The sequence below is a fragment of the Staurois parvus genome, unplaced genomic scaffold (genome assembly GCF_062004578.1).
Source record: "Staurois parvus isolate SC_StPar_1 unplaced genomic scaffold, SC_StPar_1.0 ptg000298l, whole genome shotgun sequence".
In the NCBI taxonomy this organism is placed as follows: Eukaryota; Metazoa; Chordata; class Amphibia; order Anura; family Ranidae; genus Staurois; species Staurois parvus.
Genome location: NW_028318094.1, coordinates 423462 through 484409, shown reverse-complemented (window position 1 = coordinate 484409; position 60948 = coordinate 423462). Strand labels below are relative to the sequence as shown.

General features: G+C 43.8%; 1 protein-coding gene across 2 annotated transcripts; it reads left to right on the top strand.

The window, feature by feature from the left end:
* The first annotated feature begins 7470 nt into the window (after positions 1-7470).
* LOC149457986 (protein NDNF-like) lies at positions 7471-50066 on the top strand. Of its 2 annotated transcripts, none has more exons than XM_089682785.1 (5): positions 7471-7580; positions 7662-7857; positions 34819-35011; positions 45783-45883; positions 46756-50066. In XM_089682785.1, exons 3-5 carry the CDS (start codon positions 34842-34844, stop codon positions 48126-48128), a joined length of 1644 nt encoding a protein of 547 aa, XP_089538911.1. In that variant the 5' UTR covers positions 7471-7580; positions 7662-7857; positions 34819-34841; the 3' UTR covers positions 48129-50066. The 2 variants fall into 2 exon arrangements, with proteins under 2 accessions (XP_089538911.1, XP_089538910.1); XM_089682784.1 differs by having other exon boundaries at positions 7472-7580; positions 7662-7830.
* The last annotated feature ends 10882 nt before the right edge of the window (positions 50067-60948 follow it).

Sequence of the window (60948 nt, the reverse complement as noted above, 5' to 3'; positions counted from 1 at the left end):
AGACAATGAAACTGAATATACAGTACAGGTGATAACACACGGGCGATTCTCAGAAAGCATGGCATAATATTTCAAACTACTGTACCATACAACCCAGAAAAAAACAGGGTTGCAGAAAGAATGAACCATACTCTATGTGAGAGTAGAAGAACCATGCTGTTTGATGCAGATATGCTAACCACGAACTAGGGGGAGGTAATTATGACCACATGCTATCTCCAAATTTGACTGCCAGGAAAACCAACTGAGGAAACAAAATGGAATGCTTGCACAAAGGAAGGTGTACTTGTGGGTTACAGTTAGTCTTAAAAGGGATAGAGAATTCTACACCAAGACACAAACAAGGTGACCATCAGTGTAATTATCAATGAAACTTCAGTATGTTCAAAATTGAACTAACACAAACGCTTTAAACCTAGGGAAATTCCACATCAGTGTCACATGAAGATAAGCAACAAAGTAACGCAGAAAATGAAATTAGACATAATACTGTATAAGAAGAAATCAGGCTACAAAAGGCTTCAATCAGGAAATCCACCAGAAGCAATAAAGGCATCCAAGCCAAACGTCCGTCTGTCCAATGGTGCTCACGTAGCCTTAAAACAAGAGCCAGATTCAAAGACTTTCAACCCATGAGAAACATATTTATAGAACTGAGATCTGAAATGGGGCTAATATAAACAGTGATTGATAAGTGAGGGTGTTGGAATACGGTATTCATGTATTTTGTGCAACAACTACATCAGTATTCAATAGAGATATATTCTTCAACCAATAGATGGCAGTGTTTATAAGTTTGTAGCTGCCTCTATAGTAAACTCTATGTCTTTTCTCTGAACAAAGATTCCTGTTTCCTTGTTGCAGTGAAGCAGAAAAGCACATGTGGACTGTGCACTGTCTGTTCTGTAGGGCTATATACAGAATTTCTAACAAGGTGAGACTCTGATGTGATGGGGGAACCTCTGACATGATGAGGGACCTCTGATATGATGGGGTACCCACTGATGTAATGGGAGGACTCTGATGTAAACAGGGCTTCTGATGTGATGGGGGAACCTTTGATCTGGTGTGAACTTAATTTAATCAAGGCAGTTCTGTGCATTGTTCCAGGCTCAGGTTTCCCATTGATAAGTAACATTTGCATTTTTTATATTTTAGTCTGGGGTGCCTTGAGATTTTGCATACATTAAAAGCAGGACACAGCTGAAAAAAGGTTGAGAAACTCTAAGAGATCCTGTAAATGTCTGTTACATACAGTATATGATGTCAGGGGCACCAAATAGATTATGGCTAACTCTGTAGGCAGTAACCAGTGAATTTGACAGCCCTGGAGGTCTATAATGAGAGCTCTGGATCCATGACATATGTTTAGGAGAAACTTCCTAGCCTTATTGCTGGATAATCTATAGTAGAAGGGTTTGCCATCCCTGTCCAGATTGTGGAATAGTGATCCCAACCCAACTGCTAGGGATGTGGATTTATTGTCCTTGAACTTTCTCCTGTCACCTTATTGGCAGGTTGCAAGTGCCTTTTATTTGTTGCCCCTCATTTAGTGATGCACTGGGCGGAGTTGATGCCCTTTTATATGCCAGTTGTGGGTGAGGCCTTGTGAAGTTGGGGTATGGCAGCAGGACACCCCTAACCAGCATGATTTAGATCTGTACTTGGAGGAGAAAGAGAGAGCCCATTGCAGGACTGAACTGCCAGAGTGACCAGAGAAGGACACATAGGGGAAAGATGGAGAAACCATGCTGTCCCTGACCTTTACCTAGCAGGTCCTGTGGTTTGATTTAGGACACCCTAGGTGCCTTAGTGAAGAGCAACCTATGTGTGAAAGAGGTACGCCCTATGTGTGAAACACCTGTTGGAAAACAATGGTAACATATGGGAAGATGGCTGCAATGGTACTGTGACTATAAAATATAGGAGGTGCGAGCGCCTTAAATAAAACACACTAAAAAAGCTGCTGTGCACAAAAAGGTAACCAATAGCACCCTAAAACACAGATAATAGACAAGAAAGTGCAGCGCTAGGATAAACAAATAAATAAATTGTCCAAAGGACTTTACGTATAAAATCACTATAAACACCAATTAAATAAATCAATCTAAAATCAGAAATGGTATATCAAAAAGTTCCAATGTAAACAGGTAGTCCATCTACATAATACCTGTCTGATGACATCTGGATTTTAACATAAAGTGCAATAATTATGTGCGTCCGGTGAGTGCGCATTACCTTTACCACTACTGCACTGATACCGGACCAGAGTCATTAAGCACAAGAGTCATTTTATATACTGTTTATATTGGAACTTTTTGATATACCATTTCTGATTTTAGATTGAATTATTTAATTGGTGTTTATAGGTACTGTGACTATACCCAGTGTTCTGAACTTAAGGGTCTATTGTTAGAGAGACCTCTAATGAGATTATAATGTTCCACACTAAAGACTACTGTCAGGAAGTCATGGTAATGACTGTCATTACACCAATGTGATTAAACTGTTGCAGTAAAAATGCTTTTGAACTGGACATTCTTTATTCCAAGTAACAAGCCTCAGGAGGGGAATGTGTGGAAAGGTGGGCCTCAGAAGAGCGAGTGACACAAAATTGCTGTGTTCCTCCCTAAAAACAGGTATTTGACTATCCCATCTTGGTGGACCCTGAACCCCCTTGGTACGAACAGCTGCCCAATCAGGCCCCCTTACACCCTGGCAAATTCTCATCCATTTTTCTTGCTTTGTTTTAATGGCAAGGTTTATTGTTGACTTTACTTTGAGAGTGTCTGTCTTCTGGGTATTCAGAGGCCTGTTCTGAACTTATTGTTAGAACAGGAATCTAGGTGAGGTTATAAAAGTTGAGTGCTCATGGTCGTCGGGGACTGGCACAGATCTTGCTCAAATGTATAATTGTTACAGTATGTGATGTTATGATAGGACAGGTGTGTGTGTTTTTATCCCAATAGAGCTGTGATCTTGCCCATTCCAACCTAATTGATTTTGATTTCAGTGTCTTTACTGGGCAAGGACTTCTTTGAATGGTTTTAGAATGTTATTCATGAAAAAGACACACATTGGACACCAAATATGTAAGAAGACTGTAGTCGTATAGCAAGTGGCACACAGCCATGAGATCAAAGCAGCTTTCTGTAGATGGCATGTAGTTTGCCAAGAACTGATGTTTTATGAGAGCTAAAACAAAAGCTTGTATATACTGGGATAAATGCACAAGTCCATATAAAACCTCTGTTAAAGATACAACTATAGAATTACAACAATGTCTCAAACAATGCATCAGTAGTTCCTCTACCACTCCTAAGTAGTCTCATTTTACCGAAGACCACATTCTGTAAAGCCTAAAGCTGCCTGCATTAAACACCAGACAGGCACACATGCACAACCCAGTCACTGTACTGTCCTCCTAAAAAAAAGATTAGAGCCAACCCTGTCTCAAAGCCATGAAAGCTAGCAGAATTTCTGAACTGTGCACCCAAGCTGTAAAAGCCACAATACTGGAATCTTACACCTGCCTTGGCATTTGGTCATGTGATCTCTGCTGAGTTCACACAGCAATGACTTTTGCAGCAAAAGTCTTTCAAGGCTTTTGTTAGCTTTTATAAATCTTAGGAAACAGGATAGCAAGGGTATGTTATATGATGACAGTTTAAGAATAGTTATGTAGCAGTACCTCCTTAGGGGTCGCTGATGAATTTGGGTCCCCCTATAATCCCACACAGCCAGTCAGTTAGCATTTTCTACACAGATTTAATCTACAGACAAAAATCAAGTCTTGAGCATTGGCTTTGTTGTTTATTGAGGGGATTAAACATGGATAGGGTAAAGGGGTGTATACGATGCCCAAGGGAACTGAACTCTGAGGAAAACTTCCTGAACTATTCACAAATTCTTTTCTCTGACACAGTCTCTGTTGGAGTGCTAGCCAGCAGCTCCAGTTGTACTTCTCTAGACCCTAGAGGAACTCCTCCTCACCCAGCAATCTGAAGGTTTTCTTCCATAGCAGGAGATCTGGCTCCTGTTCCCTTTAGTAAGGTGCACAGTCTCTAGCAGAGGGCTCTTCTGGTTTCCCACCAGAGTGCTCCTTCCCCTATCTGCCCAGGGGGTGCAGGTGTATTCACTCAGATCCTCTTCTGTACAGCTTGTGGAATGGCTGCTGTTGCCAGGCCTATCAGTTGGGCTGCTCCTTTCCTGCCATACAGGTAGTCCTCTCTCAGGGGGCCAGTGAGTCCTGAGTTTTCCTCCTTTCCAGCTCCAGGCTTGCAGGCAGGCCCCATCCCACTAGGCCTCCAGGCAACCTTCCCCCTCCAACCTCACATCTTCCTGCTTCTCACTACTCTCCCACCACTACTCTCCTGCTACTGAGCAGGATACAACACTTTTAAGGGAGTTCAGCCCCTTGACAATCCTCCCATTGGGGACTGGCTGAGGTCCCTCAATAATGCAGCCAACCACTCATCAGATCCACCCACTGCCTCCAAGGCCCTCCTCTGAAAGTCTCAGAGTGGGGGGAAATACCAAAGGGGCTGGCCTGCAGAGTCTCTTAGTCCTGACCAGAATTTGGCCCCCCTGACTATCTCACCTGAGCTGCTAATCAGCTCCTCTCTAACCATCGGGTTCTAGCTCCCCCTAGCTAAACTAGGAGGGTGCTACAGGTAAATATGATATGCAGGACTCCACAGTATCATTGGTCAAGTGAACTGTGCTGGTGAGATTTGGTAAAATAATCTCGGTAACTCTACAACAAGACGAGGGGTCCTCTAAATGAAAGGGACCTTCCAGGCTGGAAAATCAACATGAAAACTGAGAACAGAGAACAATACTTTATTGCCAATAATAATCTGATAACAGAAAGAAAAGTGATAACAATGCAATTTAGGGGCAAAAAAAATTCCAGTTTCACCAGTGCCTAAATTATATGACAGAAATCTTTATTGGACTTTCTTAAAAAAACCTAAAGGGTGATCTTAAGCAGCAGAAAAACAAGGGAGCGGCCTCAATGGACATGTAATAAATATGCTTATTTCTTACATATCCATAGAAACAGCTTGTACGGCAGGCAAATGACACTCTCTCCATGTTACCCTCCTTGTTTGGCACCAAGTGTGGGTCACGTAGCAGGCCTACCTTGGAGTGGATTCTGCTGGGCTACGCTAGGCGCCTTGGACAGGGTCACTTGCTTTACACATGGAGTAGCTTTACTTCGTGTCGTGCTCACCAATGCCCTGGGATGAGGCAGGGGCTGCCTTCTGGGATAATGCAACCTTAAAGTGGAGTTCCACCCAAAAGGGGAAGTTCCGCTTTAAAGATTGGTCCACCATCAAGGATTGGCATCTTTGGGGAGCGGGGGGGGGAGGGTAACGGGTACCTGAATTTGACAGGTACCCGCTCCCACTTCCGCTGCGATCGCCTAGACAATTGGAAGTGGAAGTTGTCCTCCTACCCTCCCTCCCTGAAGTCTTGTGGAACACGTGACTGGTTCTGTGAGGGACCGCCGAGCGGCACCCCTAGCACTCCACTGGTCAGGCGTGCCCAGAGCGCGGAGTCTAAGCCCCAGGGTACTTGTTCACCAGGGCCCCTGATGGTGGGGATGGACTTGTAGTACCCCGAGACCAGGTCGCCACTACTGAGCACACCTGTCAGTGGTAGGGGTGTTCGCCAGGGGCTCCAACCAGGGAGAGCCAGATGTGAGGAGGTCGGGTGACCCCGATGGGATGGATGGATGGCTGAGCAAGTGCGAAGTCAGACAGGCCAAGTTGGTAACGTAGAGGACGGTAAGGTACAAGGGAGCAGGCAGAGAATCGTCGGGTCACACGCCAGGTCAGCAACAGGAGGTCAGATCTAATGAGGGGCATCCAGGGAGAGAGGTCAGGCAAAGCAAGGGTCTGGGCAGGAGAAATCAGCAGGTCAAGAACAATCCGGGTCAATAAACTTACAAGGCACAGGTACAGAATCACAGGAAGCAGGTAAGACCAGAAGGCAACGAAATGACAGCTCAGGGACATTTAAATATCCCGCCCTGCGCTGCCATTGGTGCCCAGCGGGCGGCCGCGGCTTCTACTGCGCATGCGCGAACTCGAACGCCGCGGCCGGCCCGGACCTAGTGCCCGCGTACAGGGCGGAGCAGTGCGCCTGCGCCGGGACCATCGCGGCAGGGATCGAGGGGATCCCTGACAGGTTCACTGGTCCCAGAAGACAATGGGGAAATTTGTGCATGCGCAGTGGGCACCCGGCTGTGAAGCCGCAAGCTCTCACAGTCGGGTGCCCACACTGAAGATGTCAGTGCTTAGAATACAGGACGGAGGTGAAACGAGCTACAGCGGGGGCAATGCAGGATCGTGGGACAGGTGAGTGGCTGTTTTTTAAAAGTCAGCAGCTACAGTTTTTGTAGCTGCTGACTTTTATTTTTTTACAAAGCGAGTGGAACTCTGCTTTAAGGTGGACCTCCACTTAAGGGATAGCCATAAATGATGTACATTTGAGCGATAAACTGTACCCCAGTTAACTCTCTTGTCCCCACATGAATGTACTTCTTCACTGTAATTCGTTGAATTTAGAAGAAACGCTGAACCTATGCCCACTCCATCTGTCCAGCTTATCTCCGCTACCTCACTACCAGTAAAGGAATGGATCCCCCATGAGCCACTAGTGCAAACTCCACACGTGATCTGCTCCCTGTGCTATGGGAGATGGACGTCTTATGGAGAGAGTGCTGACAACAACTCCCTCATTGCAAGCGACTATCCCACTTATCACAGTAACACGTTTCATGACAGGCTGCTTGTTCTAACTTCTGTTACCTTTGGTAAACACTTGTCTTCATACCCCAAAGTGCTTCATTGGCCCAAGTTGTTGACTAAGTGCAGAATGCGCCTGCTGTCTCACTAACTATCATTGTGACCTGCTTACAAGCTGCCTTGCTTTCCTCCTGCTTGGGAAGACCTCTCAGGATTTTTTATTACAGTTCAATAAAGATTTCTGAAATTTTTTAAGCCATGATGCAGGGGATTTTGTGGCCCCTGAAACTCTGTGTCTACCACTTGTCTTCCTGTTATCAAATTATTATTGGCAATAAAATATTGTGGACTCATAACATTTGGCACTGTTCTCAGTTTTTATACGATGACAGGACCACTTTAAATTCCAGGGAGGATACAAGCCGTAAGCATATTCCCTAGCTTTATTGCCCTAAAATTTACTATGAACTTATGCACACACTTCTCTTTTTTTACATACCATAGTTCAAGTGCTTTCTTTCTAATCTTCCACATCATCTATGGCCCCAAGGCATTAACTGCACTAGTTTTACTCTGGTCTGTACATTACTCGTTTCGTTCCACAACCGCTTCCTACATCAAACACATACCATAAGCGCTGCCTATAGTGTCACCTACTACACAATTACCAGCAAGTTCTACCACTGTGCCGAGTGATAGTGACTTTTAGAGATGGTCCCTTCTTAGAAACAATGCCTGGAAGCAGGTGTGAGGTGAAGAGCAGCTAGAATACCGCAACTCTGGCTGAGCTAGTTGAATACTATACGTGGGTTAAATAACTTGAAGGTACAGAACATACTTATTATACAGCAAGCATTCCTGTTTTTATCATATGTAGATTTTCACTGATTGCATGCAACCCTACAGGTGTGTCTGCTTTGGGGCGCGGTCAGGTTAGCAGTACATTGCTACATTTCTATGTGTGGCTCTGAAAGACGTAACAGGTAAATCGCCCACAATAGTGCAAGTAACCGACAGGTCTGGCAGATAAAGGTCTATGGGACCGGAGTGGATTGTGAGAAGTTAACAGAACAAGGTAATCAGATACTGCAAGTCTTTTCAGGTAAAATGTATAGATATTGCATAGTGATAAATCAAGTTGATTCATAACTGTGTACATAGTAGTAGCAAGATATTGTTTTCAATGTTTCTTAGGTGACAATAAGAGGTATTATAAAGTATGTGTTTCCTTTAACTTTCTTTACACCTTAAAAAGATTAGGGAGAAAATGTAAAAATACAATTTCTAAAGATTTCAGTTGATGTGTAGGTTGTCAGAAGCCTTGAACTAAATTCATGAAAATGCTGTGATATTTTGTTAGTACCAACAAATTCAAGTAGTTCCTATTTGTGATGCTTTTACTATTTGGTACTATAAGGAAAGTGGTGGTAAGGAGCGTGAAGGTAAAGAAGACCTGTTGGTAAATTGTTGATCGTGTCACACATGTAATTAATGTATCACAAAATGTATCTTTGTGTTCTTCTGCTACAGATATTTGAAGCATTTATATTACCAACTTCTCTGTATAGCTTTTGTGCCTAAAAAACTCCACCACTTCGTAGGAGAGATATTTGCAACAGTTCTGTCAAAGTGATGACAGATTCATATACACATTACCAGCACATATATAAATACAGTATCTCCCAGAAGTGAGTACACTGCTCACATTTTTGTAAATATTTTATTCTATCTTTTCATGTGACCACACTGAAGAAATTACACTTTGCTACAATGTGACATAGTGACTGTACAGCTTGTATAACATGTAAATTTGCTGTTCCCTCAAAATAACTCAACACACAGCCATTAATGTCTAAACTGCTGGCAACAAAAGTGAGTCCACCCCTAAGTGACAATGTCCAAATTGGGCCCAATTAGTCATTTTCCCTCTCTGATGTCATGTGACTTGTTAGTGTTACAAGGTCTCAGGTGTGAATGGGGAGCAGGTGTGTTAAATTTGGTGTTATCACTCTCACTCTCTCATACTGGTCACTGGAAGTTCAACATGGCACCTCATGGAAAAGAACTCTCTGAGGATCTGAAAACTGTATGTCCACCAAAATTCCACCATTTGTTACACTAATGCAAGGCAGATTTTTGAAGAGTCTTTATGACACTTTTTTTTTTATTACGGTATGTGTGTAAATATGGTTAGTGATTTAGATAGAAAGATAGATAGATAGATAGATAGATAGATAGATAGATAGATAGATAGATAGATAGATAGATAGATAGATAACTCAGCTTCTCTCTGGTAATGTTCCCCACACAAAGTTCTCTTCACTCCCATCCAACTTTGAAAAAAAAATAATAATGTGTGTGGGAAGGTGGAGGATGAGTTTTTTTTCCCCTTGGAGATCTGTTTTAAACATGGTATAGTTTTACAAACTGTAACGCTCGGTTTCTAGTTTTTTTTTTTAATAGACTGGAAAAAATAATAACAGAAAATATGTAAGGTATGAATATTTGGGCACCATGTCCATATTTGATAACTCCTGCATTTATAATCTTTACAAGATGGTTTTTGTTGCCAGCCTTTCCATTGTTGCTTTAGGTTTTTTTTTTTCATTCTTGCTTGGTCAAATGCTTCTAGGTCAGAAATATCCTCAGGTTGTCTTACACTATGCAGTATACAGAGATTTTATTATATTTAAATCAGTTGGAAAGAAGAGTCCATTCCAAAACCTTAAAGAGGAGCTCCAGTCTCCTCCAAAAAAATTAAGTCAAACTACAACAATTGTAGCTGCTGACTTTTAATAAACAGACACTTACCTGTCCCAGGATCCAACGCGGTGCTCACTCAAGCCATTTTCTCCACTTGTCTTCTTTCCCTGGCACCAGCAGCTTAACTGTAGGCACCCACCTGTGACAGCTTGTGGCTTCAGAGCTGGGTGCTCACTCCGCATGTGTGAGCTGTGCTTCACACTATGAATGGTCTTGCTGGCTTCTGGGACCTGTGACATGTCCCAGAACACTTCAGGGAGGAGAACTTCCACTCCGGTTGCCTAGATCAGCAGTCTCCAAACTTTTCAAACAAAGGGCCAGTTTACTGTCCTTAAGATTTTAGGGGGGCCCAATTGTGGCCACTAGGAGTAGAAAATGTCCTGGGCCCAGCATCAGTGAGAATAAATATAGGCCTCAGGGTTGGTGGTCAGTAGGAGTTGTAATCATTAGTATCAGTAGGAGGAATAGTACTCCATCATTGATATTAGTGGGAGGAATAGTACACCATTATTAATATAAGTGGGAGGAATAGTGCCCCATCATTTATATTAGTGGGAGGAATAGTACACCATCATTAGTGTCAGTGGCAGGAGTTATGCCCTACTGTTGGTGTCAGTGGGAGGAATAGTACACCATCATTAATATTAGTGGGAGGAATAGTGCCCCAACATTAATTTTAGTGGGAGGAATAGTGCCCTATCATTAATATTAGTGGGAGGAATAGTGCTCCATCATTGGTATTAGTGGGAGGAATAGTGCCCCATCATTGGTATTAGTGGGAGGAATAGTGTCCCATCATTAATATTAGTGGGAGGAATAATGCCCCATCATTAGTGTGAGTTATGCCCCACTGTTGTCAGTGGGAGGAGTAATGCCCAAGAGCTGGATAAAAGCTAGCAAAGGGCTGCATCCAGCCTTGGCCATAGTTTGAAGACCACTGGCCTAGGTAGTCAGAGAGGAAGTAGGAGCGAGTACCTGGCAAAATCAATTACCCACTCCCCCCAAAAAGCGCCATTTGATAAAGAAGAGTGGAGTGAAGCTCTGCTTTAAAGTGTATGTAAACCAAAAACATCTTTTATTTGCTCCCTTTGGGTCTGTATAAATATACCAAGTGAATTGTTATATTTGTTCAGTAGGTGAAAAGAAATCCTGCCAGAAATCCAGTGTGCTCCTAAAACTTCATGTGCACTCCTTTGCACTGAAAGCTCAGGCAGTAACCAGCACTGCCCAGTTTACTATTGTACATGCAGAACACCTCCTCTTCCCCCCTATGTTATGGAGACGAGTCAAGAGATAAGTATTCTGTAGTACCAAACACTCCTATTGTCCTAAGGCAGGGGTGGGCAACCTTTGAGAGGTGGAGATCTACTGTGACAACATTGAAGACAGCAAAAATCACTGGGGTGCCGCAGCCTTTTTTTTTTTTTTTTTGTAAGGTTAACTAGCAAGCCCCCAGAAGTAAGTAGTTTGTAGGGCAGTGTACAGAGGTCAGTAGTATGTAAGGATGTAGGGCAGTGTACAGAGGTCAGTAGTATGTAGGGATGTAGGGCAGTGTACAGAGGTCAGTAGTATGTAGGGATGTAGGGCAGTGTACAGAGGTCAGTAGTATGTAGGGATGTAGGGCAGTGTACAGAGATCACTAGTATGTAAGGATGTAGGGCAGTGTGCAGGGGTCAGTAGTATGTAGGGATGTAGGGCAGTGTGCAGGGGTCAGTAGTATGTAGGGATGTAGGGCAGTGTGCAGGGGTCAGTAGTATGTAAGGATGTAGGGCAGTGTACAGAGGTCAGTAGTATGTAGGGCAGTGTACAGAGGTCACTAGTTTGTAAGGATGTAAGGCAGTGTGCAGGGGTCAGTAGTATGTAGAGCACTATACAGAGGTCAGAAGTATGTAGAGCACTACAAAGAGGTCAGTAGTATGAAGAGCAGTGTACAGAGGTCAGTAGTATGTAGAACAGTGTACAGAGGTCAGTAGTATGTAGAGCACTATAAAGAGGTCAGTAGTATGAAGAGCATCAGAGGTCAGTAGTATGTAGAGCAGTGTACAGAGGTCAGAGGTGAATGTGGTTATCCTAGACAGGAATTGTATTAATGGCAGAATCGCCAGGCACAAATAAAAAGAGCAAAAAATAATGCAACCATCTAATTTAAAGATATAAGTATAGTGCAGTATATTACTTGACTGTTCTTGGGTTTAGATAAATGTTAAAGTAAAACTTTCTTACAAAAACTATGGGAACTGCTGTTGCTGACCTGCTTCTGAAAATGCTAACCATCTTGCTGACCCAGTGACTTCAAAACTGACCTGGAAGATGTGTGGAGAGTATGAAAGTCAAAATAATTCCATAATGCCGTATCTGCATACTTGATCTGGGTTAGGGATTTAAGGACTTGACAGTGTCAGCGTGACAATCAAGCAAATAGCATTTGCTGAATGAGGAGTCAGCAACTGCAGCTACCTTTATCAAGACAGGATTCTTTTATTTTTTTCATAGACCAAATCATTCAGTGTTTGTTTCTGCCCTTTATGTTATTGTGAATGCTTTTAGAAGGTCTTTCATATGACTAGGCTTGCACTTTAGATGTAGTTACCTGGGATGTACACTGCTCAAAAAAAATTAAAGGAACACTTGGAAAATAAATCAGATCTCAATGGGGGAAAATATCATGCTGGATATCTGTACGGATATAGACTGGGTAATGTGTTAGGAACGTAAGGATTCCCCATCGTTTGATAGAATTGAAAAGTATCAACCTACAGAGGACTGAATTCAAAGACACCCTGAAAATCAAAGCGAAAAAATGATGCAGCAGGTTAGTCCATTTTGCTGAAATTTCATTGCAGCAACTCAAAATGGTACTCAATAGTTTGTATGGCCTTCATGTACGTCTATGCATGCCTGACAATGTCAAGGCATGCTCCTAATGAGATGACAGATGGTATCCTGGGGTATTTCCTCCCAGATCTGGACCAGGGCATCACTGAGCTCCTGGACAGTCTGAGGTACTACCTGGCAGTGTCGGATGGACTGAAACATGATATTCCAGAGGTGTTCTATTGCATTTAGGTCAGGCGAGTGTGGGGGCCATTCAATTATATCAATTCCTTCATCCTCCAGGAACTGCCTACATACTCTCGCCACATGAGGCCGGGCATTGTAATGCACCAGGAGGAACCCAGGACCCACTGCACCAGAGCAGGGTCTGACAATGGGTCCAAGGATTTCATCCCGATACCTGATGGCAGTCAGGTTGCCATTGTCTAGCCTGTAGAGGTCTGTGTGTCCATCCATGGATATGTCTCCCTAGACCATCACTGACCCACCACCAAAACGGACATGCTGAATGATGTTCCCCACGGCTTCTCGAGACCCTTTCACGTCTGTCACATGTGCTCAGGGTGAACTTCCTCCCATCTGTGAAAAGCACAGGGTGCCAGTGGCGGACCTGCCAATTCTGGTGTTCAGTGGCAAATGCCAATTGAGCTCTATGGTGCTGGGCAGTGAGCACAGGGCCCACTAGAGGACGTCGGGCCCTCAGGACAACTTCATGAAGTCTGTTTCTGATTGTTTGGTCAGAGACATACCCACCAGTGGCCTGCTGGAGGTCATTTTGCAGGGCTCTGGCAGTACTCATCCTGTTCCTACTTGCACAAAGGAACATATACCGGTCCTGCTGATGGGTTAAGGATCTTCTACAGCTCTTTCCAGTTCTCCTAGAGTAACTGCCTATCTCCTGGTATCTCCTTCATGCTCTTGAGACTGTGCTGGGAGACACAGCAAACCTTCTGGCAATGGCACGTATTGATGTGCCATCCTGGAGGAGTTGGACTTTCTGTGCAACCTCTGTCTAGGTTTCACCTCATACTACCAGTAGTGACACGGACCCTAGCCAAATGCAAAATCAATGAAAAACAGTCAGAAAAGATGAGTAGGGAAAAAAAACGTCAGTGGCCTCCACCTGTAAAACTATTCCTGTTTTGGAGGTCATCTCATTGTTGCCCATCTAGTGCACCTGTTGTTAATGTCATTAACACCAAAGCAGCTGAAACTGATTCACAATCCCCTCTACTACTTAACTGACCAGATCAATATCCCAGGAGTTTCATTGACTTGATGATATACTCTGATTAAAAAGTGTTCCTTTAATTTTTTTGAGCAATGTATGTCACAAAGCCTAAAATAAGAATATGCATACAAGGGAGAGGTGCAGCGCTAGCTGAATAAATATACACTTATATACTTGATAAATATAAATCAGTAAAAAGTGCTGTTAAAGTGCAAAACGGTGACTAAAATAATGAGTATAGTCCATAGCGTGCTCAGAATCCAAGAGAGTCCTTTAAGAGCTCCAATCCCTGGATTCGTGGATGAGGTGATAAAGGTAAAAATTGCGCACTCACCAGATACGCAATTCAAATGCGCATTCAAAGCTGACAATTCCAGGGTCCTCATATGGATCTGGTCAGATCTGGTCACAAAAGGCCCTCCGCCTTTTTTATTTTTACCTTTATCACCTCATCCACGAATCCAGGGATTGGAGCTCTTAAAGGACTCTCTTGGATTCTGAGCACGCTATGGACTATACTCATTATTTTAGTCACCGTTTTGCACTTTAACAGCACTTTTTACTGATTTATATTTATCAAGTATATAAGTGTATATTTATTCAGCTAGCGCTGCACCTCTCCCTTGTATGCATTTTTGTTTATTGAGAAGGTTCATATGGTACCTCTTTGGTGTTCAGCTGCTATTTTCTTATCTCATTTTATTTATTAATTGATTTTATATTAGCTGTTTTAAGCGCTCACTTATTTTGAGAATTACTAAAATAAGAATAACCTTTAGAAGAAAGAGCTGTTAGCCACATTCACAAATGTCACTATACTGTGTATAACTGGCACTTTAATTACATTTGCTATGAAGCCAAATTTACTCATGAACATCATAGCCATATTTCCTCTGCTATACATATTCCAATAGGGCAATGATCATTTTTTTTCTTTGTGGATACCATGGCATAACAATGTTTTCAGTCTATCCTATCTAAACTGGAAATATAACTTCAATGCAGGCAACCAATGGTATCTTCTTATGCTTAATATGCTTATAGATTTTTTTTTGACCACTTTGGGATGGTGGGTGGTTCTTGTTTTATGCAAATCTTGACATGAGCTGTAACAGCCTTCTAGACCAATAAGGGGGAGGCAGAATTTGACTTATTAGTTCAAATCAAGAAATCCAAATATTAACACACAGTTTTCAAGGCTCCCAGCATGCCTATATTTTATTAATGCTATCACGTTGGACATTATTGACTAATGACATGTTTACTTTATGTACAAATTAGGATATGGGCAACATAATTTGGATAATATCGTGGACCTTTTGCCACTCTTTCCAGCTCTTCCACTGAGTTTTTTGGAGGATTGCTTGCTTGAGAGTAGTTAGAGTGCATATCCTAACTAAGTGTAGTATCTGTTCGTGTACAGTAGGGGTTCTATGCTGTCATTCTGGCCATTTGGCAGCAATGGCTGTCTGTATAGTACCTCTGCTGGTATGATGGGGGTCCTGAAGAGCTATCCCAATAGGCAAGGAAACTGAATGAGCGTGCACCACGTAAGGTGTGGCAAAGGATTACTTCCTTGGCGTGGAGAGAGCCAAGAGGCCTAGCACATCCTGGTTTGAACAGTGCTGCCTGGTCTGATCATCAGCTGAGAAGACGGGAAGACCTTGTAGTGTCTGTGCCCCCCTGGGAGTTGGTCGCCCTAGGGGTGCTCTAACACCATGGACCTGGGAAACAAACTGTGGGAAAAGGCACAAGGTCATGTCACCTCTGGTTTTTTTTCTGCATTGGACCTCTATGGGCTAATCCTTTTGCCTAAGTTTGAGTCGATTTTTGCTACCAGGCCACAAGACCTAGCTAATGCACCTGCACTAATTATTAATTTAATTACATTTACTTTTCTATCACGCTTTGTCACTTTGCACTTTTGTCTGTGTTTCTTTCACTTGGATGGATGGTGTGGGTCCTTGGGTCTACGCTGACGTCTAGGTGGAGGATGTGTGGCGTTCAGGTTCCTTCCTCCCCTGAACCAGGGAGTTGCTCTTTGGGAGAGCCCCTCACCTAGTACTCAGTGGTCAACTTTGGCTAAACGTGAGGAAGGGGTCTGCAAGGCCTCTTGGCTAGGTGGACCATATCGTATCTTGCCCCTGTCAGGAGCCTTGTGCCCCGGGGTTCAGGGTAGAGTCCTACAGCTTTAGGAAGTGGACTAGAGACACACCCTTAAAAGCCCTTTTTGTGTGTGTTTTTCACATGCACTTGTTTGTACACTTAGGTGTTTCGTTTTTGCTCACCACCGTGGGTTCACCAGATTAGCAAGAAGTCAGATGCACATAGGCAAATTATAATATCATAGTATGCGTGTGTTTTCACGCACGTTTTTATGCCTGAAGCCCCTCTTCATATAGAACTCTCTTTCCCATGCCCAGCCCAGGAAACAAACTACGCATGCAAAATGCTTGTAATTTGTCAATAAAGTGCCTGAATAATGCCTTAAAAACGCTCCAAGATTACCAGGAATATGCTCTGCTCAGGTGTTACTGCAGGATTAAGGTTACTATCTCTTTAAACAGACAGTGTGATGCAGAGAAGTAATCCATTAAGGGGGATATATTTGCCTGGAATAAAGGATTGTTTTGCATGTATTATGCTGCCGTAAGCTAATGTGAAACCTAAGAGACCCAAAGCATGTCAGCCCTTGCAAATGTACCGCATAGAACCAGCTGTGTGTGAAATGATAATGTAGCAGTATCATCATTTTAAAAAACCACAAACCTTTTCACCACCTGGGTTTTTGTGGGATCAATATATACTCATCAGCCACTTTATTAGGTACACTTTTTCAATTGCTTGGTAACATAAATTGCTAATCAGCCAATAACAAGGTAGCGACTCAATGCATTTAGGCATCTAGATGTGGTGAAGACGATTTGCTGAAGTTCAAACTGAGCATCAGAATGGTGAAGAAAGGGGATATAAATGACTTTGAATATGGCATGGTTGTTAGTACCAGACGGGGTGGTCTGAATATTTCAACAACTGCTGATCTACTGGGATTTTCACACACAGCTATCTCTAGGGTTTACAGAGAATAGTCGGAAAAAGAGAAAATATCCAGTAAGAGGCAGTTGTGTGGACAAAAATGCCTTGTTGATGTCAGAGGTCAGAGGAGAATGGGCAGACTGGTTCGAGATGATAGAAAAGCAACAGTAACTCATGTCAATATGGACCAAAATCTCTGAGAAAAGTTTCCAACACCTTGTTGAATCTATGTCACAAAGGATTAAAGAAGTCCTGAAGGAAAAAGGGGGTCCAACCCGGTACTAGCAAAGTATACCTAATAAAGTGGTCAGTGAGTGTATTTAGGAGTGGGGGATACACTAACAGGCGCACTATTAATGAAATATTCTGTATAAACGCTCATTTAAAGGAAAGTTACACTTTTGACTCTATTTTACACGACCCCACTTTTATCTCACGTGATATGTGACCTGCTTGTTAAAGCTGAACCCCAGCCTTACTTTCAGCTTTGAACAGTTGTAGAGGCTTCACTCCTGTAATGAAATAGCTTATTCGGATTTCGCTGCACACTGTGAGCTTCTTAGGGTTCATGTACACTGTCAAAAACAGGTATCTGCTCCCCACTCCCCCCCAAAAGGTGCCAAATATGGCAGTGGAGAGGGGAGGAGGCAAATAAGCAGAGCTTCCACTTTTGAGTGGAACTCCGCTTTAATATATCTAAATTAAACTTCCTCTTTAAAATGCCCAAATCTAACATTACAGACAGCCTGTTTTTAAGTGTTTGAAAGTAAGGGCCTGTATTAGTGAGCTTTTGTTCACAATAAGTGGGTTTTGCATTCTCATAGTCTTTGGGAATGCAAAACTCAGTTGAATTGGGTCAAATGCAAGTCAGAAGGTCAATTGAAAGTCAGATGCACCTGTCAATTAATTCCGAATTATGTCAGAAGCATTTGAAACTGATGTCAAGCTAATGCCATCAGCACTAGCCCAAAGCTTGTCAACACAGGCCCTAAAAGTTCTGGTAAGACGATATTTGCTATCACCCTTATTAGACAGAACCCCTCCTATGTGTACCTTTTTTATTAGTTTTTATTTTTGTTACTGGGGACTTATATTTTTTTTGTTCTGGGCTAAGTCTTGTCCATCTGCCTGTCCTGCCCAACAAGACTTTCCTTAACAGCCAATGAAGTGCCCTTATTACATTGAGGAATAGCAATTAGGCAGGGCTCAGACCAGAGGTCATTTACCGCAGGCCTCCATGAGCCAAGTGAAACTAAATCAGAGAGATGCAAAGAAGATGAGTGTCTAGATAATGAAGAAGCAATACATTTACTTTTTACTTGTATTGTTACTGCCTGAAGTGCAGTAACTGATGTATTGAAGAATTTGGAAACAGTACAACAGCCCATCGGAGAGCTCACCCGACCGGGGGACTTTCGGTAGGTAAAATGGAGAGATAGTGGCCGTAGGCCCGAGCCGAAGACAGCGCCTGCCAAGGGAGGTGGAACGTGACCTGACAGGTGCAACCCAAGAGGGGGTTTGAGGAAGTATAGAAATAGCTCCTGAGCTTTCTCAACTCCTCTGGAACTTTTTCCTTATTGCTAGTGCTATCCCTGACAGGTGGGTATACCTCACCTACACTAGCCACTTTGCAAATGCATGCCACAACCTGGGGACAGGGACTTAAAAAGGTTGTATGTCACCGAAGATGGCCACCAGGGTCAGCTAAATACAGCGTTGCAAATCCAAACTTTTCATGAGGGAACCATAGAGAAACTCTGTTTCCTTTGACTTCCCTTCCAGCTGTATTGCCGCTCTGGACGAGCGCCACCTACAGTGGAGAAAATAGACTGCACCCGCCTACAAGCTGATGGGCATTAGCTCCACAATGCATTGCTTCAGCAACTGTCAAGTGCACATGCTTAATTGCAATAACAGTACCATCCTTTATGAATACCCAGTTACTCTATGCCAAACGTTGCTCCATAAATATAAATTTTAAAGGGCCAGCTGTAAAACAAGATGTTTGAGTACCAAAGTAGAATGTAAGCTATCCTTGCTATTCTAGAGAAGGCAAAGAGGTATCAGAAAAATGAGTTTAGGGTGCAGTCACACCTGTGCACTGGAAACTAGAATTTTCACAAGGAAAGGCCATCAATGCCCTCTGTGTTTTTTACTTCATGTTTCCTTTAAGAGTTTTACAGAAAGTAAACACCTTACAGCAGTGAAAAAGATCTGGTAAGGCGTATAAACCTCAGGCAATATAACAATAATAGGAATATGAATTCTTGAGCCTACCAGATGGTGTATATCTCAAGTTATGCTGAGTGTCCTGAAATAGTCAACACAACAGCAGCCAGCAGCAAGGTAAAAAAAATCTTTATTGAATTCAACTAATAAAATGTATATTACAATACAGGACCTCAAACTATCCCAACTATCCCAACTGGTTTTGTGTTTTACACAAACCCTTCCTGGGATAATATTCTGCTCGGTTTTTCTCACCTGGGAGGCCAAGACTTCTGGCATAAGCTATGCAGAGGAGGGCTTAAAGTGAACATGTGCTTGACCTATGCTGAGCAACGTAACAGGGTAACTTTAAAGCCAGCCCCTGCATCAGCTTCTATTTCTCTAACCTTTTGCTCCCCCAGCACTTTGTTTCCTGCCCAAAACTAGGAGAAGCCCTGTGTGAGCTCCCCTAGTGGGGGCACCACCAAGGCATCCTACACTTACATACAGCGGTGTGGAAAGTGGAACTGATGCCATCATGTCAGTGCTGTTCTTTTCATGCCCATCACCAAGATCCGAGGAAAAAGAGGACCATGCTCATCATGCAACCAGCCTAAATACATCTAAAAAAGGTGAGTTAAAAAAAAAAAGAAAAGGAATGTACTGGGGGTAGAAGGGGGCACCTGCAGCTAGGATTTAACTTTTTTTCTTAAAAAATAACTATATTCGAAAATCAATGATGTGACGACTCGTACCCTGGCTCATATTGTCTTCATTTAATCCTGGGCTAAAGGAAGAGGAGGGAAGGGTTTTGAGGGATATTGAAGGATCCTATCTGTACCTTACTTCCTGCTTCCATTCCTTTACATTTGCCAAAGTACTTTTAAACCATAAAACAAATCCAACATGTTTCACCAAGACATTGGCTTCCTCAGGGAAAAAACTGTCAAAAAATAAAGTGAACAGCAATGATAAACGAACAAGTGCTTTAATACGACTCCTTGAATGAAAAGATTACAAGAGCTCTGAAATACTTATCTGCCAGCTAGAGTGGCTCCTCTCCAAGTCTGAATGGTCAGAGTCACCATTGTGCATGTGGGCGAGACACTGATAGCTGTTGTGTGTCTTTGCCTCATATATATGCTGCTCCTTAACGTGGTTGGATCTAGGATTCTGGTTAGCTCTTAGAGTGCAAAATAAAATAGGAGACAGGGAGGGAGAGAAGACTGGAGAACCCTTCTGGTGTAGCATTGTTACACAAAGTGGCTGGTAAATAAAAATAAAAAAATGAACCGTGGGCTCACTCACATCTGATGAGGTTGCAAGGGGTGTGCATAACCTTAGGTGCTGGGTCTTGGAGAATGCTTCTGTCACCACACATATGTATAGGAAAGGTCACATTTGATACACCTAAGTTGCCTTAATACAGTACTTCTTATGGAATTTTGAAATGGTCAAGCTGTGGGGCTAGGATTACCAATAATTCCCATCAAGTGCAGCAGCACCCAGATATGTGATCAATCTAAAGAAGACAACGTCTTCTTAAAAGGTTCATTTAGTGAACACCAAATTTGGTGTTTAATAAATCCAGTTCTTCTTTTAGAACTTTGAAATAATTAAGCAGTGGGGATAGGAGTAGCAAAGATTACCAAGTGGCAGGGGAGCCCAAATAATAGATAGTGATTTATCAATTAAAGAGTTCAATAAATCTAATTCCTCTTATGGGACTTCCAATTGGTCAAAGAGGATGCCTGCTTCTTAAAAGGTGAATTTATTGAACACTAACCTTTTAAATAAATTGATCATTATCGTTTATCTGGGCGCCCCTGGCACCTGACAGGAATTTTTGGTACTCCTATGCCCAGACCCAAAGAGAAGACGCCTTGTCAAGCAGGTATTTCAGGATTCTTTTGACTTTTCCAGTTATGGGTCAACATGAAGACATAGCAGACTTTAAAGCTGAACTACAGGCAAACAGTTAATAACACAGATAAAATACAAATATGAAAGCTGTTTTATCTACCAAAGGATTTGGAATTCTTTCCATCCAGTTCTGAGATTTAAACAGTTCTACCACACACAATACTTCTATACCTGGAGCACACCTGCATATTTCACTCCAAAAAGCAATGCACTCCTTACATACACCATACCTGGTGCCAGATTCAATATGCCTTACAGCTTCCAGGAGTCATCACAGAGTATTCAGCAAAGTCATGATTCATACACAGGTCTTCCAGGTAAAATAGTTCATTCTTTGATACAAAGCTAAAAGCCTAATAGCAATCGAAAAATCTCTTCCATTTTGTCCTTTCACTTTCTTCTGCCTCTTCTTCTTATATGGTAGCCGCTGCAAAATACCCAGTACCTCCAGGTATGGAGGAGCATATGATGAAGTGGTGAGAAAGCAATGGAGAAAAATAGGTCCGTGGTGTGGAAGTAAAACTTCTGTTCCCCTAAACCAGTGTTTTTCAACCTCTTCTCAGTCAAGGCACCCTTTAAAATTATGGACAGTCCCGAGGCACCTTTTAAAAATTACGGAGAGTCTTGAGGCACCCCATTCTAAAATGTGAAAAACTATTCTAATAGTCTTGTATAACGCAGCAACATCCACACATGTAGAACACCCAACATTAGAGGTGATTTATTCTTTCAAAGCAAATACACTTCTGCACACTGGTATTGACTAGTATTCCAATGTTTCTCTTCTCCCTCAGTTTTTCTAAAGTGACCCCAGCACTGACAGAGAGAGGTAGGGGATGATCAAACTAGGATGCTGTGCAGGCAGCTGACAACCTCCTCATCAACTGATGATGTTATTGGCTGTCAAGAAGGTAGTAAGGTAGTAATGGTGCCCGTGTGCCCGTAATGAAAACCTGTGGCTTTTGTGTAACTAAAAGGCAGGCTTGTTCCACCCACTGGCTTGTATACAAGTTTTGGGCAATTTTTGTACATTTTGCCTAGGCACACCTGAAGAAACCTCAAGGCACCCCAGGGTTCCTGGGCACCCTGGTTGAGAAAGGCTGCCTTAGACAAAAACATGTATTTAACCTTTGTGGTGTGGGGGGAGCCCCACCGCAAGGGTAGTTTTTGAATTTCCCTAAAGTTCAGCTTTAAAGTTGACTCCAGCTTATAATTAACTTCTCTCTCCCCCATCACTTCTTTCTCCAAGAATGAGGAGAAAAGCCCTGTGCAAGCTCTGAATCAGTATTCAGTTGGTGCCTACACAGGGCTGAGAACATTATGCTAGCCCCTATGTTATGGCACTGGTGCCTTAACATCTACAGTAGTTGCCAAGCATCAACACAATTGCTTAGAATGAGTAACATCCTCCCCCATGTCCTATAGGGTTTGTTGTGTATATTTCTCGCAAATCACAACAGTGGATGGAGCAGTCGGCATTAAACTGGGCCTAAGTAGTTTAATAGGCAAAGCACAGGTTCATGGTGAAGCTGTTTCTACTGTATACAAGCAGGATCCAAACAGAAATGAACTGGAGGATTTAATGGCACTCTTTTAGTTAAAAACATAAATGTTTAACATGAATCATGGTCATATTCCCCAACCCACTGCCCCACACCCACGTCCTCCATTCACAACGATCTGAGAATGGAAATACTACTAGATGGTCCCATCTACCACCATATCAGAGGTACTTACAAATCTCAACAAACCACAAGTGTGGTTAGATCACTGCACTTGTAGTTCAGATCACGATTGCAAATAACTCTGCAGGTTTCAATGCAAAATGTGTTTTATTAATGTATGTGCATGTATTAAAGCCTTACATAAATTAAAATATGCCTTTACTAATCCTGACAACCTTACGTTAATTCATCAAAAACTTTACAGCTCCAGAGAGATATCATGTGGGTGAATGAACCCACCAGCATCTACCCAAAAGTATCCATGTCTACCTAATATCCAATTGAAGTGGTGTGACACTTTCATTAATTTTTATTACATATAAATATAACATTGACTAGTCAAGTTCATCCTTAATGATCCACTTTTGCAAGTTCCAACAGAGCCACTGAGGGTGTAATGGCTCAGGGGTGGGGCTGGGAATTGGCAGGTCGTCCCCTGTCAAACCTGAGCTTCAAAGCAGATCGCAAAAGGCACATTAACAACCAAAAGGCAAAAAAGCACAACATACACCTAGCAAGAGAATATTCTTCAACGTTCTTATCAGAAGACTTGGACTGATGGCACAGGCCTTCGATTATCTGTGGGTTACTATGGCAACTGTAACTATAGCAGCACAACAGAACATCGCAAATGAAAATAATGCTATAATGACAAAATTGAGCAAGAACATTTATCACGGTATCTGCGGTGTTTGCACGCCATTGCTGCCAATGTATTATATTAGAATGTTGATAAATAAATATACCAAAACATATGTACACAAGCACAGGGACTGCACACATATGCATATCCACAGTTACAAAAATATGGGATCAGTACTGAATTTGGTTTTAGTATCTATCAAGATCAGCCTTACATTGCTTATAGAATGACAGGAGTGTTTATTCTTACATATTCTATTATATTAGAATTATAATTCTAATTTATTAATGTAAATTACATGACATGATATTGGCACATCATAGGGATTAAGTATCTGGCTTACTCAAGCATCGCAATTCACTAGGATCCACCGCAACTGCTGATATGCTTGTTTCACTGGTTTTCCTTTGAACCTCTTTTCTCTTACTGCTTTGCCTTTGAACTCCTTGCCACTTTTTGGTTTTCCTTTGAAACCTTCACCACTTAATGGTTTTCCCTTGAACTACTAACTACTTACTGGTTTAATTATATATATAAACCTGCGCTAATAAGAGATAGATAATCAATAATTAAAAATGAGGTGTAAATATATAGCAGCTGAACACAAAAACCCTGATACTAGGCAATCAACAATAAATACATAGAAGGGCAGTGCTTAAAAAGTTACAAACAATCAAAAGAAAACAGTGAAAAATGCGCCAAAAAATAGTCCATCCAAAATTAAAAGAAAAGTCCCAGAGGCTGTGATGAAACAAAAGAAAACCAAGGACATTTGTTGTGTCACCAACCACTACTACAGGAGGCTTACCAGAAAGGCATGACCCCTTGTTAAGAGTGGTCAATCACGCTTTGTTAAACAATCCAGAAAGCCAGTCACTAGAATCCTCCTCCAGATCACCAAAACAGCAGATAAGGATCTTCCAAACAATAGACTTTAATTAGGGTAGCTAAACCATTCAGGATAAGGCTTGAACTCAGTAGTGGAAAACATGAAAAGAAAGAACGCTCCACATAGTGTAAAACCATAATCACAACATGTATTTAAAGTATGGTTGCACTCACATGTAAGCAAACATCATTAAGCATTGATTGGCAAAAAAATCCAAATTTGCCAATTTCCAAAATGGCCACCGGCCATTGGCGCATGCGCAGTAGTGTGTGTGCGTGGCTCCACCCTACGTGTTTCATCACAGGTAAAGTCATCAGGTTTTAAGCGATGCACTTCTATGTATTTACTTACTGGTTTGCTTTTGAATCCCTTACTGGTTTGCCTTTGAACCAGCTACTGGCTTGCCTTTGAACCCCTTGCCACCTATTGATTTTCCTTTCAACCCCTCACAACTTACTGGTTTGTCTTTAAGCCACTTATTACTTACTGGTTTGCCTTTGAACCCCTTACTGGTTTTCCTTTGAACCCCTTGCCACTTACTAGTTTGCCTTTCACGCATGTCCCTCATTCCAGGGCACAGGACCCCCACATGGACATGGCACCATAGAAGCACCACATCATCAATATCATTATATACATGATATTGATGATGTGGTGCTTCTATGGTGCCTTCTATGGTATATACAGTTGTGGCCAAAATTATTCAACCCCCACTGAAATTGAGTGTTTTGGCCAGTTTGACATTGCTTTTGATCATTCAGTCATCTTGCTTACATTTACATTAAAGAGGCACTTGTAGGTCAGACAAATATAACATAACAGTTATAATGAAATAACCACAAATGTCTTTTCTGTGCTCACAGCATTATCAGTTTTATTCAACCCCCAAGTGACATTCAATCTTAGTACTTAGTACAGCATCCTTTTACAGTTATAACAGCTTTTAAACGTGAAGCATAGCTTGACACAAGTGTCTTGCAGCGATCTACGGGTATCTTCGCCCATTCTTCATGGGCAAAGGCCTCCAGTTCAGTCACATTCTTAGGCTTGCGCACTGCAACTGCTTTCTTTAAGTCCCACCAGAGGTTCTCAATCGGATTTAAGTCTGGTGACTGCGATGGCCACTCCAAAATGTTCCAGCCTTTCCTCTGCAACCATGCTCTAGTGGACTTGGAGGTATGCTTGGGATCATTGTCCTGTTGAAAGGTCCAACGTCTCCCAAGCCTCAGGTGTGTGACGGACTGCATCACGTTTCCATCCAATATCTCCTGGTACTGAAGAGAATTCATGGTACCTTGCACACGCTGAAGCTTCCCTGTACCTGCAGAAGCAAAACAGCCCCAAAGCATGATTGACCCTCCACCATGCTTCACAGTAGGCAAGGTGTTCTTTTCATCATAGGCCTTGTTCTTCCTCCTCCAAACATAGCGTTGATCCATGGGCCCAAACAGTTCTAATTTTGTTTCATCAGTCCACAGAACACTATCCCACAACTTTTGTGGTTTGTCCACATGGCTTTTGGCATACTGCAGTCGACTCTTCTTATTCTTTGGAGACAGCAAGGGGGTACGCCTGGGAGTTCTGGCACGGAGGCCTTCATTACGCAGTGTGCGTCTTATTGTCTGGGCTGAAACTTCTGTACCCACATCTGACAAATCTTTTCTCAGTTCCTCAGCAGTCACACGGGGACTTCTCTCCACTCTACGCTTCAGGTAGCGCACAGCAGTCGAAGTCAGCATCTTCTTTCTGCCACGACCAGGTAGCGTTTCAACAGTGCCCTTTGCCTTGAATTTGCGAATGATGCTTCCTAAGGTGTCTCTTGGTATGTTTAACATCTTTGCAATCTTCTTATAGCCATTGCCCTTCCTGTGAAGAGAAATCACCTCTTCTCTTGTCTTCCTGGACCATTCTCTTGCCTTCACCATGTTTGTAACCACACCAGTAAATGTCTAGAAGGAGCTGAGTATCACAGTCATTTTAAAGCTGCCTAATTGGTGCTTATTATGCTTGATTGCTGCTCGGTGACATCCACAGGTGTTTTCAATACCTGATGGAAAGCACCTGTATGAACCTCTGTTCTTCAGAGTGGTAGTCTTTAAGGGGTTGAATAATTGTGGCAATGAAGAAACCACATAAGAACCATTTACTACTGTATTACATAAACAATTGATGTCATTTTAGTTGCATTTGGGTAGTTACAACGTCCTTGTAGGATTTGATTCTGAATACAATTCCAAATGTACACTATAGTCCCTAAACCCCTTTACAGCATTGGGGGTTGAATAATTTTGGCCACAACTGTACCCTTATTGGTCTTTACTAATTTCAGTGACTGAAGATAGACATATGGGTGAGTTGGGGCCCACTGATGTTGAAGTGAGCTGATAAGGGGTCTAAAGGACCTTTTAATGAGAATCTCTACTGTGAAAGCTCTGCCCAAAAAAAGGCAAGCAAATGACAAAGGACTAGTCACCAGTATTATTATTATTATTATACAGTATTTATAAAGCGCCAATAGTTCACTCAGCGCTGTACATTACAAAGGGGGACAGAACATGTGACAGAACAATACCAATACAATGCAAAACATGAGGGGATCGAGGGCCCTGCTCTTTCGAGCTTACAATCTAGAAGGGACGAGATAGTGGTACAGGAGGAGATAGCTGTGGGAGATGGAGTGGTAGGAAGAGTGGAGGAGGTCGGTCAAGTTAGCAGGGGGTAGGCTTCCCTGAAGAGATGGGTTTTCAGGGTGCGCCTAAAGGAGAGGAGAGTAGGTGATAATCTGATGGGTTGGGGAAGGGAGTTCCAGAGGATGGGTGACACCCTGGAGAAGTCCTGGAGGCGGGCATGGGAGGAGGAGACTAGGGAACTAGAGAGAAGGAGTTCTTGTGAGGAGCGGAGTGTGCGTGCTGGGCGGTACTTGGATATTAGGTCGGTGATGTAGTTCAGGGCAGTATGGTGGATAGCTTTGTATGTCAGCGTTAGGATTTTGAATTTGATCCGTTGCGCAATCGGAAGCCAGTGGAGGGATTGGCAGAGGGGGGTGGCGGAAACGGAGCGGTTGGAAAGGTGAATGAGTCTGGCAGCCGTATTCAGGATCGACTGAAGCGGGGATAGCCAGCGGCGAGGCAGGCCAGTGAGGAGGGAGTTGCAGTAGTCGAGTCGTGATATGATGAGGGAGTGGATGAGCTGTTTAGTGGTTTCTGGGGTTAGGAACGTGCGGATTTTGGCGATGTTGCGGAGGTGGAGTCTGCACGAGTTTTTTAAAGATTGGACTTGGGGCTGGAAGGATAGGTTGGAGTCCAGAATGACACCAAGTACTCTGGCCTGCAGGGCGGGTTTGATATTGGCGTTGTTGGATGTGATGGAGAAGTCAATGGGGGGTGGGGTTCGGGCTGGGGGGAAGACAAGAAACTCGGTTTTGGAGAGATTCAGTTTAAGGAAGTGGAGCGACATCCAATCTGATATGTCGCTCAGTAGGTGTGTGATTCGGGCAGAGACCGAGGGGGTGAGGTGGGGGGTTGAGAGATAGATTTGTGTGTCGTCGGCATAGAGGTGGTAGTTGAAGCCGTGAGAGTGTATGAGTTGGCCAAGGGAGGAGGTGTAGATGGAGAAGAGAAGGGGCCCAAGGACAGAGCCTTGAGGGACCCCAACAGAGAGGGGGAGTGAGGGGGAGGTGGTAGCATTATAGGTAACGCTGAAAGAGCGTTGTGACAGGTAGGATGAGAGCCAGGAGAGAGCAGAATCTCTGAGGCCGAGGGAGTGTAGTATTTTGAGGAGGAGGGGGTGGTCAACTGTGTCAAAGGCCACAGAGAGGTCAAGGAGTAGGAGCACTGAATAGTGGCCATTAGCTTTGGCGGTTAGAAGGTCGTTGGAGAGTTTGAGTAAGGGGGTTTCGGTGAAGTGTAGGGGACGGAAGCCAGACTGTAGGGGATCGAGGAGGCTGTTGTCGTTGAGGTGAGAGCATAGGCGGGTGTAGACGAGGCGCTCGAGGAGTTTAGATGTAAATGGGAGCAGGGAGATGGGTCTGAGGTTGTTCGGGTCATTGGGGTCCAGGGAGGGCTTTTTAAGTATGGGGGTGATGTGTGCATGCTTCAGTGGGGAGGGGAAAGTGCCGGAGGAGAGGGAGAGATTAAAGATGTGGGTGAGGGAGCGTAGGATGGAGGGGGAGGGAGGTCGTAGGAATTTTGAGGGGATAGGGTCGAGGGGGCAGGTGGTGAGGCGGGCATCAGAGAGGATCTTGGAGACTTCCTCGATGGTAGTAAGGTCAAAGGTGTGGAGTGTTGGGGGAGCTTCAGTATGAGGAATGTAGGGTGGGGTGGAAGTGGAGGTCAGAGCAGTGGTGGGGCCGTGGTTGAGGGGTGATGAGGGGGTAGCTGAGTGAGGGGGAACGGGGTTGGAGGGAGTTTGAGCAGTGACGAAGTCCCTGCGGGTAATGTCGAGGGGGAGGGGGGATGAAGGGGTAGCTGTGTGAGAGGGAACGGGTTGAGAGGGCGTGTGAGTTGCGGCAATGTCCTTGCAAATTGTGTCAATCTTGTTTTTGAAGTGATTGGCAATCTCAAGGGCGGTGAGTGAGGTGCTGGGTGGAGGTGGGGGTGGAGAGAGTAGAGAGTTGAAGGTGGAGAAGAGTCGGCGTGGGTTGGAGGAGAGGGTCTTGATGAGGGTCAGGAAGTAGGCTTGTTTGGCTGCGTGAAGGGAGGAGGTGTAGGTGCGGAAGGCAGATTTGTAGCGGGTGAAGGCTTGTTGGGATTTTGTTTTGCGCCATAGTCGCTCCAGGGCACGACTGTGTCGTTTGAGGGTTTTGGTGTGATCAGTCTGCCAGGGCTGGAGCGGTCGGGGCCTGATGTTGCGTGTGGTTAAAGGCGCTAGTGAGTCAAGGGCTGTTGACAGCACGTTGTTGTAGGCAGTCATAGCCAAGTCGGGGCAGGACAGGGGGAGGATGCTGTCATGGAGTTGATCAGCTGCAGAGTGGAGGGGGGCAGGGTTAAGGTTGCGGAGGTTACGGCTGGTAGTAGTGTGACAGTAGTATTGCCTGTGGTCTCTTAACAACTGATCTTTAGCCATCACTCACGTACTATGCACTGTTCTGCAATATGTCTCAGAGGAGGCCATCTTGTTAGATGAAATCAGAAATGTCCATCTGATAACTGTTGATCTAATGGCTGTAGGGCATATACTCATGTAGCAGTAGAAGAGGTTTAGAAGGCACAGGTCCACAGGATTAATGAAGCAGAAGCAGAGAGGTCTTTGTACGTCTGGATTTTCCTCTGCAGCAAGGAGAACCCTTTGCAACACAATAGTGACATCACTAGATTTCACTTTAAATCTTGTGGGATTAGCAGTGTGCACAGTGCATTAGATGATCTCACACCTCAGATACAGCTATGGGACTCAAGGTACAGGGTTGCCTAGACACAGGAAGTGAACTGCTATTTTTCAGCAGGAATTTAAAACTGGGGTACTGCTTAGGCACAATTCCAAATGTTTCCATAGCAAATCCACTGTTCAATGTTGCATAAATTCACATTTAGCTTAAGGCACTGCTAACTTCAGTAGAACAGGATAAAAATGCATTTTTGTACAAACACAATATGGAGAGAACTGAGCCAGCGTCGGTAGCGGAGTAGCGTCGGTGGCGGGCATCGTGATTGACGTTGTATTTACTTCGGGGGGCATTCTTTTATTTTTCTTCTTTTAATAAAGGACTTCTCAAAGACTGTCTCCTGTCTTTTTTCACACTACACTTTTTTTTTGTGAATGGGTAGCGGTACCATGTACCCCATACTCATTCACATGAGAGGGGCGGGATCTGGGGGCCCCCCTGCTAAAGGGGGATTCCAGATTCCGATAAGCCCCCTGCCCGCAGACCCCCACAACCACCTGCCAGGGTTATGGGGAAGAGGCCCTTGTTCCCATCAACATGGGGACAAGGTGCTTAGTGGGGGAGCCCCCCCATGTTGAGGGCATGTGGCCTGGTATGGTTCGGAAGGGGGGGAGTGCTCATCCCTCCCCTTTCCAGACCTGCCGGGCTGCATGCTCAGATAAGGATCTGGTACTATCTTGGGGGGGACCCCAGGCCATTTTTACTTAATTTTGGCATAGGGGTTCCCCTCAAAACCCATACCAGACCCAAAATGCTTGCTATGGATGGAGGGGGGACCCCACAATGTTGTTTATTATTTTGTAAATTATTTTTAATGCCCTTCATATGCAGCTGAGCTGCAATATGTAGGTGGGGTGTTGTGTGGGTGTGGCTTTGGCTTTAGTGTGGGCAGAGACACAGGGGGCCCCATTATCTCTTATTGCCTGGGGGCCCCATGAGTTGTCAGTCCGCCCCTGATAGAAACCAATCAGCTCTCAGGTTTTTTTTTTGTTAGAGCCTAATTGGAAAGCTGAGGTTAGAAGCTGATTGGTTACCATGCGCAGCTGCACCAGATTCTGAGAGTTCCAGTTTAAGTAAATCTCCCCCACTGTGTTTGAGACCTGCATTTAGGGTGTCGTTAACTGTGTATTGACACCTTCAGCAGATTGCAAGGGCAGTGCGATTGGAATGTAATGCGGGAAATGCGCACAGATCGTGGTGTTTCCTGCAAAACATTAGTGTGAACCTAGGCTAAACAGTTTACTAATCCTTCCCATTTAGAAGTGGCTGCTGTCCGTGGTTACATGTAGATACAAGATTTTGGATACAATTTACATGCTAATCGAAACTAAAAAGCTGTTGTGTTGAGGTATGTAGCCAAACTTGTATTAAGTTTTGAATGCAGTAGAAAAAGCATTAGAACCCTGCCCATTTTTTCTGTCTGTGACTCCACTTCCATAATTGTCCTGGTGAGCACACTGACTCAGGAAAAGAAATTGGTGGGAATTCCAAACTTAAAGTGATATTAAAGGTTGGATTTTTTTAACCTAAAATTAAAAAGAGTTTTATACTTACCTGCTCTGTGCAAGGTTATTGCCCAGGGCAGTCCCTTACCTCCTCTTCTGGGGCTGGCGCTGTCTGCCCCTCCTCTCCTCATTGTTCCCCCATAGCAAGCCATGTCCAATGGGACACATATGGATGCACTTCCCAGTGGGGCTGTGTGCGGCAATAGACTCAGTCAGCCCTTGCTCCCTCCTCAGTGTATTTGATTGACAGCATTAGAATTAAATGGCTCCCGCTGCTATCAGTCTGTCCTCTGAAAGCAGGCAGAAAGACCAGAGCTGCTGCAGACAGGCACAGCGCTAGATCCAGAGAGGACTCGGGTAAGTATTTACGGAGGGGAGACACAAACAGCAGGACAAAGGTTTGTCACCTGTTTGCCTTGAGGAAGTCACGTGACCAGTGATGTAACACGTGGGACGGAGGCATGGTGACGTCAGTTCCGGCGTGAATGGCAGCCAACATTTTGCTACACCCATTCAAGTACACCCTGTGTGTTCTGTGCTGATTTTGAAGCTTGTGGGTCTGCAGACCCTGTTTATTCATTGTAAGTGGGTATTTGGTGTTTGTTGCCTTCAATAAATGTTCTAATTACTACACTATGGAAGTCCTTTTTTCTTACCTCTTTATGGGGATCATTTGAGAGACTATCTGGTCCACCATCGCTAGGAGGGGGATACTACCACTGTTGGTAACGGTTACTGGATTACTGTCTAAGGCCCAAACGGGGTTTAGACCTTTTTGCAGAGCGCCTTTCTGATGTGTGTTGGCCCCTAGGGGTTGCAGCATGGAGGTGAGCAGGTATTTTAGCCGATGGTGGATACATTTATTAGCTTGATCACCATATCTGTCACCAATTATTATTATTATTATTATACAGGATTTAAATATTATTATTATACAGGATTCCAACAGTTTGCTCAGCACTTTACAATATAACGGGAGACAATACAGCAACAATACAGTTCAATACAAGAGGGTTAGGAGGGCCCTGCTCCTTGGAGCTTACAATCTAGGAGATCAAGTCTTACACGGAGTCATACCATTGGAATTTGCACAAAGTTATTTTGGACTTTATACCATTTTGTTAGTGCACTTGTTTTGGCACTATCAGTCACATTTATTCATGCGTTTGTATAAGTCTTTTTCACACACATTTATATTTAATTTTTTTTTTTCTTTTGATACACCCACTAAACTGCGTTTGTATATGTCATTTTCACACGCATTTGTATTATATATATATATATATATATATATACTGTATATATGTATATATATATATATATATTTTTTTTTTTTTTCTCTTGATACACCCACCAAACTACCCATCACATTGGGGTTTTGTCTGTGTTATGTGTCATTGGATGGTCATATTTCATTTATGATCACGCTTTTGCTGTTACATTCTCATATGTTTTCAATATTCACTTGTGCATTTTTTCATATGTTTTGGATTTGCTCACCATTCGAACAGGAGTAGTGCAGCACCTTTTTTCCTTTTGTGTCTACCATTTTTTAGTTGGGTGCGTTTATTTGTATTGTATATATGTTGATCATTGACATTTCATTTATGACCACAGATCTGTGGACACATCCTTTTTCATCTGTTTTCATTTTCATTCTTCTGTGCTGATTAGTGTTATGTAGTTTGTTTTTACTTTATATAGGATTAGCACAGCACCACCTTTGTCTCGTTGGTTTCTCTTTATTTGGTTATATAGTTAGGTGCTACCAGCCATTCTTGTTGTTGGGGTATAGGTTTATTCGCTTTTCCTTTTGGGGTATAATGGCAGTGCGGGAGGTTTTCTGTGTTGAATGTCCAAAGTGAATTTACTAACATCAACTAACCAGATTTCATTTTTTGCAGACTAATGTAAGATGCTGAAAAAAAGTATTTTTGAAAGCCCTTAATCACAGCTCATTGTCATCCTTGGAACAGATTAACACTTTTACTGATTTTCAGATATGAGCACAGTTGTGTTCAAAATAATAGCAGTCAGACGTCAGTAACCTGATCAATCACTGTTTTTGGTAGAAATGATATTTCTACATGGCAAATAATTTACTAGAAGGTGTAGTAGAGTAATAGAAATCCAACAGACCCAACAGTCATGACATGCATGCTGCTGATTCTGTGTAATTGAATCACTAATTGAAAGGGGCATGTTCAAAATAATAGCAGTGTGGAGTTCTATTAGTGAGGTCATTCATTCTTTGAAAAACAGGTGGCAATTATTGCCCTTATTTAAGGAAGGAAGGCAGCAAATGTTGTACATGCTGGTTACAGTGCATTTGTCTCTGAAATTCTGAGAAAAATGGGTTGTTCCAGACATTGTTCAGAAGAACAGCGTACCTTGATTAAAAAGTTGATTGGAGAGGGGAAAACATATAAAGAAGTGCAGAAAATGATAGGCTGCTCAGCTAAAATGATCGCAAATGCTTTAAAATGGCAACCAAAACCTGAAAGACGTGGAAGAAAGCGAAAAACTACCATTCGAATAGATAGAAAAATAGCCAAAATGGCAAGGACTCAGCCAACAACCAGCTCCAGGAAGATCAAAGAAGGTGTAAAGTTCCCTGTGAGTACTGTTACAATTAGAAGACGCCTATGTGAAGCCAAGCTATCTGCAAGAAGCCCCCGAAAAGTCCCACTGTTGAAAAAAAGACGTGCTGAAGAGGTTACAATTTGCCAAAGAGCACATTGACTGGCCTAAAGAGAAATGGCGCAACATTTTGTGGACTGATGAAAGTAAGATTGTTCTTTTTGGGTCTAGTGGCCGGAGACAGTTTGTCAGACGACCCCCAAACACTGAATTCAAGCCACAGTACACTGAAGACAGTGAAGCATGGTTGCGCAAGCATCATGATATGGGGATGTTTCTCATACTACAGTGTTGGGCCTATTTATCCCATACCAGGGATCATGGATCAGTTTGAATACATCAGAATACTTGAAGAGGTCATGCTGCCTTATGCTGAAGAGGAAATGCCCTTGAAATGGGTGTTCCAAAAAGACAACGACCCCAAACACACCAGTAAATGTGCAACATCTTGGTTCTAGACCAACAAGATTGACGTTATGGAGTGGCCAGCCCAATCCCCGGATCTTAATCCAATAGAAAACTTGTGGGGTGACATCAAAAATGCAGTTTCTGAGGCAAAACCAAGAGATAGAGAAGAACTGTGGAATGTAGTCCAATCATCCTGGGCTGGAATACCTGGTCACAGGTGCCAGAAGTTGGTTGACTCCATGCAACACAGATGTACAGCAGTTCTCAGAAACAGTGCTTATACACTAAATATTCATTAAGTGATTCAAAGGAAAGCAAAATCTTCAAACATTTTTCAGTTTATATAGTGAATGTTTGAGTTTGTAAAGAAGAATACAAACACTGTTATTTTTTTGAACAGTCTAATATTCACTTTTCTTCAATTTTTTTAGAGGAACAACACAAATTTGATATATTTTTCATGTTTTGATTTGGAATAGAATGTGTAGTGTTCCCAATGCATTTGTGTGTATGTAAATAAAAGCTATTAGAAGGATTTTGAGCTTTATTCACTTTTTTCAACACACTGCTATTAATTTAAACACAACTGTATGTGGCTGGACAGGATCAGTGACCAAACAAGGCACATCTTTATAGCATCTGTAGACCACAGCTAGGGACAGTGATGTATTGAGAGTTCTTCCATTTTAGTGTATGCATTATATATGACCACATTTTCCATATTATTATTCTATACAAAACAATGTATTCTAGTAGGTGACATATATAAATCATCCCGTCCCTAGAGGGCATTTTACTATCTCTCTAAAGATAGTAGGTATAGAGTTTTTTTTTAACAAAAGCCCTTTGCTAACAGATGTGAATTATCATTACAGAGACACTGGAACAGGAGAAGACCATGGAGAAACTGACTTTACTGCTACTTCTGTCCATTTACCTGTCACCCCATTGTCTTACCAGCCTGGCAGCCCTGGTACCCCCAGACTATAATCAAATGTCTGATATCTGGAGGAATCTTCCAATGGGACACAAGGTGGATGGATTTTTGTCTGTGGATATGCCTGTCAGGTAAGAACTGGATACATGTACTCATGCTTATATGAGAAACGGAGGAAATACACCAGGTCTAGGCTTATTGGGTTAACCACAGAAACCAGACACAGAAGAAAGTTTATTGCATGACTACACAGCTATTGCAGAAGTTCAAACAAGTAATCCATCACATCTGACAGTGTTTGTAAACTGATAAAGAGATGTATGAATGACTGTTTAAAGTCTACAAACAGAACACTAAACCCCAACATGACCTGACCACAACACATGATAATAGAGGTACCTACAGGTTTTAAAGGAAACCTTAGATGGCATAAATTTATGTTACTGAGCTCATCTTTTGAAGATGCTACTTGCCTGGCTTATGTTGATTCAAAGGATACAGTACTTTTGGTATTGCTGACCTGGAACAAAACATGGATCAGCATCTCAGATGTTCCTGTGACTTCTGAAAATCAGAAAATAGCCAGGGAACTAGGTTTGATATGTGTAACGCTACCCCGGAATGAGCTGCTGAGAATTAGATGGGTTCTCCCTGTGTGGTACAGTGGCTGCCAGTTACACAAACAAAAGTCCATCCACTCTGGCTCCATTATACAATCTGACGGTGGTCTTTTTAAGATTTATTGCTGGCAGAACTTTAACAGCAAAGAAATAAGGAGCATGGGATATTCCAAAATTCTTATAACAGTTGGCAAAGGACACTCTTCTCTTAGTAAAGGTATCACAGTCTAGCTCTCACAGCTGGGAACCATGGGGTAGCTCAGGGGTGGGCAACTGTGGCCCTCCAGCTGTTGTAGAACTACAAGTCCCATGAGGCATTGCAAAACTGACAGTTACAAGCATGACTCCCAAAGGCAGAGGCATGATGGGACTTGTAGTTCACCGACAGCTGGAGGACCACAGCTGCCCACCCCTGGGGTAGCTTACAGAAACTTATCTATTTTCTCATAGCTGGGGACCATGGGATATCTCCAGGACAGTTAAAATCTTATAGCTGGGGACCATGAGGTAGGTCTCTCAGATGATGTTGTTGTGGGGAATCAGTCAGGGTCTCTAATTGATGCACATATTCGCCAGCACACCATGTATCATCAAATGTCATCCAAAACTTTTATTGCAGAAAGACCACATCACAAAGAGCAATGTTGCTGAGCCACGCATGACCCCTTCATCAGGATTGCCTGTGCGACTCCAAAATGCTGCACTTTGTGATGTGGTCTTTCTGCAATAACAGTTTTGGATGACATTTGATGATCCATGGTGTGCTGGCGAATATGCAGCTCGTAGTCATTGCAACACTTGTTATTGATGAGCCCTGTTTCAAGGAATGTGTGTGATGGGAATATCTATCCATTCAGTTGTATCTGACCCTTGGCGATTGCATGGACTGTCACTTGTAAGTGACTTTTTCCATGAATTCTTTTAGCAATTATTTTACAGGGTAGGTTGCCAGGTCTTTCCCCAACCCCTACCATGCAGGAGATCCCACATGGCCAGGGATGAAACTAGGACAATTTAGACAGGAGCCAATTAATCTACCAGCATGTCTTTGGAGAGTGGGAGGAAACAGGAGTACCCAGAGGAAACCCATGTGAACACAGGGAGAACATGCAAACTCCATGCAGGAGGCACCATGGTTGGGAATTAAACCCATGACTCAATTACTGCAAGGCAGAAGTGCTAACCACTAAGCCACTGTGCTGCCCATGATGGGAATATAGACAGTAGTATTTATTTATTTCAGGTACTTATATATCGCCATCAATGTACACAGCACTTTACATATATATGTTGTACATTCACATCAGTCCCTAACCCTCAAGGGGCATACAATCTAAGGTCCCTAAATCACATTCATACATACACATACTAGGGCTAATTTAGACAGGAGCAAATTAACCTACCAGCATGTCTTTGGAGTGTGGAAGGAAACCAGAGTACCCTGAGGAAACCCACGCAGGCACAGGGTGAACATGCAAACTCCAGGCTGGTGGTGTGGTGGTTGGGATTTGAACCAATGACTCTAGTACTGCCAGGTAGAAGTGCTAACCATTTAGCCACTGTGCTGCCCGTAATAGTAAGTCAGTGTCTCTAGTCACATGTCCTAGAGTAGCTACATACTCAGACCCTATCCCTTAATAGAGAAGTCCACCATTCAGTCCAGAGGTGCTTCAAGGGCAAGCAGCCCCCTGAAGCTCACACATCCATCCCTGGTGTGATAAAAGACCATCTCCTCAAGGCTTCAGACTTTTTACCACCTCCCAGAACACCTGCTGTATACACCTCCCCAGGGATTGGCCAGGTCATAGTAAATATTCATGCCAGTCATTTGAATTTCCTACTCTAAGCTCTGGAAGCTTCTCCCAGCGGCAGAGGGAAATAATTGAACTCCCAACCTGTGAAACCAAGAGCAGACCAAGGCAAATGATATACTGCTCCTCCAATTACAGAACAAGCCAAAAACTAAAGTTACCTAGCAGGGGCGGACTGACAACTCATGGGGCCCCCGGGCAATAGGGGATCATGGGGCCCCTGTGTCCATGCCCAAACTCAAAAAAGCCTATGAAAAAGGTACCACGGGCATCTCATAGGGCCCCCCACTGACCCCGGGCCCTCGGGCAGTGCCTGAGTTTCCAAATGGTCGGTCCGCCCCTGTTACCTAGTATCCTATAATAGGAGGGTGCTACACAAGGCAGGTCCATATTTTTATGCTACAGTTTTCATTTAAAGTGGATCTAAACTTTGAGTTAAAAACTGCTAGCAGGTAAATGTTTTAGGTAGAAGAGACTGCATGTATGTTCTGCCCTATAATCTTTCCTCCTGTTAGCAGGTTTTTCTGAATTGTACTCTGACAGCTGCATATGCACAGCTCAGGTAAGGGCTGGAATGAGTGAACTCCTATGTGCATAGTTACATCATCCCACACTGGCAAATCAAGACTCCTGAACCTAGAAGAATATTGGGAGAAGATGGACACGCCAGCAATGAGAGAGATTGCACACAAGCGGTGGAGGGAGTCACTTTACGATATATCTGTCATAAATGTGCAAATATGCTTTACATACTTGCACATTATTACAAAAGCTTTGGTAAGGCCAAAAGGTTAATTCGGCTTTTAGGACTGGGCTCTGGAGGATTATTTTGAATTGCATGCCACGCCCATAACTTTCTTTAAAGTGGAACTTCAATTAACTTAGCATGGTGACTCCTTGGGTGTCACCATAATGGCACATGCACAGATTTGCCAAGCCTTTGGGTCCTGGCAGAGCCCATTGGCACATCTGCGCAAGTGCAGTCGGTTTGCTGTGCATGCGCATACAAGGACGTTTTCAGACTTTCCTGGTTGCAGTCTTTGTGCATGCGTGGGTAAACCTGCAAATGCATAGATGCCCTCTCGCAGGGTTTTTTCTAAGTATGCAGGAGGTGGGGAGCAATTCTCAGCTTGCAGAACAATAAAAAAAATACATTCCATACCTAAGGTGATGGAAGGAGGCAGGTCAGCCCAAAACGCTCTGTAGGTTGAAGGTCACTTAGTTGCCTGGCTATCGTGCTGATCCTCTGACATTATTTATTTATTTATTTATTTCAGGTACTTATATAGCACCGTCAATTTACACAGCACTTTACATATATCTTGTACATTCACATCAGTCAAAGTAGAGACTGACTGTTTAATCTGCATGCAGCGAAAAGACAGCCAGGCAGCTACCATTGTCAGACATAGGTTAGCAATGGCATCCTCCATATTTCACCCAGTACAGTTTTGTCCTAAATATTCTTTTTGGGTTGTGATCATTTAACAAGGGAGCCCCAGTGATCCCAACTGGAAAAGGAAGAATCCTCTGAGTCGGCCATGTACCCACTAAGCACCTTTGTTATTTTTCAGCCAGTATGCAGCAGTCCTGGCTGTAAAGGCAATACATTACAATAAAAGAAAGCAGTGAGATTAAAAAAAATGGAAAGTTCACCTGAAATAAACTCCTCTGGGTCAGGATTATTGTGTCATCCGTGTTTTACTTTAATCGTTAAATCTCAAGAGTCATAATTGTCTTTTGTCCTTGCATCACCTTACACTGGGAAGGGTGACTGAAATGAGTAATAGGGCAATTCTGTGTCTGTCCTTACCACGATAGTGCAGACAGTTACAGATCGATCATCACATTACTCACTGCTCCCCGCCATGCTCTGGAATTCAGATAGCGGCAGAACACACTTCAGATCATTCTGCAAAGTTTAAAATAAAGGATGGATCACTTAAAGCAGAACTCCAGGCAAACCGCTAAATACACAGATGACCTACAGTTATACTCAAAAGTTTACATATCCTGGCAGAAATTGTGAAATTTAGGCATTGATACTGAAAATATGACTGATCATGCCGAAAAATGCTCTTTTATTGAAGGATAATGACTCTGGTAGGGCAGAAGATTTTGTTTCTTTGCTGCAGTGAAGTATTACTTAGGCTCCATGCACATGGGGTAACACGCTGGTAACATTAGCTGTGTAAAGTCACGTTAAAAATGTGAGTTTTACAGCTTTTGTTTAGCATTTTTGCATTTGCGTTTAGCTGTGTTTTCCCACGTTTAGGGGCGTTTTTCTGCGTTTGCATTTTTTTTATCTTTATGGGTAAAAAATGTCCAAAAACGCCAGTTTGCATCGTTTTAACTTGTTTTGTTGCATTTTTACAGCTAAAAAAATCCTCTAGAAACCCACTAGTCCTGGGTTTTTTTTCCAGTCAAAAAATGTCCCAGCCAAAAACGTTGATTACAATCTATGTGTGCATTGACACATAGGATAACATGCTGTCGGGTTTACTAACTGTAGAAAAAAATGTCAAAAGCCAACAACAGCCGCTGTAAAAATGTCCAGTGTGCATGAGGACTTACAGGTCTGCTACCAATCCTCACCCTGGGACTGGACAGTGACGGAAAAGTGTTACTCTCTTCTCTTTCCTCCTACCAGCATGCTTCTTGTCAGCACATGAATGGATTGGTTATTTGTATTGCTTATCCCTCTTTCAGTCTGAGCTCTGCTGTACAGGGACTGCAACAGGATGATGCAAAAACAAAGCAGGTGCTTAAAGTGACACTAAACTCTGGTTATAAGAATATATATTCTATTCAATTATGTATTAACTCAAAAAATATATTCTATACAGTGGCTCTCAGCCTTCTCCAAGTCTAAAAATTCTTTATTTTTGTAGCTGCTGCTTCAGCTGCTTGTCAGAGGGTGGCTACATTCATTTTCATTGGTCTCATTGTAAGTAGGAGCGTTGCAACCCCCCCTTTCTCGCTTCCAAAATAGACTAGGAACTATAGACTATGGGATGTGTGCATTTCACAGTGCACATGACCGCAACCAACGTACACTGCTTGTTTCAAGCACATGGAAGTGAGGGGAAAAAGAAGAGGTTCTGGAGTTCACAAGGCTGTTACAAGAAGGCAGAAAAGCACAGTAATTAACAACTACATAAAAAATAGATTACAGGGCCATTAAGTAGTGGATGTATATGGATTATTTTTTAAAATAAGGATACTATATATTAACCACTTGCCACCCGCTCACAGTACATTTACTGCAGGCAGGTGGCACAGCCAGGCTAGGTGAAGCACCCATACCTCGGCTAGCACATGCACACCAGCATGCAGTGGCACAATCCTATCACCCATGGCCTTTGTGAGCCATCAGGGTGTCATGTGATTGCATATGATTGGTCAATTAATTGGTTTATGTGAAAGTTATAGCGTTTACAAACGGTGGTATAGATACTGGAATTTTTTTTTTTAATTTTTACTAGTAATGGCAGCGATCAGCGATTTATAGTGGGAATGCGGGACTGCGGCGGGCATTCTGATGCTGAGGGGAACTGACTTGGTGTCACTGACATCCACAGTGACACCAATACAGTGATCAGTGCTGAAAAAAGCACTGACACTGTACTAATGGGACTGGGCAAGAAGGGGTTAACATGAGGGGTGATCAAAGGTTTAACTGTATGCTGGGAGTGTTTTACTGGGGGGTGGTGTGTCGGTGCTTCACTGTAAGCACACTGCTCTGGATGGCTGTGCTGTGCAAAGCTTAGAACAGTTGGCAGAGGCAGGGGGAAATAATCAAACGCCCAGCCTGTGAAACCATGAGCAGACCAAGGCAAATAATCACTGCTACTCTGATTACAGAGCAAGCAAAAACTAAATTTACCTAGCCACCTATACAAGGGAGGTGCTACACATGGCAGCTCCATATTTTTTACACTACAGTTTTTTTTTAAAGTGGAACTAAACCTTGAAAGTTAAAAACTGCTGGAAGATAGATATTTTAGGTAGAAGGGACTCTGCGTGTCTGTTCTGCCCTAAAATCTGTTGTCCAGTTAGCAAGTATTTCTGAAGATTAAAGATTCTGTGAGCTTTCATGTAAAGTACTCTTATTCTGCCTGTCTAGACCCTCCCCTCCCGCCTTCTCCCCTCTCCCCCTAAATGCACAGGCTAAAAATGCTCAGGAGACAGTCCTATAGAAGTCTATGGTATAAAGAGTCTGGCGGGAATCCAACTATGCCAGTTGGACATGGAAAGCAGGGCAAGATCTAAGGCAACAAAAATTGCATTTTTGAGGATCTAGCTTCTGGGAGCTTCCCCTTAAGGGGAAATAAGGAAGAAGACTTTCAGTAATAATAGGACTACTCATTACTACTAATAGGACTACTCATTACTACTAATAGGACTGCTCATTACTTCTAATAGGACTACTCATTTCCCTTGGATATGGGATGTAGGGTTCTGGCAAACCCCTAAAGGTATTGGCTGCTCCATTATATGCTATCACTGTTCAAATGACTGAAGCATGTGTAGCACCCTCCCTAATAGGTGGTAGGTTTAGAGAGATATATTTAGTATGTGCTTGATAGGTACATTTAGTTGCCACACTGTAGTCAGTGTGGCTGTGATTGTTTGTTAGGTAAAAGCATAGTTTTCTCACTGTACTCAGTGACGCTGCATTCTTCTGGTCAGGTCTGCTCAGCATGTTCAGCTGTTGCCAGTTTGATCACTTCCTCTGCATCCAGAAAGCTTGAGAAGTTTTTAGATGATAGGTGTGGAGTCATGCAGATGGTAGAATGAATATTGGTACAACCCTGGTCTGTCCTAGGGAGGCAAACTCTGATGGCATGCTGGAAGATTGTATATATTCAGTTAGCACACTGAGCTCGGGATCTTTACCTGGAGACGATTAGTCCATCCTGGAGGGGGCATGCTGCCATTCCAGACAGTGCTGCTATGTCTGCTGTCTTGAGGCCTCAGGTGGGCAACCTGAGGGCCTAGATGTTGAGACCCTGGAAATAATGAGAGCTGACTAAGGGGGCTTTCTGCTGAAGATCCGGTCTGGTATCACTGGAGTAAGGTGTTGCTTGGAAGTTGGAAGAAGGCAACCAGCTGGCCTTGGGCCTTGTGTGAGTACAGATGCTTCTAAGAGATCTTGGGGACCTTTGTGCTTATGACACCCCTCTAGTGCTAGAGAGTCAGCTGTGGGTCTACTTAAAGGGGACATAAGCAGGTGTCCTGAAGAGCTTTGTCCATCTAATCTTCTACTTAAAGGGACTCTGCTCTTGTGGCACTAAGAAAGAGAATTTCAGTTCACTACTACTACTACAACCTACAAAGCTAGTAGTCAAAGTCTACTGTTTGCTACAAGCACAGATTTTATTACAGCTTGTCCTGAAGAATACCTAAATCCTCAAATTGTACATAGTTCTTGTTTTTGGAGTATCCAACCTAATTTCCTCAAAAATATCCAAGTTCTCCAAAAATAAAAACAACCAAAAACAACTCCCCTAGACTGGTCATTGAAGAAATGCATGCATTTCTTCATGCACACGTGAGTAAACTTTCTCTTGCTTTATCATGCAGTTCTTCAATGACCAGTCTTTTGTTTTTTTTTATTTTTGGAGAACTTGGATAGGTTTGAGGAAATTAGGTGGGATACCTGGCTGTGAGAGTAAAGCTTGTGGGGAAGACCTGAACAGTATTCCTGCGGGTCCTACGGAAGTAGCGCTACACGTGTAACTATGTACTGCACAGCAACAGTGTTCCAGTAAAATTTCGCTGTACACATGCACTCTTCCTTCTCCTAACCTCATATTGGGAATGTCATCTGAAAGCAAAACATGTGTTGGTTAGGCTGCTGCTGGAGTCTGTATGGCCTGGGGAACTCATAGAAGGGTGGTGCTGGAAAATGTAGTGCCCTTAGCACCTCAATGAGTCTAGGGGGCTAGTCAATGCTGGGCAGGAACAGGTTAAAGAGCACATGTATTCCACCACAAGGCGGTAGATATGGAGGACATGTAGCCCAGCATGGCTATACAATGACACCAGTAAACCGTGCCCCTCCCCTATTCATGAATTTACATAAAGCCAATGCTAGGAATATTTTAACAGGCAGAGTTAAACTGAACCACAGCTGTCCATGCAAGAGCTGAGTATTCAGTTTTGGGTATACTACAGCTACCCACCAAATACAATGTATAAAGAAAAGCTCATAACTCTGGTGCTGTGCCCCATGTTACACATAGGAATGATGTTTGTCTGTGATAAGTTCACTGACAAGGCTGTGTTAGGACAAAGTTTACTCGCGTGTTCCTAGTAACCTACTGCAAACAAATAGGTGAAAAATAGCCAAGTCACCGTTTTCTGGCCAACACTGCAACACACCCAGAGAAGTAATGAAAAGCCAAAAGGCTCTGCTGCAGAAATTAAAAGGTGTGTTTGTGTGTAGGTACAAATATTTTCTTATGATCTAGACTTTACAGCATTTTTTTTTTACATTCAGGCATGTATTATTGCTGTTTATGTCTCTGTCAGAGAAATTTGTCCTCACTTCCTGTCTTAGTGATGAAAGTCAGGGGGACAGAAAATGATGGGAAATCTCATTTAAAGACAGCAAGAACATCACGTTTTTTTTTAGTTGACTTAGATTTCTCCAGTTTCATTCTGATTCCCCAGTCACACTAAGGGAAATCACCCCACTGATGTCACAACTAGTAGTAAAATTCCCATTTTAATAAAAAAAACAAAACATTTTAATGGGATTTGGACTATTGTATTACATATAGGGAGAGTTATATAGTATAGAAACCCTCCTATTCTGCAATAAGTCAGACTTAATGTAATCTTGAAGCTTTAATATCAAAAATGGGTTGGGTAAAATTATTGGGAAAACAGATGAGAAATACATGCAATCAATGTATGAAGCACACAAAACACAATGAAATATTTAGGCTGCAGATGGCAAAAGGTCCATTCTCACCAGCGACGCTGCAGGTAGGGGATGTAAGTTCAGTCCACAACATGTACTTCAGGGATGAAGGCTGATTTCCTCTACCTCAGTTCTTAAAATGAAGTCTGATCTCCCAGGATGCACCTGTTTTTCTTTTCTTAGAATGAAGGATGATGGGAGCATTTATTAACTAAACAGTTTCCGGTTTCAGCAAAATAGTACAATTATTCCGGGCTCCATCTTGTGGCTAATTTCAATATTGCAGGAAGAATATATAAAAAATTACCCCACTGAAGGAAGAACAGTATAAGTCCCATTAGTGCTGTGCCCTGCTTCTTGCCACTACTCACTGTGGTTCAGCATGTTCTGGCCTGTGTAGGCAGTAGTCAATACACTTCACATAGGCAGAGAAAGCATACAGAATGTTCCTACCCACAGTAGAAAAGTTTATGTAAGGAGATTCTTAATAGGATTCTCTTAATCTTCTTTATTGTGTTCCCAGCATAGCCTGCTCTCTATCTTATTGGTGGATTCCTGTTATCAAGAGAGGACATGTCAGTATGTGTAATGTAGTGTGGATACCTGTAGAGTGAGAGGTTGCTTCTGAGTTTACTCATGAGCAGTTGGTAGATGAGGGGGTGCCATGCACTTAGGTTTCAGATTATTCCGACTTGGGGAAGTGTGTTACTGGAGGTCATTGGGTGTGAAGCTGAGGCCTGAGAGAAAAATAGAAGACCTGCCATGTGGCATAAGATGTTTGAGTTTTGCTGAAGAAGTTGAAATCATGATGTAAGACCATTTTGCCCTTTGAAGCAAACTATTTTGTCTCTGCTGTATAACATTGAGTCAAGTTCCCCTACATTATATTGCAGTTATGTGGACATTGTGCACACCTACGTACCATAAAAGATAACTTGACCTGGAGTAAATGCAAGAAATTTAGAATGGGAAAGGATTGGCATTAGCTGTGGTAAAGTAGAGAGATGCTAAGGACCCCCTACAAAAAGAGAGATCAGTGGGGGCACAAAAGACACATAGACATAGAGAGTAAAGAGATGGGAAATTGAATGTCCATACTGGAGGTATGCTGGTGGGAGGTGCCCATTCTGTGACCTAGTAAGTAGCTACAACAGCCAGAGGAGGTTTACAGAGAAGGGCACAACAGGGGAGTTTGGTCCAGGAGCTGAGAGACCCATTAATGAGGGTCCTAAGAGGGGTCCCTTGCATAGAGGCATCTGGTAAAAATATCCTGCTTGGTTGCCAATGGAGAAGGCTTTTCCTCTGCTGCACTGCTACCCTCCTGACAGCCACAGGTTATATGACTTGGAACTGATTATATGACTGTGGAACTGGTGTGCCCCTTGCAGCCTGTATTTTTTTGCCTTTTCTCTCCCCTCACATCCCCAAAAATCATTTTATCATTAGCAGAAATAAACAAATGTTATTTTACTCTGTGTATTTCAAGCTTTATCTGGGATGTTTGGTGCTATTCTCAATTTGGGGTATGTCTTTTCCACAGATATTACTTTAACGTGAACAGAAGTCAAAGCGCAGTGACTGTAAGAGTGACACCTTGTGAATCACCAATCCTGTGGACACTGTCTTTCCTAACCAATCATGGTATGAAGATAACCATAGAGATAATGTAGTAGGAGACTGTAGCAAAGAAAAAATGTTTTTTACTGTGGTAAGGAGCAGCAAGATTAATGCAAAAAAGACATATCAAGCACTATGACTAAGGAATAAAAAGTATTTACTGGCCTAATAGAAGGGACAAGGTGCCTACACTAAGTGTATACAGTACCTTAGATCCACTCCAATTTTGATAATGAGCCTAAACTAATAGTCTCCTGATCTATAGAGAGATATGAACATTGTGAGATGCAAGGAGCAAGCCAAATCCATCACATAACTTTTGTTAGTTGATTTTATGTACATTCTATGTATGTACATTTCACAAACTGAGATTAAAAAGATAATGTAATTTGTCATACCAATAGGACCCACTGTAGAGCATAAGAGTCATATCTCTAATACTATGACAGTATAGATATTGATCTTCAGTACAGAATTTTGTTAGGTTAATGGACATTTCAGCTGCATCCAAATATTCCCTGCCCACACAAAAGCAATTTAATTTCAATTCCCCATAGCCTGACAATTTAGTAACTTACCTCCTGCATGTCCACACTTCAGATCATTCTGATCTATATCTGGTAGCTGTATGCAAGTTTAGGAGGTTATCTCAAATTTCATGTAGCAGTGAGACATAATTTTGAATATTAGTAGGAGAGAAGGATGCAGCCATGGTTTTGTTACCATGATGAAGGAACTTGCTTCTCAGCAGGTCAGTTTTCCTGATATGTTATTGGTTCCTTTGCTTGTCACATGTTCAGATGTACAAACCTTATTTCCATTAGCACACATATAAATTGAAGTAGGAGCACTAAATATTCATACATCTATTTTTATGATTTCTTGCGGTTATTTAGATTCTCCTGAGCAATGGGGCTCCTGGCAGAAACATCGGCACAGAACGCCTAAAGCATTATTTTCATTTGAAGGAAATGGGGAGGAGACATTCTCTTCAAGGATTACTTCAGATGGTTTATTCTTTCTTGATATCATTTCACTTGAGTCTGACACCAGCATCCAAGTCTTTGTCTGGAACAGTCAAGATGACTTTTCTCCATGGCCTCAGCTTCCCTCTGATCCACGTGTAGATGTTTTGTCTGTACAAGATGATAAGGTAAAGCTGTCATGGAAGGCCAGCTCAGGACATCCTAAAAGTGACCTTGAGTATTGTGTGTTCATAAATAAAAAACATAACTTCAAGACATTTTGTGCTACCCAGTTAAACACAAAGAAAGATATTGAAGGTTACCATGACACTGAAGATGACATGACCCTAAATATAATTACAGAGCAGTTAAAAGATAAGGTGAATGCTTACCCTAAACGTTCTAGGACTTTGAAGACTCCAGAGGTGGTTGAACATGAAACTAACGAATTTTTGTCTTCTCAAAGCTTATTAGGAAGTCAAAGAGTATGTGTTGGGCCATGGACTAATGCCACAATTCATGGCTTAAAGCCTAAGAGTCTTTACTACTTTGATGTGTTTGCAGTGAGCCAAAAGCATGGCACTAGTGTGGCTTACACAGGAACATTTGCTGAAACTAAACCAAAACACAAATCCCAAGTAACTAAGCTCCCCAATGATGAAATGATGAACATATTTCTGAAAAGCAAAGGTGTTAAAGTCATTGCTGTTGACCCACCTTCCTATGGATTCAAATGGCTTTTTGTCCATTCCTGCCTTCATAAAGTACATATTCAAATCATGATAAATGGACAAGTCCAGTTGTCGAAAAGTCTTCAAGGAGCTCAAAATTTTAAGCTAGGTGGACAGTCAAAAGGCAACTTTATTATCAGCTTAAAGTCAAGTAAAGGAGGTTTAGGCTTAGTAAAGCTCTTTACTACCAACATGCACAACAACCTACCATTTCCCAGCTTACCCTCTGCTATTAATTTGTCTGTTTTGAAAAGATCATGTTCCTCTGCTACATTGACCTGGACAACCAGTGGATATGGAATCAAATACTGTATTTATGCCAGACACATAGAGCAGAATTTGGACCTTAGGCTGATCCAGAAACACCAGAACAGCTGCCTAAGCACTAGCTACCGATCTCCAGCTGAGAAAGTTCTTTGCAGAAAAGGAGGAAGTAAGACTCTTATAGAAGAACACATCACAGATCTAAAATCTGGAAAAGCCTACCTTTTTGATTTATACTTCATAGGCCATGATAACACCACAATAAAGTTCCCAAGTCGAGCTTTAAAGACTCAGGAATCTTGTACCTGAACGTAGGTATATCCTCCGACTAAAGACATCTGGACTCTTGGCAACTTCCAAGCTTAGCTTCAAAGCTTGCCATAAGGATGTTGATGGCAAAATGCCCTCTCCCTGGCATTAAGAAGAAATTGATGGCTTATTGCAGATCCCTTCTGCATTAGTATGCTTTAAAAGAAGGCAAACAGTTAATTTCTAAAATGTTCACATATAATATAAATATACCTACTATAAGGAAAAATGCTTAGTGGTGGGTTCTGCTAATATAAATCAAGAAGAAAATTTTGGTTCTTTAAGCTATATATAGTCTTGATATTTGTTAAAAGTACGTTAACAAGGAGGCGTATAAGGCCCAAAAATGTTGTTTGTTGTGTACATTTGAGTGTGGCTCTTGGTGTTTAGGCAGTTTTTACTATATACAGATGTTTATGGCACCTCCTGCTGACACTCTCATTTCTTCATATGCAGAGTACAATGCGCATATAGACATGTAACATGTATGACAACAGTGGGCACACTCAAAAGTAACACATATAATGAAATATAGGTGCTGGTAACTGATTTTAAACCTTCTTACAGGGATCACAGTTGCTCATATTTAGAAATACTAAACTGATATAACCTAACACTGTACAGTACCTAATATTTGACTGTTTTCTGGTAATTTATCTCTTCTCTCCTCTTGAAGTATTTTCCTTTCGTGAAAGTATTTGCCTATACACAGAGGAACTTTTAGCATAGTGATTTAAAGGAATGTTTCCATTTTCCTAAAAAGGATTGCATAGGTTTTTAGGAAACATACTTTCTGATACAATGGCAACTGTTAAACTCAAAAAATAATTTTGGATGGAGATCGAATGATGTTATGTTTTTACCTAAATAACATCCAACACTACTCATAGGTAGCAGACAACAGTTGCCACCAATGTGTGCAAAAACAATCGTATGTGCGCAGCAGGGGCGGACTGACAACTCATGGGCCCCTCCGGGCAATAGGGGATCATGGGGCCCCTGTGTTCTTATCCTAACTCAAAAAAGCCTATGAAAAAGTTACCAGGGGCATCTCATGGGGCCCCCTACTGACCCCGGGCCCTCGGGCAGTGCCCGGGTTTCCAAATGGTCAGTCCGCCCCTGGTGCGCAGTGATGCTTGGGAGTTTATATTTAGCTATTGTTCCTACAGCAAAAAACAGTCACTTGCTTGGTTTCTTGCTCTGTACTTCTTCCCTTTGCATAATGGGAAACGGCAAAGGTAGGCAATTTGTAAGTTGCTCTTGTGTCTCTCTAGGTCGAGAGAAGGAAGTGGACATACAACCTTTTAAATCTATGGTGAGCTTTACTGGTTATTAGCATCATTGGCTTCAGAGCTGCATTTACAGGGACAGAGAACAGTTCCAAGGATGACAACCCCACTTTTCCTCATTCAGGCAACGAGAGGGCCATATGGCTAAAAATGGAAACCCCCCAAAACAGAAGACTAACTTGCATTTTAGGCTAACAGTCCCTTCAGCATAAAAGAACCCATTATATAAAAGTACTGCAGACATTAAAAAGTCATATACAGCTGTAATAACACTTAGCTCACTAGTGGTAATGTCTAAAAACAACATATGTGCAATTCTTTTCTGCATAGCATGCTGACTTGCTAAGTATTTATATAGAACACACCCAGAATTTTAATATAAGCAGCCAAAGCCAAGTTTCTGACTTTCCAAAGTACAAGCTCTACCTATTAATTAGAATTCTCATTATCAGTGTGGGAAATAGATGAAACAGTTTGGATGCTAATAAACGCATGTTGCCTTTGTATTCATGTACTGTGGCCTCCCTCTAGTGTTCACACTAAAACACGGCAAGATGCAGTACAAAAGGGCTGTAATCATTACTATATCTCTATATGTATTTATCTGTCTTTTGTTTATTAAGTATTAAATAAAAGTTATATAATAACATTTTTCAATTTCTTTTTCTTTGCTACCATTTTATTATATTGGCCAGGGAAATTTACACATTGCTTAGGCTGGAATAAGACACCTATCCATCAAGATCCCAAGCAAAAGACAAATTTGTCACTAAGCGAGGGATTATAGCTTTCAATCAATTAAAGCCGAATGGAAGCTTAAGCTAGCTAATTACATTCCAAGTTGAAAAAAAGGTTTCAAAGTCTTACAGGTTTTCTTTCTTCTCTACAAAGCAACCACAGCCTAAGTAGAAAAGCTTGGTCAACATGCTGCAGAGAAGAAACCTTGTTCTCTTTATGGAAGTAGTGATCTCTCTGCAGAGAATCAAAATATCCCGAGCCACACTGCCTCCATCCATAGACACAGACAGGGGGCTTTGCCCCACCCCCGCTCCCTCATCATAGGTTTGATTGACAGCAGCAGGGCATTTTGGTAATATCAGGCATCTTCGAGTCTGCTTTTGAGCAAGAGTTTACATTTTAAAAAGAGCCTGTTACCAGACCTTTCATGTCAACAAATATCAAATCATATCTTGATATATGCATTTATTGTCTTTTATGCTGCTTGTCTGACTGTGATATCTATAAACTAGCAAAATGTAGGCCTAGGATGAATGGGAGATAAAAAAAAAATAGTATTTAAGAGAATGTTGTTTATGCAATATTAACATGATAACTTTCCACTGCCACTAAAAAATTGATACCAAGATATTGGAAAACATCAATATCCGCAACAGTGGATATCTAAAATAAATCAAGTTGAATTTTTCGAATGTAAAAAAGCATACAACAAAAAGAGGTAGATTTACTAAAACAGGTGTACTCAGAATCTGGTGCAGATGTGCATGGTAGCCAATCAGCTTCAAACTTGTTCAATTAAGGTTTGGCAATAAAACATGGAAGCCGATTGGTTTCTATACAGATTTGCACCAGATTTTGCACTCTCCAGCGTTAGTAAATAACCCCCAAAATGTAAATTCTCTAATATCTGGCTGACTTGGGTTCATATTACAGCAACAAACATCTAATATCAACAGCAGAGACAGAACCTACTATACAGAATATCCTGTGAAAATACTTTGATATAAACTTTATACACTATAACAGGGGTGGGCAACTGTGGCCCTCCAGCTGTTGTAGAACTACAAGTCCCATGAGGCATTGCAAAACTGACAGTTACAAGCATGACTCCCAAAGGCAGAGGCATGATGGGACTTGTAGTTCACCAACAGCTGGAGGGCCACAGTTGCCCACCCCCGCACTATAATGATCTGTATGAATCATGACTGGACCATCACTACGTAGCGCTCATCCACCCAAGGGCCGTTGATTTGTGTCCGAGGTTCTTTTCCGACTAGTGTAGTGGCAGAAAGACAAACAGCAACTTTGGCTCAGTAAACAGTCAAGGGGTTGCCTTTTTTTATTGCAGATTAACTTGGATGGGGCTTAGGGAAGCTGTGGGATATTTCAGAACATTGAACACGAATGTGAGGACACTGTTCCCTTTGCAGCTACTTCTCTGAACAGGCCCTTCAACAGTAAGACATAAAGTGGACAGCACTGGGACACCGTCAGCAATGTACCAGACCAGGCAATAGTACGTAGGGGTTAACAGCTTTTATTACAGAAGCATCAAAAACAACATGATACGTGTAATCGGGGTACATCTCACCCTGTACTGTGACGCAGCGCACCACATAGCAATACAGTTCCAAGCATACAATAAATACATTCAGAAATAAATACATTCGCTCAGCGGTATGATGCCTGACGTGATGTGCAGAGAATGAATCCCCAGACCGCCACGCCATGCATGACGCCGCTTACCCCAAAAACCATAGCATCCTGATACACAGTACTAAGTCATGCAATAAACGAAAGCGAAAAAGCGAAAAACCGAAAATCACAATTTACAATAGGCATCGGGTGTGTGGGGGGGGGGAAGGGAAGAAAAGGGGAAACACAGGCCCGAAGCTTTATTGAAAAGACAAAGACACGCAGGGGGGAGTAGGGGGAAGGGGGAAATCTTCAGACGTCCTCTTCCTCCTTAAAGTCCATCAAGGAATAGTCTCTGAGCAGACTGAGGATCAGTCTGCGGCAGTCCTCAATGGACATCCTCTCCCGCTGGTGGATGAGGCGCTTTCTGGCGCACCATAAAGCGTCCTTAAAGCAACACAGCACCCTCCAGGCGCCGTCAATGTCCTCCAGAGAAAAGGTTCCACAGAACAGTCCATTCAACACCCCAAAGTGAGTGATGGCTGTCTGTGGTACAAAGTCCTTGAGTTCAGGTTCCAGGGCCCCCAACAGGGCCTGAGCAAATGAGCACTCCCAGAAAACGTGGTAAGACGTTTCCTCGTGGATGATGCAGAAGGGGCAGTGTCTGTATCTGCTCAGGTTCCTGGCATGCATAAATGTCCTGAGAGGCAACCCCCCTTGGATTGCCATCCATGCCAGGTCTTTGTGCCTGTTGGTAAGAATGTTGGAAGAAACATTCCTCCAGACCACCTTGCAGGTGTCTGAAGGCAGGCCTGGAACCGACTCCAAAATGTCGCTGGCTCGGATGAGCTTGTAGATAGTCTTTGGCTTCCACAAGTCAGGCTTGACTCCCTGCAGCCCTTGCTCCCTGATGAACTTGAAGGTATCCAAGTAGTACCAAGGAGTGTCCCAGTTGTAGGGGATGGAACTATCCCAAGTGTCTCACCCCAGGGACCTCCAGAGAGGCAACAGGAAGAAGCGAGACATTGCGTTCCCGCCAGAGTCCATAATCCGTCTGGGCAAAGTTCTGCGGATGCAGTTGCAAGCAAAGAACACCCTCAGCTGGGTGGCGATGTCGGGCACGCCCTTACCGCCCTTGAGGGGTTCCTTGAACATGACTGCCCGCTTCACTCTGTCCATCTTGGAGCCCCAGATGAAGTGAAACACCGCCCTGGTGATGGCCTTACAGGTGTTGACCCGAGGGGGCCAGGCCTGGGCGAGGTACTGCAACACAGGGAGAATCTCGCTGCGGAGTACCAGTGTCTTCCCTTCGATGGAGAGGTCTCTGAGGCTCCAGAGTCCAAACTTTTGATGCATCTTGGCCAGTCTCTCCTCCCAAGACTTCAGGGCTGCGCCCTCGGCACCAAACCAAACCCCCAAAATCTTCATGAAGTCTGTCTTGATGCCAAAGGGCATGGATGCAGAAGAAGGCAGGAACCACTTTCCGAAGAGCATGACTTCTGACTTCCCGCAGTTGACCTTTGCCCCCGAAGCTTGGCCGAAGTCCTCGCAGGTCTGGACGAGCAGGTCGATGGAGCGCTGGTTGGCACAGAACACTGTCACGTCGTCCATGTAGAGCGAGCACTTCACTTCCCGTCTGTCTGGTCCCGGTGCGGTGATTCCCCCGATCTCTGGATTCCGTCTGATGCATTCGGCGAAGAGCTCTATACAGCAAACAAAAAGCAGAGGTGAGAGAGGACAGCCTTGTCTGACCCCGGAGAGGACCGGGAAGGGGTCAGTCTTCCAGCCGTTCACCTGCACGGAACTACAAATGCCGTTATACATTATATCCACAACCGAACAGAACATTTCCCCAAGACCAAACCTGCGCAGGGCTCTGCACATAAACCCATGGGAGACACGGTCAAAGGCCTTTTCCTGGTCAAGACTGACCAGGGCCGCATGCACACGGCGGTCTTTGATGTACTGGACCGTGTCCCGGACAAGCGCTAGGCTGTCCGCAATCCTGCGGCCAGGAATGCCACAAGTCTGATCCGGGTGGATTATCTGTCCGATGACAGCCTTCAACCTGTTCGCCATAACTTTGGCGAGGATCTTGTAGTCCACGTTCAAGAGAGAGATGGGACGCCAATTTTTCAAGTCACATCTCTCCCCCTTACGCTTGTACAGGATCGTGATCATCCCCTCCCTCAACGAAGGAGGCATCTTGCCCTCCACCACCATCTCCTCGTACAGCTCGAGCAGGTCCGGGCCCACGAGATCCCACAGCGCTACATAGAGCTCCGCTGGGAGACCGTTGCAGCCCGGGGTCCTGCCTCGCCTAAAGGATTTAGCGGCAGAGTGCAGTTCCTCCAACGTCAAGGGGGCGTTGGTGGCCGACAAACCTGCAGGATCAATAGCATTAGAGATACCTGACAAGAACCTGTCGGCCGCTGCCGTGTCTGTTGCTTTGGGGGAGTAGAGGTCGGAGTAGTAGTCGCTGACCACTTCCATCACGGCCTCCTTCCCCTTCTGGAGTGTTCCAGTCTTGTCGCGCAGCTCAGACAGGGGAGTGTGTCCTGAGTGGAGTTTCCTGAAAAAGAAAGAGTTACACTTCTCACCTTTCTCGAGATGCTCCACCTTGGCACGGAAGACAATGTGCCTGGATTCTTCCTCAAAGTGCTTTTTCAAGCTCTTCTTGGTGTCCTCCAGGTCTTGCCTCACGTCCCAGCCACAGAGATGAAGGTCCTGCAGGGACTGCAGCTGACGCTACAGCCTCCTGAGTTCCCTCCTCCTGGCGCACACTTGCTGGCGTCCCCTGGCCTGAAAGAAGCTGCGCAGCTTGACTTTCACAAACTCCCACCAGTCGCTTACCTTGGGAAAGAAAGACTTCTCCCCTCGCCAGGCACCGTAGGTTTCCCTGAGCTCCTCAAGCAGTTCCTCATCGTCCAGCAGGGTGCAATTCAGCTTCCAGGAGCCTGGGCCCGGGGCAAAGCCCTCTCCCAGATCGCCTTGAAAGTGAATGGCCCTGTGGTCAGAGAAAAAGCAGGGAACCATGGAGAACCCGCGGTGCCTGACTGCCCTGGAGGTGAGCACAAAGTCAATCCTGGAGCGCACAGATCTATCGGGGCGGCTCCATGAGTAGTTCACGGAACCGCGCCCCACGGATCCCACTGAGTCTCGCAGGGAAGCCTCCGCAATCATCTCCCGGAGCAGCTTCGAGGTGGCGTCGAGTTTTGCGTACATGCTGGAGCTGCGCCCATCCTCCTCTATCGGACAGTTAAAATCACCGCCGATTACTACTGTTCTCGTTGTGGCGAGTTGCGTCCGCAGGGTTTGGAAAAGTTCCAGCCGCGCGTTCTTCTCCGGGGAGGCGTACACGTTGATGAGCCTAACGGGCTCCCCCGCCCACGAACCGTCTATGACCAGAAGGCGGCCACAGACGAGCTCATGGACGGAGTCAACAGTGAAACGTCCTCCCCTGATAAGAACCGCAACCCCTGCGGACTTGCAATCGCCACCCCCAGACCAGTAGGAGGGACCGTGGGTCCACTGGGAGGACAAATGAGTGTACCTCCTCAGAGGGGGAAGTGCGCACTCCTGAAGCATGTACACATCACTCTGCTGTGTGGAAAGAAATGTCAGCACAGTCTGCCTCCTAGACACATCCTTGATGCTCCTCACATTAATGGAAAAGATAGAGATCTCAGCCATCATGGGAAAGAGATGAAGGGGTTAGTCGGCAGGGGCTGTGCCTACCTCCCCTGGGGAGGGGGGGCGACCTCTGCGGCCTGGCCAGGGTCCTGGCTCAGTCCGATCTGGTTGAGGACCTCGTTGAGGACCTCATCGAAGTCGGTGGAGAGATCTGGCCCCGACCGGGTCAGAGGCATCTCTTCTTCCACCTCTTCCTCTTCCTCCAGTGTGTCGAGGTCCTCCCCCACGGGGTCGGGACCTGCGGCATTCTGGAGGACAGCAGGCCGTTTGGTGGCGGAGGAGGGTTCCTCCGCCGCCGGGCTAGCCTGCTCCTTCTTCCGCTTCCTGATCCCCGCCGCAGAGCTGCTGACGGGGGTGGCAGGGGGAAGGGGCGGGAAATCCTCCTGTGAGGACAGGTCAGGGGGGGGGTGGAACCGGGCCCGGGAGGGGTGGGGCGGGGGGGGCAGGGGCAGGGGCGGGGGGGGAGGAGGGGCGGGGGCGGGAGGGGTAGGGACGGGGGGGGCAGGAGGGCCAGGGGCGGGGGGGCAGGGTCCAGGGGGGCTGGGGTGGGAGGAGGGGGGTTCCTCTTACCTGGGTCCTTTGGGGATTTCTGTGTTGCTGGTTTGGCGGCAGGGCCCTTGCTCAGGGCCCCAGCATACGTCCTGCTTCTCTCTGGGCAGTCCCTGTAGACTTGCTCTGACCGTCCACAGAGGTTGCAGGTTTTGGACCTCGGGCAATCCTTGGTCTCGTGACCTGCAGACCGACAGAACCTACATGAAAGCACTTGGCAATCCTTACCCTCGTGCCCCGGCTGTCCGCACCTGCGGCATGACTGGGGTTGATCCGGGTAGTGTAGGAGTCCTGCTGACGCTCCCAGGGAAAAGCACTGTTGCAGGTGTTGGAGATCTCCAGCGGGACGATCTCTCAGCAATCTGTAAAACACAGGGTTAACAGCTGCAACAGTCACTAGGATCCTTCTCTCAGGTCTGCACTTACAGTGTCCCTGGTACTTGGATGTCTCCCTCCAGACTCAGGCAGACAGTCTCCTCAGTGAGACCTCCAGACTGGATCCTCGATGAAACCCTTTTTAGCTCTTAGAGAATTTCCAGCTGAATAGGCCCCCCAGTTATGCACAGCTGGGACCTCAATGAGACTAGCGAAATCTTCAGCTGGGCTGTCAGGAAGGGCAGCAGCTCTTCTTAATGGAGACATCTCTTCTTGGGGAAGAACAAGGCAGCTACAGGCTTCAGACTATTTATGCTCACTCCCAGCCTCCATAATAATTCATGCTGCCCATTTGCCTTACTCCACAGAAGGGGCGGACTGACAACTCATGGGGCCCCCCGGCAATAGGGGATCATGGGGCCCCTGTGTACTTGCCCACACTCAAACCACACCAAAAAATGCCTAAGAAAGGTACCAGGGGCATCTCATGGGGCCCCCTTCTGACCCCGGGCCCTCGGGCAGTGCCCAAGTTTCCAAATGGTCAGTCCGCCCCTGCTCCACAGACAACATACAAGTAAAAGGTAGCTGTCAATATTATACTATGTAAGCCAAAACCCAAAATACTGGGGAGGTGTCTCCAAACAATAACCGTATATAAAAAAGAAGAGTAAATGGATATGACACCTTCTATGGCTAATACAAAAATGTATTTAATTGTATAAAAAAACATGCAATCCAGTGCAAAACTCAAGGCTCTCTCTGCTCTCCTAGAGTTCCAGACCATCGGGGCGCATACCCCTAACACCTATGTGTTTCGTCCATCCCACTATACTGGACTTCCTCAGTGGTAATCATGCCCCGAGGAAGTCCCAGATAGTGGGCAGGAAGAAATACCTAAGCGTTTGTGGCACCCCCTGATGGTCTGCAACCCTTCACAGCAAGCTGTAGTGCATGCCCGAGGGCTGACTTTGTGTAGCCAGCTTATGGGCAAATGGAGTTGCCACTCTACAGAGAGCAAGAACAGAGCCACAGCTTTGGATAACTAACAGGCCACACAAATGCACATGCAAATTTGCCTCTTTAGCAGTTAAGGGCAATCATCTGCAACACGGACACTAACCAGCACACATGTAGGCTGGACCCACTGTGAGAGGAGATACTTACATTTTGAGATACTTGATCGTCATGTGTAGGGAGCAGTGGTAACATCATAACTGCACACATTGACATATTCCATCATGAACAAATATAGAGGGTAGCATCATCAACCCTACCTGACATTACAAGGATCTGTACACCACTGGTGCATGTGAAGGTTTGCACAGCCTGGTCTGTTTGCACACAGCTGGTAATGAATATACCTATTAAATCACAGAGGATGGGAATGTCTACTACAATCCTATACAATAATCTGCCTGGCTGGAGGGGGAGGGGTGACAGCTATGACAGCTGGGAGGTTATATATGGATTTCTATATCAATTGTCATTGGATACAAAAACTGGAGACAGAACTTTTTGAAGTCCCTGCCCACAAGAACCAGTCAGGTCATGTGTCATACTCACCCTCATTGTGCCCCTCTAGGTGGGTGACCTGCACCTCTCTCTGCCTGGCCGCTGAGCTCACTCCTTTCTGCAGAACCCTCTGGGGCACTCCTCCCTGCTGCCGTATCAACATCTTCATTAACATCAGGGACCGAATTAGAGAGCACCACTTGCTGCTACAGACAGGAGCGCCAACCAGACAGTACAGAACTGCCTCTGAACCTTGTGACTGACACGCCTCTGCCACCTGATTGGTCTATGTCCTGACAGCAGATCCGCCCCCTTAAACCAGCCTGGGTATTAGTTCCAGAGAAGATTATTGCCGATTTAAGAGCGCTGCAAGAGTTTGGTCCGGGCATAGAGACATGATTGTCATTGTGTTAGTCCGAGAAGGGGTGATACAAGGGGCAGGCAATGGAGGTGGCAGAACAGAGTCCCACCAAGTTCTCCACACCTATGTTCCAGAACCACCAACAGAGTTCTAGATTGCAGGAGGAGCAATCAAACCTTCAGCTTATGACACACAGAACAGACCTACACAATCACCAACACCCACACAGTTACAGTGAGCCAAACTAAATTTACCTAAAAGCAAGAATGCAGCTCCACTGGATACAGTGAGCCAGAACTAAATTTACTGAATCCTAGCACCTATCTAGGAAGGTGCTACACTTGTTTAGGTAACAAAAGTTTGAGAGGGCATTTAGGACCCTTGTACTAAGTTGATCAATTTGAAAACTCCTTTTTTATTTTAAATCCTGAAAGGCAACGTCATATGTCAAAGTTTATAGGGTAAAGAGGCACCTTCACATTACATAGTTCACTGGCTAGAGGTGTATGTTCACAATACTAATGTTAGAGGGTAGAGAGGAGTCTTCACATTACAAAGGTTAGCACAGGGGTATCAAACTGGGGGCCCTCCAGCTGTTGCGAAACTACAAGTCCTATCATGCCTATGCCTTTGGGAGTCATGCTTGTAACTGTCAGCCTTGCAGTGCCTCATGGGATTTGTAGTTTGGCAACAGCTGGAGGGCTACCAGTTTGACACCCCTGGCGTTAGTAGGTATAGAGGCACCTTTACAGTACATAGTTTACAGTGTGGAAAAGTACCTTCACATGATACTGTATAGTTAACTGGGTAGAGATGTACCGTCACATTACAAAATTAGTTTACAAGATAGAGAACCACCCTCAAAATTGTACATAGGAAATGTTTTAAAAGCCTTTAAAGACTAGTGTTGACAGTGATAATGGCTCTAGAATTATTGCTCAAAGTATGACAGTGACAGGCATTTATCAGCCTTACATCGAGGCCCTTTTAAACAAGACTCTACCTATTATTATTATTACAGGTACCTATACCAAAGATCTTACACCTATGTCAGATAATGGCGGGGAGACCAACGAGACGTCATCTCCAACCATCATATGCAAATATAGTGAGCTACGTCACAAACGACTTGCAGAGAAAACCAGTGCTAAGATTTGCCTGGGGAAAGTGTTTCCTCGGGGACAAGCAGAGAAATCTGTCCGGATATACCGTGTTTTAGATCAGTTGTTTACAACCTTTTTCCAATCATGGCACCCTTGAAAAAGATTTTCAGTCCCAAGGCACCCCACCCCACTCTAAAGCTTGGTTCACATTACTGCGTGTCGTGGAATGTGTGCGAAATCTCGTGCGTTCCTGACACACAGACAAATTAACTGCTCTTGTAGCAGACACACATTAATGATTAATGGTACCCTCGCGAATTGGCCAACGCAGTGTATTTTCAGTGCAGCTTAATTTTTTAAAAAATTAAAAGATCAGGGAATTCTTTCCCTGTGTTTCTGTGGGGCAGTCAATTGAAATGAATATGCTGCCCTATACGCAGCATGCAGCCACACAGATGTGAACCAAGGGCTTGTTCACATGTGAGGTTGGGGGACGGTAAAATCATGTACTTGAGTTGCATTTTAACCACCCACAACTTATCCCTCTTTAGCTGCAAAGGCAGGAGCTGGGGGTGTACATATGTTTTGGCTGCAACTGGAAGTATACCCCCCCAAGAAAATGGGGCCGTGTTGCAACCGCCCTGCAACTGTGTGCATTGCATGTAGTTGTGGAGTGGTGATGCTGCATTTAAAGGGTTAAAACAGGAGGCCTGTCAAATGCCTCTGAAAAGTGATTTGCACATGAATTGCTTTTCAGAGGAGAGATTTTCTTGCCGGTATTATGAACAAACCATTAAAAAAATCAGCTCTGACCATACAGGAACAGGGGGTAGAACTAAAGGTAATGTACATACAGTACATACACATGCATATAAAAACACATGTATGCACATGCTGGTAGGTTAATTGGTTCCTGTCTAAATTGGCCCTATATGTATGTGTATGTATGAATGTGAGTTAGGGACCTTAGATTTAGGCACTGATGTGAATGTACTATATATACAGTGAGGAACAGAAGTATTTGACCACCCTGCGATTTTGCATGTTCTCCCACTTAGAAATCATGGAGGGGTCTGAAATTCACATTGTAGGTGCATTCCCACAGAATTAAAAGAACATTTCAGGAAATCACATTGTATGATTTTTAAAGAATTTATTTGTCTTGCACTGTTGAACATAAGTATTTGAACACCTAAGAAACAGCAAGAATCCCATCTCTCAAAGACCTGTTACTGTGCCTTTAAAAAGTCCACCTCTACCCCACTCATTAATCTAACTTAGTAGCACCTGTCTTAGCTCTTTAAAGACACCTGTCCATCCTACAGTCAGTCAGATGCCAACTACTATCATGGGCAAGACCAAAGAGCTGCCAAAAGACACCAGAGACAAAATTGTGGACCTCCTCAAGGCTGGAAAGGGCTACGGGGCAATTGCCAAGCAGCTTGGTGAAAATAGATCAACTGTTGGAGCAATTGTTAGAAAATGGAAGAGGCTAAGGACGACTGTCAGTTTCCCTCAGACTGGGGCTCCATGCAAGATCTCCCCCCTCTTGGGGTATCACTGAT

Bases quoted from the DNA above. Each gene is read 5' to 3' on its own strand.
- LOC149457986 (XM_089682785.1), top strand. From the start codon at position 34,842: ATGGAGAAACTGACTTTACTGCTACTTCTGTCCATTTACCTGTCACCC. The intron at 35,012-45,782 runs GTAAGAACTGGA...TCTTTTCCACAG, and splicing joins TCTGTGGATATGCCTGTCAG to ATATTACTTTAACGTGAACA. The intron at 45,884-46,755 runs GTATGAAGATAA...GCGGTTATTTAG, and splicing joins GTCTTTCCTAACCAATCATG to ATTCTCCTGAGCAATGGGGC.